At 44.6% G+C, this 71648-nt stretch overlaps 1 protein-coding gene across 5 annotated transcripts; it reads left to right on the forward strand.

The window, feature by feature from the left end:
- The first annotated feature begins 1426 nt into the window (after window positions 1-1426).
- On the forward strand, window positions 1427-44541 carry RGS8 (regulator of G protein signaling 8). 5 transcript variants are annotated; one of them, XM_030818784.1, is made up of 8 exons: window positions 1427-1643; window positions 13067-13180; window positions 14269-14342; window positions 16245-16373; window positions 19031-19132; window positions 19969-20033; window positions 38072-38238; window positions 39456-44541. In XM_030818784.1, the coding sequence occupies exons 4-8, from the start codon at window positions 16348-16350 to the stop codon at window positions 39636-39638; spliced, it is 543 nt and encodes a 180-aa protein (XP_030674644.1). In that variant the 5' UTR covers window positions 1427-1643; window positions 13067-13180; window positions 14269-14342; window positions 16245-16347; the 3' UTR covers window positions 39639-44541. The 5 variants fall into 5 exon arrangements, with proteins under 5 accessions (XP_030674644.1, XP_030674642.1, XP_030674643.1 ...); XM_030818782.1 differs by lacking the exon at window positions 16245-16373; XM_030818783.1 differs by lacking the exons at window positions 1427-1643; window positions 16245-16373 and adding an exon at window positions 8291-8358.
- The last annotated feature ends 27107 nt before the right edge of the window (window positions 44542-71648 follow it).

The raw sequence follows: 71648 nt of genomic DNA on the forward strand, positions 1-71648 counted from the left end.
CTTCCTCTGTGCTCCCCCAGCATTTCCGCAGAGCTCTGTGAGTGCTTAACTCATTTCTCCGTGCATTGGAGTCAGCTATTTAAATCTCTCTCTCCTCCACTGGGTCACCTAATACATGACAAGGAGGTCTTAGTCGTCACTGCATCCCCCACAGCACATACTGGGTTCTCAAGAGTTGTCTGCTGAATTGGCCTGATTTTGTTGAAATGGTGCAGCAGTGAAATGGTGACCTGTCCCCTGAGGGGTCATCTCGTGGGTCAGTGCTTGTCAGGACCCCTGGAGTCAGGCTTGACTGAGAATGCCCAGAGTGCAGCAGGGAAGGACAGTTCACTGGAGACCTGCAGCAGTCTTGTTCTGCCCTCCCTCTGCCTCCTGTTCCCTCCCTCCAGAGAAGGCCCTTGCTTGAGATTGCTCTTCCCATCATTAGCTGTGTTTGTGGAGAGTTCCCCAGCTGCAGCTTCCTTTGGTCTTCTCTGTCTTCCATGGTTTGTTGATTTACTTCCCTGTCAGCCTCTTTCTCTGGCTGTGGTTGTAAATAGAGCTAGTGACTGTAAGCTCTGGGCCTGTGCAGTGAACCTGCCTTGTGCATGGCAGGTCCAGGAGACCGTGGGATCCATGTGAAGGGTCACCTCTCCACTCCAAAGCTGCTCTGGGCTCTGGCCCAAACTGTCCAAGAGGTTTTGTCCTGACTCTCCAAATGGACCTTTAGAGACAGAAGCGTCACATTCTCCCCATTTCTCCATGATGCTTCCTCTTGCGCCTGTTCTTGCCACCACCACCCCCTGGCCACACAATGGGCAGGTGGTCGAGGGGACAGTCGGGCTTGTTTGCAGCAGAGGGTGACAAATAACACAGAACATTTCATGCATTACACTCTTTCATGCCTAATTTTTTTTTTTTTTTGTCTCTTTGAGAAAGTTGGAGCTGTGCGTGATATAAATTGCCTTAGCCATTGCTGAAATCCTAAGCAAAAGTGGCCTTGTTGGTTATGAAAGGAGAGCAACAACCTTGAAGCCAGGCTAGGAATATGGGGCTTTATCTTTCCCCCTTCACCATCTCTTATAAAGCAACCACTTTCACCCTGGAATGTCTTGAGCAAAAGCAGGTTATCCTTTCTCCCACAAGCCAGTTACCCCACTTCGCCTCCTTGTGTCCCAGGTGATCTCCTCCCTCCCTCACCTCCGCCTCTGCCGTCCCCTCTGAACTCTGCCTCTCCCTGAATTCTGGACAGCCACCAGCCCCTCGGAGGCAGCTGCCCGTGAGCGAGCTGGCAGCGGGAGAGCCACACAGGCAGTGCCATCCTGCTGGAGCCTGCGGTCCTCCCCCGACTCTGCGTGGCAGTGCGCATCATCTGTCAGAGTGCCCCTCTCCCCTCCCTCTGCTTCCCCACCCGCTCCCCTGCCGCTCACTCGCTCTTTCCCTTTTCATGAGATGCAGAGCCTGGAGAAGAGCGGAGCCGGCGGGAGCAGCATGTTGCAGCCGCTATTCTAGGGGCGCTGGGTGAAGTGGGCTGCCCTCTGCCACCCTCTCCCAGGTGCCAGGAGGAGGTGGCTGACTCTGTCACTCAGGGCCTCACCGAACCATGCCCAGCTGGGGCCCGCACCAGCAACACCTTCCCAGCTGTGCTGCCCACCGCCAGGCAGGTAAGAAAGAGCAGCTGCTTCTATCAGGGCCTGAGTGGGTCCCTGGGCAGGTCAGCCCAGGCTGTAAGTCTTGCTGAGAGGTGCAGGACACTGCAGGGCAGAAAAGGTTCTGGCCTCCTGTCATTGTCCCCATTTACTCTCTGACTCCTCAGAGCTATTAAGCCCGCCAACCCTGCCAGGAGCAAGGGTGTAGAAATATGCCTGTTCTTCCCAGTTAGCAGGTGCTAAGCCTCAAATGTCCTTTTTGTTCTCCATCCTCCTTCCTCAACCCCAACTCCTCAGGTCCCCTAAAACCTGCTTTCTGTTCAAAGGTGATCCTGTTTCTTCCCTCAGCTCCCTTAGGGGGCTCTGAAAATATTGTAGGTTGATATCTGGACGATAACACTGTCTCTTTATTTTTAGTTTCATTCATGTCTTTTTCTGCTGTTGTTTTAAATGGGTTGCTTGCACAGCAGTCTGGCAGCACACAGAATCTGTTTTGTTTCCAGTACATGTGCAGGTCTTTGGTGTTGCTGGTGACTAACGTTGGTGACACATTCCGATGCAGAAGGACTCACAATCACAATGAGTTGGAGGGAGATTAAAATTGGAGGTCACCAATTTCTAAGCAGTGAGTTGAGGGCACAGTTGCCTCCTACAGGGACTGAATAGTCCGTGGCATCAGCTAAATGGGTCCTTCTCAGCACTGTCTAGTCAGTGACTTTTTTTTTTTTTTTTTTTTTGAGCACTGGGAAGAGGGTTGCTCTTCTCTTTCTGTGATAGAGTGGTGACTCAATATCAACCTATTGTTGAACTACATACTGAGAACCTGGCTTGCAAGTGTTTGTAGGTCCTGACCTTGGGGTGCTTACAGTCTAATGAAATAATGAAGGAAAGCTTACCCCATCCTGAAGTCTGGGTTTATTCTGGATTATTTGTTCCTATAGATTTGAAGAACTTTAGAGTTTTCCTGGAAAATGGAGGAGGCGCTGGCAAGTGGGAGTGAGATAACTGTATTCATGAGATCATAGTAGTGCTTGGTTACAGTTAAAAGCTCTGAACATGCAACATGGTATTACGCTGATGATGGCTGTTATTATTTTGAGAATGAGAGGCCGGTGAGCAATCACTCCAGTAAACTAGTCTTTATTAACTGTTTGCTCCACCCATTCTTAGAGCAGGTTTCCTGAAAGAAGTGTGTGTTAGACTGGAAAATTGATGAGTGAGTGGGGAGTAGAGTGTGTAGTGTGGCCCACATCTCACCATGGCCAGGTCAAGGTAAGACTCCCCTGGGTATCACATCCTTCTAGCTTCTTCTTTGTTTAAAAATTTTTTCCACATAGTGTCTAACACACAAAGGCATATGAAAACTTGCTCTTATTCTTGTCCAGGTAAACGAAACATGCCAGTTAGGTGAAGGTCTTTCTCCTGTGGGTCAGTGAACTCTGACCTGGAAAACATGGTTCCTTAGTCACAACAGCCATGCCACTACAGCTAGGGGCTCTTAGAGGACAGAGCAAGAGTGTGGATGGACAGCTGAACCAAACCCTCATATTTCTGTTAAGAAAACCTCTCCAAGTGTGGATCTCAGCCATGGGTCAGCAGCAGCATGAGCTGAATAGGCAGAGTTGGGGTGGAAAAAGTACTGGAGGTCTTGGGTTCAAGTCTTCCTAGGGCCATTAATTGAATTACCCTGGGCCCTCCACTCAGGGCCACTGAGCAGCTTCATCTGTAAAATGAGAGTGATAACAAGTGTCTGGCTCACTTTCAAAGGAGCTTGTGAGGATAAGCTGAAAGGAATGATAGCTCCCAATGGTCAAGATGTGCTGAACAACTTTGCCAGGTACTTGCCCCACATGATGCTGTTTAATTCTCCCAACTTCCTGGAACAAATTGAGGCTCAAGGGGGTTAAAAAACTCAATGAAGTTCAGCCAGAGAAGTGAAAGCACCTGTCCTTGTATCATCATCCCCATTTACTCTCTAACAGACTCTTCAGAACCTTTAAGCCCACCACTCTTGCCAGGAGCAAGGGTGCAGAAATATGCCTGTTCTTCCTACTTAGCAGGTGCTAAGCCTCAAATGTCCTTTTTGTTCTCCATCTTCCTTTCTCAGTCCCAACTCCAACTTGTGACTTGTGATTATAAGTAACAAAACTCACATTTGTATAGCACAACCCAACTTGTGACTGCACTATACAAATGTAAGTTTTGTTACATATAATGACTTTATGGCTTAGAACAATTTTCCTGTCCATTCTATTCCAGGCTCTCTGTTTTGTGCTTTCTTGTTTCTTCTTTGTCCAAACACCTACATTTCTAGAGATGTCAGAAATGCTTCCTTGCTTCCCCTCTGTGCCTGGGGGTATTTTTCACTGTCCAAGAAACATCAGCAGCATCATCTGAACCTTTGCTAGTGTTCTCTATACGGAATTTGTCAATGTTCTCCGTATGGAATTTCCCAAAGGCTTTTGAATTCAGTAGTAAAAGGTTCTAGAAGGAAGAGGGTCTCAGAAAAGCTGAGTGGCTTAAGGTAGATTCCTCCCAGGGCCTTGTCTCTCAAGGAAAAGTGTCAAGGGGAATTTGCTCAGCATCTCCGTGCATCAGAGTGCACCCACACAGCCCTCGTCCCTCCTCCCGCCCCCAGCACAGACATTAACGTGCATCAGCACATGCCCGCAAGCAAGGCGTCTCACTGAGTGCTCTCAGTTCCCAATTCTCTGTGAATTTCGGAGCAGATACCAGTGGGATAACTGTCCCCAGAGTCCCGGGCTCCACTCCACTATTCCCTGCTGCTGTTGCTGTGGCTGAACCCCACTCCTGGGTCCGATGGCTGTGGATTCTCCTTGCTGTGTGATTCTAGGTGTCTGGCTAGAATGGAGCTAGGAGGGAGGACATGAAAGCCATTGCCTGAAGTCATTAAAAATGGAGGATTAGAAAGAGCTTATTTTATATTCAGAGGAGGGGGAGAGTGCTGAAGCTGCTCTCTGCCCACAGCTGTAGACTGTGATGGAAACGGTAAAGCTTTTGTTACTATCTGAGAAGGGGAAGAGATTGATAACCAGCACCCTGGCACTGAGAGGCAGGAGGGAAAGCCACATTTCAGTTGTGGCAGGGTTTCATGCTTGCCTCTCAGCTCCATGGCTTTGAAAACTACATCCCTCTGCTTCTCCGCCTTTGGCCCTCCTGTCCCGTCCGTGCAGCCTCCACACCTCTCCCCACTGGGTGTGGGGCTTCTGCCTTCTCGGACTCTGATGTTCTCCCTGTGACTTAATGTTTTCATAAGCCTAAGTGATGTACATCCCATGTTTACTTATATATTTCACTGAATTCTTGCAGTAACACAGGAAGTGGGCATTGCCTTAGTAATTCTGATTTCAGAGATGAGAAGGCAAGGTCCTAAGCCAAGGAGAGCCTGCCATAAAGGGGCAGAGTTGGAGCTTGAACCCTTTTGCTGACCCTGGAGCCTGTGCCACTCTGTGACCCCACGCTGTCTCTGTTGGCCAGTATCCTACACCAAACATAGTTTCCTCACCTACCTGCTGGGGGGCTCATGTCAGCTCAACATACATTAACTGAGCCTCTTCCTGTTGCCGGGGACTGTGCTACATTTTGGAGGTGTAGAGATGAAAAATATACCTTTTACCTAGGCAATGTACATAGGAAATGTAATGTACCCATGCCTGGGACCTTGCTTGGCACATAGGAGACACTTAAATGTTAGTCAAATGACTGAATGAATGAATGAATGAACCCATGCTCCCTGCCCTTGATGAACTTAGGGTCTGGTTAGGAGAAAAGAGTTGCAGGGACCTAGCTATGCCAGGTGCTGACATAGAGACGTGTGCCTGGAAGCCATAGGAGCACAGAGGGCACTTCCTGAACTTGGGCGTTCAGGTGAGGCTTTTGGAGAAGTCGTCCTAAAGTGCAGCTTAAGGATGAGCAGGACTCACTCAGATCAAGGACATTCTGGGCAGAGGAAATGAAATAAAGGAGGCCCAAAGCCATGGAACCCTGTGATGTGTGCTCATGATTGTCGAAAGTGTAGAGTTATTGGGGCCTGAAGGACAAGCCAGGGAAGTGGTAGGTGACTCTCAAGGTAGCCAGACCTTGGGGAGTTTGTGTATCAGGATCCTTCTTAAGCTGGAACTTTATCCCTAGAATAGAAGGGCTTAAAGGTTTTGAGGAGAAGGAAATGCAGTCATGTTTGTGACTAACCCGGTGATTATGGCTGCAGATTGGAGCTGAATTTAAGAAAATAGGCTATCTCATGGAGACCAGAGACCGTAAGGACATGAACCAGGACCATGAGGACATGAGCCAGAGCAGTGGTAGCAAGGATGGAGGGGAGGAGACAGATTTGAAAACTATGAAAGATTTAATCAGTATGATTTGGTAATTGGTTGTCGACAGGAGACGAGAGAAAGGGAGTTGCCTGTAATTACTTTCCTATTTCTGGCTTGAGTTACTCAGTAGATGGTGGTGCCAGAAACTGAGATCAGCAATTCCAGAGGAAGCCAAGGTTTATATGTGTGTGTAGGGGGTGCGGGTCGGGTGGGTGGTGGGTGTGGTGAGGGTGGCAGATAAAATGGGCCAAGAAAAGATGGGAAAATGATGTGTCCATTATTTAGATATATTTGCAGTTGTTGGGCCTGTAGGACATCTGAGGGGTATGTTCAGCAACTCAAGGGCTGTCGGAGTCTACATGATTGGGAGCTATTGGGGTCTACCTGTTGGGAGAGGGGCTAGAGTTGGAGAAAAATATTTAGAAATGGTCAATATACCCAATGTAGTTAGGACTATGGGCAAGGATGAGATTGCCCAAGTAGCATGCAAGGTGAGAGAGGCAGGAAGCTAAGATCGGAGAGGAAAGAAAATACCAGTGTTTATGGGGTGGACAGAGGAGGAGGAGCCAGCAAAGGAGACCAAGGGGAAGGGCAGCCAGGGGAGTGTAATGTTTGGAAGTCGAAGGAGAGAGATGCAAGAAATGAATGGTCACCATGGCAAAGGCAGCAAAGAGGTTCATAAAGACAAGTACTGAAACATTTGCACTTGGACCTCACAGTATGGAGGCTGTGTTTCGGGGGAATAGTGGAAATGGAAGCCAAATGGCAAAGGGGTTAGGAGGGGATAGGAAGTGAGGAAGCAGAGGAGACTCTTTCAAGCAGTTTTGCTGATAAAAGGAGAAACACCCAAGGGTGTTTCCCAAGGGGAATTTTTTTTTAAATAAAAGAGATGAACATTGTTTTTGTTAAGTGCAGAATAACATATGAGAAAGAGAAAATAAAGATAGAGTTCATAAAGGAGGGTCCATGGGAAAGGATAGGTGGAAGGCCACAGGAGGAAGAATTCACCTTAAATAGACACATCTGAGAGCAGCTGGAAGGAGGTCAGGGTGTGTGTAACATGGATAGATTAGTAGGAGTTGTTAGTAAGTGAAAACAGGTCCAGGTATTTCATACCTGAGGCCTTGATGATCTTGATGGGACAGGAGATCAGGTTGTGAGGGTGTGAAGAGTTGTGTATGTTGCATGAGCTCTCTCTCTCCACTCTACCTTCCTGCCCTTCAGCTGCCCTCACAGAAACTAGTTGGCCACTGGAAAGGTCATTTATAAAACCTGAGTTCAGTGTTTAAGGCTGTGATCATAGTAGGAACAGAGAAGGGCTGGGGAGGTGAGCAAACAGTCTATCATTTGTCTCCTTGTCCAGTGTTAACGTATGGCCCTGCATTCTGCCTGTATAGATGGGCAGCTCAGCAGTGGGAACAAAGGATATGGCTGGATTCCACCCAGGAACTCTGAGTTGGAGTCCTGGCTATGCCTCTAAGAAATGTGACATTGGACAAAGTCTTCAAAGTTTAGTTTCTGTAGGTGATGTCTAGGAGTTATACCCATTCTAAACCTCTGTGAATTTTAGCACCTGCTCCCTAGGCATAAAATAGTAGACTTTTCTTAAAATGGATGTATTCAAGGGGAGAAAAACTTACAATGAAAAATGTACAGAAAATCAGGTTCCATTCAAATAGTCTCCTACTTCTGTATTTCAGTTTTCTTGCACTTTGTTGGTTTATTTTACTGAAGCCACACATTGTAGGCACAATTTCAAATATACACAAGTCAAGAGAACAGAACAACGAATGAGTCCCTGTGTACCTACCACCCAGCTTCCCACCCAGGATGATGTTGAAGCAGTTCATGATAGCATATCGTTTCAACTATAAACATTTCAGAGTATACCTCTAAAAGATAAGGTCTCTTAAAAAAAGCCTCGATATCAAAATTGCACTATAAATTAACAATAATATCTTAATACTATTAAATATCCAATCAGTGTTTAGATTTTCTCAATTGCACTGTATTATTTTTAAAATTTTACATTTGAATCAGGATTCAACACAAAGTCCATGTATTACATTTGGCTGAGGTGTTTCTTAAGCTTTATTTTTAACCCCGATGGCCATTGTCTGCAAGGCAGCACTATGTAATCCTCTAACATCTCCTGATTTTGTTTCTTTCCCTCGCTGTTTCTATACCATTTCATTTTAGGAGACCTAAGGAAGAATTGCAGGCTTAGATACCAAAGCCTCCAAAATTTAACTTTGAAATTTCTTTCTAGACACACTTAGAAAGGGGAGTATAAAGATAGTGAATAAAGAAAAGAGGCTGGCAAGAGGAAAACCCTGCAGTGAGCGGTGAGGAGACAAATGAATGCTCAAGAGGAACAAAAGGAAATGAGAAAGGTAACAGAGACTTACGTAACCCCCAGCCACTGAGCAGCTCGAGAATCGTTACAGATGTGCTATCTTATACATTTTTGTCTCACCTCAGTGAGCAGGTGGTAAAAATATGAATCTTTAAATAATGGCATTCTATTTATATAGCACCTTTCCCCAAACAGCTTATTAAATAGCTGAACAGACATCTAAGTAATCCTCTATGTAAAATGAGGAAGTAGTAGGAAATTTAATTCCCATTTTACAGATGATAAAATATAGTTGAAAAGACTACGAATAATGATAAAAGTGGCTCACACAGGACAGCTATTTGCCGTTTGTCAAGATTTGTGATGAAGACTGCATTACATTATCTAATTCAATCCTTATAACAAGACTATGACGTTGCTATTGTTATTATCTTCATTTTATCCATGATGAAAATGATACTCAGACAGGGCGAGTAGCTTGCCCACAGTTCTGGATCTGCTCTTAATCTGGAAAATTACGGAGTTGGGGTTGAAGCTCAGGGCTGTCAAATCCACCACTTTCTTTTCCAGTCAGTCTAATCTCCACTAAATCAGGAATTTTTTTTTCATCTCCTTGCTCACTGGCAAAATTCCATTTAAAGTGAAGCCAAGATCATATTCAAATATAATAATAGGGTGTGATGTACTGGAATTTACAGGACATTTCCCCCACAGACTTTCTCATTTCTTTGCATATAATCACCCTGAAAAATAGACCGGGCAGGTGTGTTAATTTGTGTTTTACAGATGAGGAAATTGAAGTTGAAATGTCTTGGTGATGTTAGTTGGTGATTACAGAGCTAGTAGAAGCAGTTAGTGTCATGGAGCTAGTTAACTGCAGAGTTAGTACCAAAGGCCCTTTCTTCTGATTCCAAATCCTGTGCTTCTTGGTTTTCTTTGCAAACCTCATGGGCACACAGCTTTAGCTGCTGACTTTTCTCCACATCCCCTCTGATGTTCCTTATGAGGAGTTGAGTAGCATTATTACAAATTAAATATGTGGATGCTTGAACTGATGAACAGGAAATGAGGCTGCTAATGCTCAGAGGAATGAGATAGAGGTGCATTTTTTAAAGTAGAATTTTGGGCCAAGTGGCCTCCTTCTGTCCTGCCCTTCCCTGTGTCCTTCCGGTCTCCATGGAAACCCTAAATCAATGCAGCATATGTTGATTCATGTTTCTACTGTTACTAGGAAGCTACGAAGTGGAAATTGCTTTTAAAAGATTTACGGAAGAGCTTTAGCATGTTGACCAGAATTCAAATCTAATATCCAAATGACTGTTTTATTAAAAGCTTTAAATGTGGTATTATCCTAGGTGGTATGTTGATTAGATAAACACACAGGGGCATTTGGCAATAAACCTCCTCCTCCACTCTCATAGCTTTTTAAAATATTATATTGCAGATTTAAACTCCCTTTATCTTCAATTTAATTACGTTCTCATGGCCTGTGTGACAATGCCAGGTGCTCCTTTTGCTCTTGATGAATTCCACCCTGCCCTCACCAGGCTATTGGGTTAGTTTGCAAATGCCTTATGTACCTGTGCAGCTGACCCTGAGTGTCATTAGCATTCTGTTGACTTCAGTCTTGACCAGAAGGCTGCAGAAGTCTAACATGTTTCTGCCATAAAGAATCCTCGGCGATTTTTCAGATTTTTTTTTCATGAACTCGAAGTCAAATTTAGCCGACGTTTACTCAACACCTGCTCTCTGCGAGGTAATGAGAATTAATAGTAAGGAGAGTAAGTAAAAGAGTCTGTCTTTTTGGAGCACACAGTCAGTTGAGAGGCTCAGAAAAGATAAATCTCAAGAATAAACTATGCCCGTGATGTGGGCTGTCAGAGGGCCTTACAGCAAGGTGGTGCTATTGGGATCGAGGGGGTTCGTTCCTTCTGATTGGGAGAATTCTGAAAAAGGTTTGGAAAGGAGAATTTTTAGCTTGAGGTAATGGGTTCAGGTAAGAAGCTGAGAGTTAACAGGCAGATCAAGGGTGGGGACATTCCGGGTGAAAGGGACAGCAGAGGAATCATGCATGTTTGTGGGATAGAAAACCTGGACAGGCAAATTGGACAAACTCATTGTCAGGCAGGACAAGGAGCTGCAATGGAGCCCATCAAAGATGATTGCACAGATGATCCACTTTATGGTATCTGTTCAGTGGTACTCTGGTGGTAGTGTAGTGTGCAAGAAGGTTTGTGGGTGGGCAGAGAAAGAAATGCGGGCAGGGAGATCAGTTATTTAAGAGAGGGCAGGGGGTTGTGCAGGTGCTGGGGGTTGAATAACTTCTCATATGGCAGCATCAATGGATGGGAGGGAATGAAGTTGAGAAATATTTCAAAAATATGACAAGATTTAAAAACCAATTTAGGAAGGGAATGGAGAAAAAGAAGCCAGAAATGTCTGTACTTGTTGGGGTTAGGATTAGGCTTAGGGTCCCTTGTGGGACTGGGGCCAAGTAATGTCACAAGTAAGCACAGGGAGCCCAGCAGGAATGGAGGATGGGGGAGAGTGATTGTTTAGAGACAGTACAGCATGCAGAGTCTGTTTAGAGACAGTATAGCGTGCAGGGTCTGAGATGTGAGGAGCTGTCCAGCAAACCTCTGGAAAAGCAGCCTAGAGCCGAAGAGGCAAGATTGAAGCACTGATTCTGGAGAGGGGTGGTGGGTGCCTGGAGAGGGCAGGGCTTCCCAAGGGGAGTGAGTGTAGACTGGAAAGTTCAGAGTGGGGCAGGACAGCCCAGAGGCAGGAGCAGGGCTTGCAATCACTGTGATCCTGTAAGAAACGTGAGTTGTGGCCAGTTGAGATGTCCCGTGCCAACTGCAGCTAGCAAGTCAGGAGCAGTAGCTGGAAAAGAACACAGACCTCTACATTCCTGGGCCAGGGCTCTAAGCCTGGGGAATGCAGAGTCCAAGGTGATAAATTCCTTTCTCAGGAGCACTTAACTGTGCTTGCCTTTTCTGTTTATTTGTTTCAGGAAAGAAGACAATGCTAGAATGCTTTACTTTATGTTCAGCTTAATTCTCCTCCCTGAAATTATGCCCTGGTCTCTTTGGAAGATTATGCTGGTGTCCTCTTGTGAGAGGGGCCTGCACTAGGTCTGTGCTTCTCAAACTATGGTCCTCTGTGATTACTTTTTGGCATTTAGGAGTGTTTTGATTAGAAAAAAAAAAAAAGCTTGGACTAGTTTTAATGTTCCGTTTCCTTGTGTTATTCATGTCCACACACTTTTGTCCCTCTGCTCTTTATATTCCTGTTCTTTCTTCTACATTTTTCTTGTTTACTATAGCTCTTTTTAAACATTGGACTTATTGGCTTCCTGTGACTATATTATTTTTCCAAAGGCTAATTGAAGATTCTGATGCCTGCTTAATATTGATTAGCTTCCACTTGCGACGCAGGCCCATTTGAAGCCCTGCTCTCTTTCCTTGGGGCCTTTACCCCCTGGATACTGGCTGGGGCAGCATGAGATTTGGGGGAGGCCTTTGTTCCGCTGTTTTACTGCTGGTAGGAAGTGTCCTATGATGGCACTACCTTTGTGTTAAAGCGAGGAGCAGAGCAGAGGCTGGAAGCATCAGGTTTGGTGCTAGATACCAGCTCTGCCACTTTTAAATGACGCATCTCTGTGTCTCCATCTGTAAAAGGGAGATGATAAAGGTGTTGGCTTTGTAAATTTTTCCTGAAAATTAAACAGATAACTCAAATGCGATGTTTGGCATAGTGTCTGGCACATACTAACTGCTCATTTAACATTAGCTATGTGGATTCACCTTATTCTATAAACGTATCTTGAATTAGGGGAGTGCTTATCAATGGGCTTTTATTCACCAGTTTATCTGTGTACCAGTTTCTTATGGTGCCGTGTACCAAGAAAATGTCCAGAAATGAAGGGTTCTCTTTCTGCTTAAATTCTGAACCCCAATTAGCAACAGGGTTCAAGAAAGGGGTAATAAGAAATGAGAAACTTTTCTTTTGCATCTCATTTTATAACACAAAGTTCCCTTTCTTTAATAGAGGGGCACTGTGGACGATATCAGAAAGAGACAATGAGTCACTGTGGAGGCAGCATCGGAATTTTTATTTCATCTTATCATCAGGCAATGAGTAGTTGCAGCAGAATCATTTCACCGAGAGAATTCAGGTTTTGCACCAACAGATCTGGCCAGAAAGACTGGGTTCTGGTATGAGATAGTAGAAAGAACTCTGCTGTTAAAGTCATAAGACTCAAATTCTGGTCCTTGTGCCTCCTCTGGCACGTTGGGTTGCTTTGATAAAGGTACATCACCTTTTCTGGCCTCAGTTTTGTCATCTGTAACATGGGAATAATAATACCCTCTCTGACGATGGCATAGGATTGCTGAGTGACAATACATGAAAATGCTTTATACATTTAAAAAGGTTTAAAAAATCGAATTCATTTCCATTATTACAAAGCCGTCACTTTCTGTTGAGATTTCTGCTGCCTTCTGGGTTTCAGAATGGTTTGCAGCAATGGCTATGTGTCTTTGGAGCTAGTTCCTGAGTGGGAGTGTAGACTCAGCCTTAGCGACCTAGAGCATAATGAGAAGACAAGCTTTCTCCCAGGGCAGCGGTTTGCAAACTTTAGCGTGCATCACAGTCACCTGGAAGGCTGATTACTGTCCCCAGAGTTTCTGATTCTGTAGATCTAGGGGTGGGGCCTGAATATTTGCATTTCTGATACTTCTCAGGTGATGCTGACACTGCTGGTCCAGGGACCATGCTTGGAGAACCACTACACTAGGGCAAGCAGGAAGAGAGTCCTCCTTCTGGAACTGAAGCAGGCAGTGTGAAGACCCATGTGGGTAAGGGGGTTTGGAAGAAGAAAGAAATGGAAAAGACAGAAAAATAGGGATCATGTGCAGATCAGGCAGAACAAAAGGAAAAGTCTCACTCCATAACAAATGCAAGTAGGGGGAAGTTGCTAGGTGATGGATGAGGGAGAGAGGTGAGTTTCTACTGTAGGAAAAACCAGGTGAGAGGCAGGAGCATACAGTTGGAAATATGCATGTTTGGGAAGGCAGAGGAGGTGGAAATTTCTCATTAAGAAGTGGGGAGTGGTGTGGTTGGCACTGGTTAGGGTGGGAGTGGAGATGAGCTGGGGGAGAAATGCCTCTGTAGAGTAAGGGGCACAGCTGAGATGTGGCAGAGAGGGCTAATTTCAGGGCTGTGTGGCTTGGCTTGGTAGTGCAGCACAATAGAAATTGGGAGAAAGGGGGTGGAATTTAGATGTGTGACCTGCCCTGTAGCTTTCTTGCTCTCTGCATTTATCACATCACATCACACCCAGCAAGACAGCCCCCCTCCTCCTGACTCATTAGGAGATTTGATTTGGAGTGGCTCCTGCTGTCAGCAGCTGTCTGGGGCAAGATCTTTACACTCCCCACTCCCGGTGCAGCAGCCAACCTTCAGCCAGCAGCGGGGCTCATTAGAAGAGGGCCCCCTGGACACTTGATTTTCAGCTCACTGGTGACTGGAAAGAGTTAATACCTATTCTTTGCTGCCCCCTGCACAGCCTCTGGGTGCAGAGGGAGGCAGCTGTGGGCTGTGGGGACTTCTCCCTGAGCTGCAGCCAGAGGAGCTTCAGGTTAGTGAGGCTGAGCTCAGCTCAGGGGCACCTTCTGCATCCTGCCAATGAGGATGGGCGTGCAGACTGTGCCCGGGAGCTGAGCCGCCGCCCGCTGGGTGTAGGCTGCTTCAGTATTTACTGGATGTGACAAGCAGAGAGAAGAGCTTTCAGCGGGGCTGCTTGCTGCCTGGCTCAAGTGGTGGGAGGTGTGTTGTGCATGCCTGTGTGTGTATATGTGTGTGTGTGCGCCTATGTGTTGATGCACACATGCCCTTCACTCGCCGAGGATTTGACTGCTAAAAGAAAGATCTACTTTTTCCCCAGAGCGCCTTAACCTGCAGCCTCTCTGACCATCCAGTTGGCAAAGACCCTCAGGCCATGAGGACTGGCCAAAGACAGTGAGTATTGCTTTTGCTTTTCTCTTTCTTCTCCGGGGTGTCTGTGTGCACCGATTGCATTATCCATATTTAATTAACTTGCCTCTTCATGCATATTGATTGCTTTCTTCCCTCGGAGGCTCTAGTTTCTCTCCCCCTCTTGGTAAATCTTTGCTCTTTGCTTTTAACCTTTGTTTTTTCTTTGAGTATCCTCTCTTCCCATTATGTCTCATCCTGTCTGCCCCAGACGCACCTGTGACTTGATGCCCACCTATGAGGGCACATGCACTGTGGGGGCAATCACACCTTTGAACTTCCTGGGCTTTGGGTAACTCCTAACTCTCAGAAGTCCAGGGCCAAATGGGATAAAAGCCCTGAGGTGGTGGGATGGGTAAGGCAGCTAGGTCAGAGTGTCCTGCTGATTCTTATTTATTGGCATCTGTGGCTGAGAGCATCAGATGGGTAGTGGAGGGTCTGAGCAGCAATTTGGGCAGCGCTGGATTTGAAGGAGAGAGACAGGCATCTGAACAGCATGGGCAAGCCAGTGTGGGCTGGCAGTGGGATGGGAAAAGAGACAAGGCAGGGACAGAAGGCTGGGTGATCCCCTGCCCCAAATGACCTTGCCTGCGATATAGGTGGGTAGTCATCTCTGGTTCCACTTGGCTCTAGGATAATAAAGGTCCCTGCATGGGTTTCCCCTTCCCCTGGGGCCATATCCCACAGCAAGAGGCCTAGGTGCTCCAAACATGACTTCTAGGGACCGTTACAGCTACAAAAGCTTTGATTTCATGACTTCTGGGGAAGCAGGTGTAAGCCCGGTTAGAAGAAAGATTAAGGAAATGTCCCTGCAGCCAGGGAACACAATCCATGACAATGGACCTTCATACATAGTCTAACTAATTTTTTTTCTAGTTTTAACAAAGCAATCTTTTAATTTTATTAATTATAGTATTATTAAAGAAGCTATTTTTAAAAAGTACTTGTGAAATAGTCGCGGTAATATAAAAATAATTTAAATGGTGTAGCTCACATAGGAGTCTTATCTATCTAAATTAGGTTCCTTTTAAAATGGGTTCTATGTTTGATGTCAGAGTTCCCCAGGGGAGCCCTTTATGGATAGGCTGCTCTCCTCACGTATTTCTTCCTATCAGAGGTCTTCTGTGGGAACAAAGGGTTTGAAGCACTGAGAATGGGACCCTCAGGAGAGGAAGACTGTAAGTCAATCAGCTTTCAACCTCAATGACCCCTGTCTTCCCACACTCATGTCCTTCTTGCTTCGCGTCAAGAATAGGCCAGTCCCAGGCTGAGGAAGGTCATGTAGGCTCCATATGGGCGAGAAAGGGTGACTTGCATATTCATTTCTTCAGCCTGCACCTGTGATCCCTGCAGAGGAGCAAGCCTGTGTGGTGACGGTGCCTGACAAGCCTCTCTTGGAGTTCCTCCAACCTCCCTCCCACTCCCACTTTCCCGAGTCTCCATGCACTCCCACCTGGGACAGGTGCCCTTGGAGGGAGGCGAGAATCAGAGCAGCATCCAATCAGATTATTTTGGAGCAAGTGCCGACCCCCTCCTGCAACCCCGCTGGCTGGTCACTTGGGCCCCACTTTAGTAAGAGAAAGAGAGCAGTAATTTTTGGTTTGCTAGGCCCACGCCTCCCCTGAGGCACACGTCCCACTTTATATTTGATGGCCAGTGGTTGGGGAATCAGGAACTCCTAACCAATAATCAACAACATGAAGCCACCAACAATTTGTTCTTGTCCATCCTTGGTTTGTCGCCCCTGCTAAGGACAAGTGGACATTTGTGGGGCTGGGGGGATGTGTGTGGGGAGGTGTTCCGCTGGTGGAAACCTGTCTGAGAGGAAATGTAGTGCAGTCAGATGAGAGAGGGTGGCCCCTCTTACAGCAGATTCTTTGATTTTAGGTGAGAGGACGTGCAAGGGTAAATTCCTGAGCCCCGCAGTCTTATTTCCTGCCCTGACGTCCCTGCATACCAGCCCAAGGGTTAACCGTAAGCGGATGCCTGTATGGCGGCCTTACTGATGCCACGCAGGTAATGAATCAATGGCCTGTTTTCTTGCCCCTGACCCTTTCCTCTTTTCTCCACCTTGTCACCCCCTCTGTTATTTGAGTCTGGCCCAAGCCTTCTGAGCCTATGCGTGGTCTACTTGCATCTGTCCCCATAGGCCTCCTGTGTGAACTGCACGGTTCTTGTCTGTATGCCTCTTGCAAAGTTGTGGCCTTGCAAGCAGGACCTGCCTTAGCTGAAGCCCTCACATTGACTGGTGAGACAGCTTGGCAGTGACTTATGGGGTGGGATGAGGGACTGTGCATGAGCTTGTATGGAACAATTTAGGGATCTCTGTGAGTTACTGGGATAGGGGCTGTAGAAAGGAGACAGTTGAGGGAAAGCCTCGTTATTTTTAAAAAAGTATCCTTAACCTTTGACTCCTACTTCTGCCCTCATTATCTCAGACCTAGCTAAGAAGATTATAATTGAGGTCTTAGCTAGAAAGATGAAAAATAAAAACCATTTTGTCCCAAAGAATATTTTGTTGAAGATTTTTGCAAACTATTTGGGAGAATCACAGTTGTCTTGGTAACAAGCAGCATCCTTTACACTGGTCCCTGCTGAACCTTGTTAAATGGCTTGCGTGGATTTGCCATTTTTTGAAAGTCCTCTTGATTGCTCTTTGAGGGCAGTGACCTGAGTGTTTTATGATTCATGATCCTGAGGCACGAGGAATGAACCAACTCACTGAAAGTTGGGCTTTGGTCTGTGGGGCAGCCTGAGCAGGACCTTAACTTGAATTCATGGAATGTGATGACTCGAGGGCCCTTAATCAGCTTCTCCCAAGGCGTGCTGTCAGACACTCTGCGATTTTCAAGCGTGAGTGGACACATAAGATGCCCGCCGTCGCAGGAGAGAGAATAGCAGTAGCCAATGTTTGGAAATGCCATGAAATGGATGGCTTCACAATGCGGCCTGGCTGAGATTCAAGGTGGGAGCAGGGGACGTGCAGGCCCCAATTTTTTGCAGGAGAGAGGATATTTCTGGGAACTTGGATGTTCCAGCCCTAGGAGGCTCTTCAGAGATGTGCTGTAGAATACAAATGCTGTCCATCCCTGCCAAATATAATACCATCCCAGCAGACATTTCTTGGATAAGATTTCTGTGAACAAAGACAATTACCAGGGATGAAAATCCATTTGAAGTAAAAGAGATTGAATTGGATGACCTCTAAGGTCTCTTCCCACCCCCAGGAAAAAGAGGAAAGAAGGCTAGGCCAGAAGGACTCCTTTCAACATGCAGAATGGCATCTTCTAGGACTATTTCTGTGGCAAATTTTTGCAAATGTGCAAGCGGCACTTCCTTTTTCTAAGTCACTCTTAAGTCCTGATTTGATTATACTAAACATATCCCACTTACCTTTGCCCTCAACACAAGGAGTTGTCATAGTTAAAGGTCAGGGGTCAGCAAACTTACTCTGTCAAGGGCTAGAGAGTAAATATTTTTGGGTTTGTGGGCCATATTGTCTGTGTTGCAACTACCCAACTCTGCCCTTGTAGTTGAAAGCAGCTTTAGACAATTTGTAAACAAATGGTGTGGTTGTGTTGCAATAAAGTTTTATTTACACAGACAGGCACCTTTTCAGGGCTATAGTTTGTCAACCTCTGATTAAAGGTTAGCAAGAGGCTAGCTGGGCATGGTGGCTTGGGCCTGTAATCCCAGCTACTCAGGAGGCTGAGGCAGGAAGATCACTTGAGGCCAGGAGCTTGAGACCAGCCTGGGTAATATAGCAAGACCGTGTCTCTAAAAAAAAAATTAAACATATTAAAAAAATGTAAAGTGGTACACAGAGACTAATGTTGGGAGTCAGAAAGAGACATTAGAGTAACTTCTCACTGGATCTGTTATAAGAGATAACTATTTAAGTACCTGATGTCATTATATGGGTCCTTTGGAAAATAAAACATATGAGAAATGTAAACAAACATGTTAAAAATTTAATTATGCTTATTGAGATAAGCCGAAATGTAAATAGGAATACATGAGCTTAGTTTGGCAAGCATAAGAACTGACAAAGGGGACATTGGTTCTTAATTGCTGATTGTACCAATTACTCTTCTCCCCCTGCAGGCATCAGTCCTATGGGTTGACTATAGCTAGATTTGTGGGATGAGTGGGGAGAACTTGAGTTGGAACCGACCTGCCTTGAGGCCCCCTACTTTGTGCTTAAGACTCTGATATGCACCCTGCACCCTGCAAACATCCCTCTGCTCCTGGTGTGGGTACCCCTTCTGGGTCTTTGCAATCAGGAGCTGCTGCTGCTGCTGTTACTTTGCCCTCCTTGTGGAAAAGCAAAACGTGGATTGTTATTTTGTTATCACTGTATTTTCTTTCCTTACAGAGAATCCTAATTTAGAAATTCTTCCAAGCTAATGACCTTCATTGACTTACCACCAACTTGCTGTGTCAGCTTTAAAAAGCATTAATCCTCTAGGGGGTCGGGTAGGGTACCTATGACTGTTCAGGTAGTTATTGATTCTCTAGGTGGTCTCTTCCTGTTCATGAAGTCTTCAGAGACCACCTGGGGAAGGGTGGGGGCAGTGCTGGCTCCTGTAGCAGCAGCTCCAGGGGCCCTGTATAGAGCTGACAGCTGTGATCATGAGAGTTTCCCCGTCCTTCTGCCCCTGTGCTTGTTGCAGGAACAAAGGGATGAGGACTCGACTGGGATGCCTGTCTCACAAGTCAGACTCGTGTAGTGATTTCACAGCTATTCTTCCAGACAAACCCAACCGCGCTCTCAAGTGAGTAGTACGGCCACGTGCCATTCCCTGGGTAATACAGCAAGTCATATAGCTCACTTCTTTAGTGAGTTGCTGACCTGATGAGCCACCGGAAAAATCCTGTCTCTTGGCAGCTCCTTTTATATCCCCGGACGTGAGTGAAAGGAATGTTTATTTTCCTTTTCAAAATGTATAGCTTAGTGATCTCAGAATGGGAATCCTCTTTTTTTTTTTTCCTAAGAAAGCCCTATCATCCATCACTCATAAAACTGTGGGTGGCAAAGGATACTTCTTGGTTCTACTTAGTTGTCAATCTGAGCTCTCAATTTGGAAATAAATGTTCAAACTTACTCTAAAAATATGCTTAGATTCAAGTAACCTGAATTCAGAACCTCTTCTGTGCTGGTGCTGTATTAAATGTCATAGATGTTACCTTGTGTAACCCTCACACAACTGTGTAATGGGCATCATTATCCCCATTTCAGAAGTGCAGACATTTAGCTGACAGTAAGAATGGAGTCAGGAGCTGAGTCGAACTTTTCTGACTCTAAGACTGTTTCTTTCCATTGTGTTACCTCGATACCTTTAAATCATGTACTTACTTAGCTTTGTTCTTTAGACTAAAAGCCAACAGACAAAATTCACTGAATTCCAGTCTTGAGGTTTTTTTCATCAGTTACTTAAGAATGTACAAATTTACAGTGACAGAATTGCAGGAATCCAGGTATAGTCTTCATCTGCTACCCGCACCCCTCCCCACATTTTTCCAATTTGTTTTCTTGAGCAAATCTTAGTGGTTGTTGAGGGCAAGGAGGTTATTTCAGAAACATTCAAGACAGATGTTTCTTTTTTTCTAGAAGATTATCCACAGAAGAAGCTACGAGGTGGGCAGATTCCTTTGATGTGCTTCTCTCTCATAAGTGTAAGTAGAATTCAGGTCATATCATGACATGGCAAATCATCCATTTAGTGAGAGATGTACCATAGGCCTGTGATGATTCAGGTATGTACTAGGTGTTCCAGACCTCTGTGGGCCCTGCTCTCACAGAGCCTCCTGCCTAGAGGAGCATATAGAAAAGAAAAGGAATGATTTAAATGCAGTGAGATGAGGGCCTTCTTTTCTGTTTTCTGGGTTCAAAGTATGATCCCAAGAAGCCTTTGTATTCTCAGCAGTTTTAGCAAGAGAGAGTTTAGCTTAGGGGTTTGGAATGATGGGCTCACTTGGGAATGAGAGAAGCTAGGTTCCAGCCAGATCTTGCTTGTAGAATTGAATGGCTCCCTGCAAATTATGGGAGAGTCTTGGGCTATGCATCAGTCAAATGAATATTTTGTGCATTTTATTATTCACTTGAGTTGACAGTTTTTCAGTTTTATTGTTGCTTTTTATTTTGAGGGTTTGCTATCCCAGCTGCATTTTACCCCTCAATTTCTTACTGAGTATACATTTTACTGGAATACAACTTCTGCTATCCTTCCTTTCCCATGTTTCTCTTCCTCATCTGTAATGCCTTTTGTTTCCCACAAAGGCAGAAATAGTTGTGCATATTGTGGTGTGGAGAGGGCAATTTGATGTCAGCCAAACTTTTCATCTCTTGCTTTTTCTCATTATGTGCAAGTTCAAATTCAATGGGCTTTGAAACTGGTGGCATTTAATACCTGGGCATGGCAGAGTAGGAGTGAGGAAGAGGGAGGGGTTTTGTGAAGAGAAAGAAGGCTTCAAATAGACATTTCCTGCTCCTTTTAAATATGTCGCAGTGATATTAGAAGCCCTAACTGATCTGGGAACAGAGGGCTGCTTTTAGTCTGGAGTAGTGTTTCCACTTAATTGGAGAAAATGGTTTGGTACAATTAAATGAAAGGCACTGGGTGGGAGTCAGACCTGCGTTCTTGATTTTGACTCAGCATTGTTACTAAGTAGTTGGGTCGTCTTGACAGAAAATCTCAGTCTTCAGATGTCTTTAGAAGTGATTTTGCTTTCAATTTGATGAGCAGTTCCCTCCAGCTATGCTGCTGATCTGGATAAACTAATTAATAAATACGTTTGAATAGATTTTAAAAGGAAATGCAAAATCTAAGAATAGGTACATATTGTAGCAAGCAGTTTTGTGAGACAGTCACTTTAGTTTTCTGTGGATTGCACTTAGGAAGGAAAATAAGACAGCATAGATATAGCATATGTAACATATGGCTACACCCCAAACAGCAAGCTTATGTGATGAATTTGCCAAGGTAATGACAAATGTATAATAATATTTAGGATTTGCAGTAATGCTATTTTTTTTAATGAGGCTATTCTGACTTTTTTCCTGGAGTCACATTAGGCTAAACAAGTGTCACTACCAATTTACGCCTTCTTTTCTGGCTGGATTTCATTCAAGGTCATCTTGAAGTTTGGTTTCTATTTTAGCCTCACAACTGACTCAGTTCAAGTCCCTGAGGCTGTTTCCTCATTCTAAAATGGGGATGGAGATGCTTGCTACCTGTCACTGAATATGAGAAATTTAATAAGAGGACACCTTTCATTGATTTCGGGTTCTCTAATTAAAGGTTCTCTACTTAAAGGTATTTTGTAAGGATATGGTGGGGTTTTTTTTAAAATGATACTTTTATTTGTCAAATGCAAAATAAATGTGCCTTGAGAATAAGATTACAAATTTTGCTGCCAATTATTAATATTAAGCCATTATGGTCAGAGTTTATGGTGGTGAAATTAGTGATAGGAAGCTTAGGATATATTTAGATTGCTGCAGTAGCAAGACCTAGAAATGTAAGAGGTTTAATTTTATTTGTCTGATTTGATGACTTTTAAATCTGAAGACACTTGGTTCTGCTTCTGTCAGGGATGCTTTTGGTTTTCAGGAATGCAATGACACTTTTCTGGGATGGAGACTCTGATAAGGAGTTACAAGCTGACAGGTGCAGTGGCTCAGACCTATAATTCCAGCGTTTTAGAGGCTGAGGCAGGAGGATCACTTGAGGCCAGGGGTTCAAGGCCAGCCTGGGCAACATGGCAAGACCCCATCTCTAAAAAAATAATAATTCTAACAAATTATCTGGATGTGGTGGCATGTGCCTGTAGTCCCAGCTACCTAGGAGGCTGAAGTGGCAGGATCACTTGAGCTTAGGAGTTCAGGGCCAGCTTGGGAAACATAGTGAGACCCTGTCTGTACTAAAATAAAATAAAAAATCAGTGGAGTGTGATGGTGAATGCCTGCAGTCCTAGCTACTCGGGAGGCTGAGGCAGGAGGATTTTGCTAAAGTCCAGGAGGTTGAGGCTGCAGTGATCTGTGGTCACACCACTGTACTCCAGCCTGGGTGACAGAGTGAGACCCTGTTTCTTAAAAAACAAAACAACAAGCTGACACTAGATTGCTTCTTTATAAAACTACTGCAGAAATAGGCTTTTTGAACTTTGAAGTTTTGTGATCCTTCTTGGAGTCCGATGTTCTGTTTATATTTCTGTTTAGTATAGAAGTAAAAAGCCAGTGGAGTGAATGTCTTTGAAAAGAAGGGGTCTTTATTCAGGAGTCACTGGTAGAATTTCAAGCTTTTAGAATTTGAACATGTACTCCCCTGTGAAGGCTATGGAGCAGTCAGCCCAGGTTATCTTGAAGGATGTTGACAACTTTTTGAAAGTCTAATTAATTTGGGTTGGTATTGTGACTCAATTAGGGCTGATTAAGCTTTTCCAAAGGGATCGCACGTGTGCTGGTCTCTTAGGAGGGGCAGTGTTGATCAGAGGTTTGTGGAGCTTGCAATTAAGACAATAACATGTCCTAAGAAGTGAAGAGTGAAGAATCCCTGAATGACTGGGCTCCAAAAAAAATGTACATGAGTCTAGAACCCACTCCGTGGTAATTCTCTACATGTAGGCAGCTGTCCCCCTTAAGATTTCTATTTCAGAAAATACAGATGATTATTACCCTCCCCCCCATTCTCAATCTATAGGACATCTTTGCCATCCCTGTTCTGTTGGGTGTTTTGGGCACTCATTTATGTTTAAAAAGATGTACTGAGTGCTCATGATGTGCAAAAACTATGGTAAGCAGCTGGAGGAGGGGAAGCACAAAGATGAACAAGGCACAGTCCATCTCTGGTGGAGAATGCAGCCTCTGAGCGAACAGGCATGCATACCAATAACACAGGAAACAATGCAGTGTGCTGACTACACGCTGGGTGGCCTCAAGATTCCAAATAGAATCCTGACATCAGTGCTCCTCTTCAATTCCGTCTTGTCAATATTAGAAGACCTAACTGATCTGGGGGCAGAGGCTGCTTTGGGTTTACAGCATGGTTTCCACTTAATTGGGGAACGTGCTTTTGGACAATTAAGCAAAGAGCATTGTCTGGTAGTCAGATCTGTGCTCACGATTTTGACCCAGCTCTATTACTGGATATCTGGATGATCGGGATGGGATCTCTCAATCTCTTAGAGATTCTGTTTCTTCATCTATACAATGAAGGATCTGGAGTAGGAGGTGGTGTCAGAAGCTGGATCCAGGATGCTATCTGTAGCAAAGAGAGAGGCTGGGCAATAACCAATCACCTTTGGCAGGTAGTTTGACTCAGCGCTGCCCGCAGGGTTATATAAAATACTGCTTCAGAGCTGAAATAGCTCCAGCACCGGTAGAGGGGCTATGGTGCCTGTGTTAAAGAGCTTCTCCTCTCCTTGGCTGAGCACCTCATAGGCTGAAATCTCAAGCCAAAGAAAGCAACTTTGCTATTTTTTAAACCTTAGAATTTAAAAAATCTGGAGGGCAAATGTTTGGAGCCATTTTATTTCCAATTATATTTGTTTACAAATGCCATACAAAGTGGAAGAAGCACCCATGGGGGTCCGGGAAGTAACCACTAGCTAAGGACTCTTAAAAACAAACAAACAAACACTAACAAACAATGAAATTGAAATTGCTGATGGCTTCATTAAATAGGGAAGGATTTCTAATGTGCATTAATTTGGCATCTTTTTCCTGTTCACCAGTAACAATTAGGCTCCATGTCTGTGAGTTGTGCTTGTAGTCTGGCCCTAAGAGTGTGTGTGTGTGTGTGTGTGTGTGTGAATGTGTGTACACTCAGGAGACTTTCTGCTCTGCAGCTTATACCCAAGAGAGCAAAGGTTCCTCATTTGTGGAAGATCTTTTCTGACAGGTCGCTGGGAAACAGGCACAAAATCGTGTGTATTCTTCTTTATTCCTCACGAGGTTCATGCAAACGTTTTTTATTTGTTTAGCTTTTAGTGGGACATTAAGTCCTGAACTCTGAGTTGGTGCTCACTTCCTCCCCTTCATTCTCTTTCTTTCCTTCCTGCCTTCCTCCCTCCCTTCCTTCCCTTATTTCTCCCTTCCTTCTTGCCTCCGTCTGTTCTTTGATACTTTTTGGACATAAAAAGTTAGATTTATTCCAGTTTTAAGGTGAAGGTGAAGGCAAGGTTCCCTCCCCTTTCCTCTCACTTCTTATGTGTGACCACACACTTGGGTGAATGAGAACCTCACCCCAGGCATTTATTTGGTGTTTAGCCTTGTTTCGCTGTTTGCACGGAGCACGGAGGGTCTCCCTGACCTATCCCACCAGGCCCAGGGGATGCTGGGTTAATGGATAGTACAGTTAAAAGCTCTTCTGCATTTGCAGAGCTGTTATCTATTTCTGAGAACAGGATACCCACGGAGAAACTTTTAGTTTTTAAAAATTAGCCCCTTTTGAGATAATGGTTGAGATATAAAAATGTAATGACTGGAGCTGGTCACACAGCAACCGAGCAGAAGACCCCAAACAATCAAATAAACAAACATTAAAATTATCAATTCATGAAATTTCTTAAACTATTCATCTAAATGGCCTGTAGCTCTAGAACATATAGTTGAACAGTCAGGCTTCCATTCACTGCACAGCCCTCCGCACATCCCTCTCCAAGCCAAAAGGTTCTAGAACAGCGTTACTCCAAGTGGTGTCCAAGGGAGGCAGCACCAATATCTGCTGGGAGCTTGTGAGAAATAAAAATCTGGGGGTCCTCTCAGACCTACTGAATCAGGATCCCTGGGGCTGGAGCCTGGGGATCTTTTTCTCATAAACCCTCCAGAAAGGTTTATGCACATCTCAGCTTGAGAAGCCCTGTTCTCAAAGGCACATAAGTAAAACCAGGAATCTGGAGCATCCTGGTGGGGCAGGTGGCCTGTGCTTTCCAAGAAACATACTAAAGACTGTATCTCATATGGAAGCTTTCCAAAGTGCTCAGGCAGCGCATCCCTAGCAGTACATTGTGAATCCCAGTTTCCACATATGTAGGGAGGAGGGTTCCACAGTAAATAAACAAATATGGCAGGTGTGCTTTCTGGATATATTGAGGATAAGAGCTAGAAAAAGATGTGCAAAGTAGAGATGGGTGGAAAATAAACGTCTTTGCTTCCTTGCTGTCATCTTCACATTTGTTGTAGTTTGTACTTGGACCCAGAAATGTGGGTGCATTTGGTCTTTATTGAAGGAATGCCTGGAATATATTAGGCAACTACTAAAATCCTGTTGAGAAAGGTATGAATGAAAGCAACTGGACAGGCTTCTAACCCATTCTGTCACTTACCAGTGATGTGACTGTATTCAGATTACTTAACCTCTGTGAACCTCACTTTCCTCATCTGTAGAAGGGGAATGATGAGGCTTACCTTGTACAGTTGTGAGAGTTCAGTGTGATCATGGTTCTGAAATGCTAAGCATGATGACTTCTCCATAGAGGCACTCAATAAAAAATAACTATTGTAATTATTTTTGCTCTAACATAATATTAAATTCATTGAGAAAACATGCATTTCATGCCTCTTATTTGCCAGAGATGGTGTCAGCTTCTTGATCCCACAGGCAGCTTGCGTCTGTGGATTGGAGGTAGTATTAGAATTGCCAATAGGGCTTCTTTAAATCCCATCATACTCGTCCCCTTTGCCTCATGAGCTTTTGGCAGCCCCTCTTCAAACCTCCCCACGCATGTGAGGGAATTCCATTGAGGATGTAGTTTTTAAAAGCCCAGAAGGTAAATTTGATATATTCCCTTTTTTTTTTTGTGAGTCCCTGCGGTATTTCTACATCAAACTAACTAGACCAATATTTCTGGATACTTGATTTTCAAAATGTTTTAGGCTATGGACTGGTGTTCATGAGGGTTTCTTTTTTCAGGGGGGTGGGGTACGGAGTCTCACTCTGTTGCCCAAGCTGGAGTGCAGTGGCACAATTTTGGCTCACTGAAACCTCCGCCTCCAGGGTTCAAGCGATTCTCCTGCCTCAGCCTCCTGAGTAGCTGGCATTACAAGTGCCTGCCACAGTGCCCGGTAATTTTTGCATTTTTAGTAGAGACGGGGTTTCACCATGTTGGTCAGGCTGGTCTCAAACTCCTGACCTCGCGATCTGCCCGCCTCAGCCTCCCAAAGTGCCGAGATTGTAGGCGTGAGCCACCGCGCCCGGCTACATGAGGTTTTATAATACTTCTCCTGTATGAAAGGATTCCATTGTGAATGCTAAACCTTCACCCTGTTAGGGGGACACTTCTTTTGTCTACCCCTTAATGGAAATTTCTTGCTGATTTCTTTTTTTTTTTTATAAATAACATTTGTTTTATTCCAATTCCTAAAATACACACTTATTGAAGTTTAAAAATTAAGATATAAAAGAAAATATTTTGACGTTGTTGTAATCACATGCATTTTGTATATTTTGTATTTTGCTTTTTTTAAGTTCAGTGGTACATGTGCAGGTTTGTTATATAGGTAAATTTGGGTCATGAGGATTTGTTGTACAGATTATTTCATCACCCGGGTATTTTTTTTTCTTTTTTTAAAAATTTTATTATTATTATACTTTAAGTTTTAGGGTACATGTGCACAATGTGCAGGTTTGTTACATATGTATCCATGTGCCATGTTGGTGTGCTGCACCCATTAACTCGTCATTTAGCATTAGGTATATCTCCTAATGCTATCCCTCTCCCCTCCCCCGACCCCACTGATTTCTTATAATAGTTGCAGATACAGGCTCCACCTTGATTTTCTGGTTACCTGACTCAGCTTCTCCTTGATAAAATAGGAAAGAACATTGGAATAGGAGTTGTAAACCCAGGCTCTCCTTACTCTTCTGCTATCACATCCTAGGAATAAGAAGCCATGCCACCTCAGAGTTCACCATTTTTGTGTCCAGTGTAGGGTTTGATCATAGGCTCTCTCATGTCCTTTCTGGTGCAAAGACTTTAACAATCTTCAAGTCCTAATACAACTATAATAAATCATCTTGCTACGTATATACTAATGAAGTAGCGATCATGAAGAAAATTACGTTAATCACACTACTGAAGTATAATTAGCATATCAAATGGTTGCCAATAAAATGTCACAACTGGAAATAGTTTGTTCTCCATGTAATCTCTCTACATAAATCTTACTTAATCCCAGTTATTTTTAAAATTTTTTAGAGACAGGGTCTTGCTCTGTGGCCTGGGCTAGAGTGCAGTAGCATGGTCATAGCTCACTGCAGCCCTGAACTCCTGGGCTCAAGAGATCCTCCTGCCTTGGCCTCCTGAATATTTGGAATTACAGGTGCAAACCACTGTGGCCACCTCCAGTTATTTGTTTAAAAACAATTTATTTCACAGATTTCACAAAAGAAAAGCTGTGATCCTGATGCTATTCTCATCATGAATTTCAAAGCAGTGATTTGTCTCTGGATCAAAGAAGTTTTGGCATCACTATTAGTATATGTATCCTGGATTTTAGAAATGTAATTTCCATTCTTCTCCTCTATCTGGTCTTGGAACCCATTCACCAGCTTATTTTCTCCAGTTGTTCGGGGATACAAGAGGACTCTGGTTTTTAGGACAGCATTTTCATAAATAGAGAACTTAAAATAAATTGTTTTTGTTGTTGTGCTCTTGTATTTTTCCAAGCCTGGGAACTGAGCTAGGCTCAAGCCCACCCTGATGCCAGCTACATCAGGGCTCCTGGGCCTTGAACTGTCACCTAAGCTTCACTCCCTGCTGTACCAGCTGCACTGCTCATTCATAGTGACCCAGTTGCCTTTCTTATGTAAGCATCCTCCATCAAATAACTAGAGGGAGAAAGCCAGCTGCAAGCAGCATGCACAGCTGCGGTGTGTTCTTGGAGATTCTGTGGATGCTCAGGTAGATGCCAATATTCTGCTCACTGTTCCAAGAATTCTGGACACAAGTCTTTCCCTTCCTGTCACTAGATGTGTATCAATCTCAAAAAATTATAATTTTCTTAGCACTCTTGACTTCTTGAAGGGTCATACAAAGAAAACCAAAGTGAAATAAATATGAAATGACAAAACGGCAGGTCCTTCTGTCATTTCTCTTCCCATTTTCCCAAACTGTTCATCACCTCCTTGCCTTTCAGTTACTCAGGATTGTTTTGTATTGGGTATGTTATGTTCTGTATGATGACTCCTTAAGCCACTGAAGTGCAGGAATAATAGTCACTAACCTGGATTGAGCAATCACTGTCTATGTGTCAGGCCTGCATGTTGTTTACATGTATGAACTTACCACATCCCATAACCCTATGGAGCAGATGCTGTTAGGACCTGCATCTTACAAGTGAGAGAACTGAGGCACGGAGAGGTTAAGTCTCTTGCCCAAGCTCACACTTAGCTGGTGTGGGTTAGAGCCAGAACAGAATCCCAGGCAGAACAGCTTCAGGGGTCAGAGAGCAGTCACTCTTTCCAACTGCCTGAGATCTGTTGGGGGAAACTGGGGCGGGGGGACTTCAGTTGCCTGGGCTTGGGGAGGGAGCAGGGTCTGGGATACGTGGGGCCTCGGCAGAAGAAACACAGCTAATGCAAAGCATGTCACCCTGAGAGATGCTAGGAGACATGAATGGGCCTTTCAGAAATAAACCAGCATCCTGTATTTGGAACCAACTACAGTTCATGGACAAGCAGGAGAGTCCTGGTGGAGGGAAAGGGGAAAGATAGAGGAAGAGGACAAAAAGGAAAGAGAACAGGAGAAAAGGGAGAGGGGCAGGGAAAGATGCTGAGGAGTCAGGGAAAGAAGCAGATGAAAAGCTTGCTGGGAGGAGGTGGGAGGTGGATGGAAGGGGAGAAGCAGTGTGGAGCTGGCTCTATTCCACGCAATAGGCTAGGATTTTACGCAGTTGTGTTTGGATTTGTTTGCTTGGTCACATAAGCAGGAAAGGTGGGCCAGGTGGGTGGGTGGGGGAGCAAGTGGTCTGTCCACAGAAGCCCACTGCTGCCATCTGCTCCAGGCAAGAGGAGGGGCTCCTGCAGCAGTGCCCTCTACCACCTTCTCCCTTCCATTGTTCAGACTAAAGTATCTCTTTGTTCAGTGCAGGCTCAGGGAATATAAAAAGGGTTGGGGGAGATTGGGGCTGAGAGGGGTAGGCATACAAAGTGGGTGAGCAGAGGAGGAGGGGTGAGGGCAGGTGCAGTCTGCACAAGCCTTTGTGATCTGTGTCTGTTGGGGTGTCTTTGCCACAATCTGTTCTCTGTTGCATCTCAGGTCCAGGCCCTCCCAGGAAGGGCCCATGAAGGAGGGCCATTCTCCCCTCCTTTTCCATCTCTCAAGCACTTCCCTTGAAATTCCAGGCAACTTTCAAGTTTCTTTTGGTTTTCCTCTCACTCTTTCTGAGCCTGCCCTGCAAATGCAGGCCACCACATTTTGAGCTGAGGCTGCCTGAGAGAACATGGCATCTTTACAAGGCCACTCAGCTGTTCTTCATTACAGCGTCCCCTGGCCATGGTTGGGAAAGATGCCTTTCTGCTCACACTTAGCTCTTTTGACATGAAAAAGCCACCCCACTGGGCCATCAGTTCTGTGGGAGAGAAGAGACTTTAGGCAGGTTTCAAGTTATTGGTGGCACCTAATGGCCTCAGTTCTTACCACAGAGAAGGTGACAGCAGGTGTCCTTTTGGTGGAGAATCTCCAGGTCTGTGAGCCAAATGGTACACTTGCTGGGCTGTGGTATGTGTGTGGTGTGTTTGCCTGATTTGGGCTTACAGGCCATTTCTCCTTTGGAGGCCTGCCAGCTGTCACCAGAGGAGAGAGGAGGGTGGCTCTGAAGTCACGCAGAAGTGTATGCAAATCCACTTCTCACCTTTTACTGGCCAAGTGACTACAAACTAACTCTCCATGTCTCACTTTCCTTATTTATAAAACACACTTTGCTAAGAGCTAACACTTATTGACTGCTTATAATGAACTACTAGGCACTTTTACATGGCTTGCCTCATTTAATCCTTATAACAGCCCAATTCAGTAAGTCCTGACATTATTCATTATTCTCATTTTAGAGATGAGAACGCTTGGGCTTGGAGATGTTAAGGCACTTTTCCAAGGTCATGCCAGGCTGTGTGACTCCAGAGCCTCTGTCTGCTTAGGAGTGTTGATGTAAGGATTGAGTTATTGTATATAAACTGGGCAGCACAGAACTCGCTGATGACATTGACACTGACATTGACGAGGAGAAGGATGGAACTGTGGAGCTGTGAAAATCAATCAGCTAAGAGCTGTGTCTGATACAGGCTAATCTAAGTTGCCATGAGGACATGGAACAGGGAGCTAACTCTACCTGGGAAAGCTCATCATATCCAACCCCCTTAGTTTACAGATGAGGATGCTGGGGCCTAGTGAAGTTGAGTGTGTTGTCCAAAGTCACACAGTTAATGACGGGGCTGATTTTGGTCAGAACTTGTGCTCCCAGCTAAGACTTGTGGAGCTTCTGCCTCAGCAGGCTGCTAGGTAATGAGAGCTGGCTATGAGTTCACCACACATCTCCAACTCCAAATCTCCATCCCTGCTGAGTCAGCCTTAACTGCTTGTGGTGTAACTTGGTTGAACTCTCCTGCCCATGTGCACCCTGTTTCTATGTTGACATATGCTCAGATACCCCTCTGCCTTCTGCAGTGACTTTTCTCATTTTCTCTACACCCCACCTGGAAATGTCACCATCTATGGTGTCACTTGTGGCCTCCTTGTCTTGCCCTACAGTGGGGGTCCTCTCCCTCCACTTCAGTGGTCACCGGCACAGGCATCCCTCAGGCTACTGTCACACAGAGCTAGAGGCTAGTCCTTCTACGTGCATGAGAATGCTGGCTTTGCAGTTTAGCATCCTTGCCACTTACGGACTGTGTGACCTTGGGGAAGTTATTTGGCTTTTCTAAGCTTTGTTTTTTTCTCCTAAAAAGTGGTGAAAATATCAGGACCTAAGCTATAGATGTGCCATGAGAAGCCAGTACCATAAGATTCATAAACCACCAGGTGTGGTGCTGGGCCCAAAGTAAGTGTGCTATCAATGCTTGCTGATGTTACTTTAAAATTCTTTCTCCGGCTTCAACCTTTTTTTTAACTTCCTGCTTATCTTTCCCCTCTTCCTCTATTGTCCCAATTGCCACTTGCTAAATCCTTGCTATTCTCCAGATTCAAGGATCATCTGCCAGCCTGGAACTGATGGATCCTCTCTTTGAATAATAGATGCACCATCAAATTAAAAGTTCTTGCTCCCTTTTTGGTGCATTGTCACTCCGCCAGGAATCTAAGTTTAAGCCTTTACAATTGTTTGACTGTTTTTTATCACATTTTTATTTACTTTTCCAAGGTCGCTGTTCCAAACCTTTCCCACTCTTAGAGTTCCCCACTATAGCCCACTCTGCGTTTGTAATTACTCAATTGATTATTGTAAATTATCACTTAATGTCAGTTACACTAGACTAGCCTCTAAATTCTATGAGGTGGTGACTTTATCTTATGTGTTTGTGCCGTAGCCCCAAAACCTAGCACGTGGGTGCAGCCCACATTCACAATGACCTTATCCCAAATAAATAACAAAGATTAAGGCTGTCTCACTTGACATTTCTCAAATATGTCCCTTTTCTGGCTGTTTTTCTCTATCTTCCTCTACCTCTCTCTCTTTTTTCTTTGCCTTTGTCCTTAAGGAAAAGAAGTTCTTTCACTTTTTCTTGGTCCCTCTACTCTAAAATTTGCCTTCACCAAATACTATTCTTTTGCTTCTTTTAATCTCCCATTTTCAGTGCCCTTTCCCTTCTGTCTGCACACACATCTGGAGAGACCTTGCTTTGGAGTCATATGGACCTGGCTGGGAATCTTGGCCCTGCTCTTGCTGGTTGTGTAATTGGGCCATGTATTCCACTTCTCTAAGCTTTAGTTTCTTCCTGTGGAAAGTGGAGTGATATTATCTATGGATCAGCATTGTGAAAATAAATTGGGCTAATGTTTTGTAAAGTCCTGAGCAAAAAGCTTGGTGTACAGTAAATAAGTAAAATTCCTTGCCCCAGATCCTAAATAAATAAGTAAAAACAACATCCTGCCTTTCCTAGGCCCTACATCTTCTCCAGGTAACATCAGACAGACTTTCAAGTTCCTGCCTGAAATGAGAAACTTCCCTGCATTCATACATGGCTCCTCTTTTTGCTCCTCATCATATTTCTTCTACCTTCCTGGGTGCAACATTTTGTCAGATTCTTTTCTTGAACTTCAGCTTCTGCTGCTCAACTGGTCTTTTCTGATCAGATCAGCATTTACACATACCCAAGTCTATCTCTTTACTTTTTTTAAATTTTTTTATTTTTGAGACAGAGTCTCACTCTGTTGCCCAGGCTGGAGTGCAGTGGTGCGATCTTGGCTCACTGCGACCTCCACCTCCCAGGTTCAAGCAATTCTCCTGCCTCAGCCTCCTGAGTAGCTGGGATTACAGGCGTATGCCACTGCATCTGGCTAATTTTTGTATTTTTAGTAGAGATGGGGTTTTACCATGTTGGTCAGGCTGATCTCGAACTCCTGACTTCATAATCTGCTCTCCTCGGCCTCCCAGAGTGCTGGGGTTACAGGTGTGAGCAACTGCGCCCGGCTCTACCCAAGTCTATCTTAAAAAAAAAAAAAAAATCTTTCCTGACTTCATGTTTCCTTCCAGCTATGCTGTCTTATTTCTCTACTTTTTTCTCTACCAAATTTGTTGCAAGCATCATCTGAATGACTGTTTCCACTTCCTTCAGTCTCATTCACCACTGTACATACCATGGGACAGCTAGAGCCCCACCACACCATGAAAACTCTTCTTGCCAACATTTGCTGAATCTAGTGACTGCTTCTCAGACTGTATCTAGCTTGACCTCTGGGCAGCACTAGACACAGTGACAACTTCCTTCCTGAAATGTTCTCTTCCTGGCCTTTTGTAGTGCCGCAAAATTCTTCTGTCTCTCTGGCTCTTTCACAGGCCTCTTGGTGTATGCTATCCTATAAGCAGGCCTAGTCATTTTCAGCTGTATTATTATTAAATGCTAGTCTTAATGAACTACTTCCAATTACTCAAGTAAACTTTCTTAATTCTAGGCCTTCATTCCTGTGGTTCCCTTTTGCTGAAATTCTCTTCTTCCTCTCCTTCCTTCCCTTGCTTAGCTCCCCTCTCCCCTACCTCCCATGTCAGCTTAGAAGCCTCTTCCTCCCACAGGTCTTCCCTTCCCTCCTCAGGGCTGGCAAAGGCACCCCTCCTGGGTCCTTCATGACCCCTCTGCTTTCTCTATCATGTAACTTATCACACTGCATCATAATCATCATCATTACGTTTTCTTGGCTCAAACTTCCCCTTGATGGCAAGTTCTGTGAAGTCATGATTATATCTGCTTTTAGCACATAGCATAGCCTGAGTCACATAACAAGTGAATGAATGAATGAAGATGACATTATTGTTATGTTGGATTGAAGGTGAGTATACCTTATATGAAGTTTTCAATGCTACATATTGTTAGCTGTGTGAAATTGGGCAAGTCACTTTTCTTAGCATCGGTTTCCTCATCTGTAAGATGAGAAGTAAAGCCAGGCTCCTGGAGCACTTTGCAGAAGTTATCTCTATTCATCCACACAAAGACCCAACAGAGCTGAAACCTGGATTTAAGGAGGTGATGCCTGTGCCTCATCTAGCACAGGGCCAGACAGTTTCCTTAGCAAGGCTATCTTTACCAGTACCATGAAGGAAGGCAGAAAGATAATATTCTTTCCTTGTTCATAACTGCATTCACCTTGCTCATAAGCACCTGTTTCTGTTTGGTTAAAAATTAAAATCTGACACAAACAACCTTAAACTCTCCCATTAGAAAAATGTAGTCTCTTCTGGTTTAAAACCAACAAGAGGCTCTTCTGAGTTGCTTTTCCAAGTCACTTTCCAGTTACTGTTTTAGATAAATTCACAGTTTTTTAGGGCCCCCTCATTCTCCTCCTCATTCACTGAATACAGTGGAAAGTGTGGTAAGATGGAGGCAGAGAGGGAACCTCTGGCCTACGGTCCCTCGGGTCCTCCCTGTATCCATTGATAATGAAATCATGGACTGGTCACTGCTCAGAGTCCCCCTTTGCTAAACCAGCCCTTCACTTAGTTCTCAAGGGCACTGGGTCTCCTTCAAGGAGAAAACCTCCTCCAAGAGCACTGAGGCTTCCACAGCTCCAGCTGTTTTTCCCTCCAAACTCTGCCTGTAGCGTCTGCCTCAGGGGCCCCTCCTACAAGCAGTGGGGATCTCCTGGCAGGCAGGCTGGCTCTCTAATCCGAGTTCCCTCTAGAGCCTGTGGAGACTTCTGGATCTTCTCCATGGAGAGGACAGAGTGAGGGAGGGGTGACGGAGTTTCCTTGAGAGATTTCATGGGCAAGGATTTTATGATTTTGTTCTCTGACTTACTATGGTTCAACTTATGATTTTTCGACTTTAGGATGGTGTGAAAGTGATATATATATATTCAGTGGAAACCATACTTCAAATTTTGCATTTGGATCTTTTCCCAGGCTAGCAATATGTGATGTGATACTCTCTTGCAATGCTGGGCCAAATAATCTAACACAGTGTCTGTTTTATAATAAAGTGCTGAATAGCTCATGCAATTTACTAAATGCTGTACCAAAAGTGTTCTGAACACAATTAGGGTAGGCTCGGCTGAGCTGTGATGTTCAGTAGGTTAGGTTTATTAAGCCCATTTTTGACTCTTGGTATTTTCAATCTATGATGGGTTTTTCAGGACATACCCCCATCATAAGTTGAGAGGCATCTGTACTTTGTTACATTAGTAGTTGTTTTAAAAGACATTGCTGAATTGAATGAATGATTCTCAGTCCATCTCTGCCTAAACATTGCCGTGTCATTGTTTCATTTTGATTTTCAGTTTATCTCGGGTTTCTATTCCCTTCCTCTAGAGTTTTGAATCCAATGTAGGAATGGGAGCAGGAGGTGCCCTGAGCAGACCTCTCATTTGAGTCTAAAGTACGTTACTCTTCTCTTCTTTTTTTGGTACAGGAACAATTTTATTTTCCTCCTGCCTGACAGGAAGTAACCTTACATTATATTCTTTCTCTATGCTTTGTGGTTTAGAGTTAAGGTGATCGTGTGTCCTGGGTTTTGCCTATGGTGGTCATGGTTTATAATTATTGTCTGCATGTAATTAACAGTAATGCAGCCTTCACTCTCAAAATGACCTGACTTGGATAAGTCTCAACCTCTAGGGTTCAGGTGATCCTCCCGCCTCAACTTCCCGAATAGCTGGGCACACACCACCACAGCTGGCTAATTTTTGTATTTTTTGTAGAGACAGGGTTTTGCCATGTTGCCCAGGCTGGTCTCGAACTCCTGGGCTCAAGCAGTCTGTTCACCTTAGCTTCCCAAATGTTCAGACTACAGGTATGAGCAACTGCGCTCGGCCATTCCTACTTTTTAAAATGACTTTAAGCTCAGGCTTCCAAACTTAAATCTCCTTGTGACTTAAAGCTTAGTGTTGGGAGTCACCCGGAAACCTTTCTCTTAAGTTCCTGGCTCTTGCAAGTAAAGGTGTGGCTTTTTTGATACTGTTCTAGTATAGACATTAAAATATGTATTTTGAAAGACAAAGATATACAATGACTTTTTTATTCAGAGAAATGAAAACATCTCAAGAAAGTAAAAGTAAGCATTGAATATATCAACAGCATGGCACCAGCCATCCATCAAATGACCCTGGCCAGTGCACGGTCCTGGTGGATAGTGGTGGACGTCAGATGCCCAGGTCATCCTGTCACCTAGAATTAAGAGTTGTTGCCCCGGAGCGGTGGCTCACGCCTGTAATCCCAGCACTTTGGGAGGCCAAGGCAGGCAGATCACAAGGTCAAGAGATCAAGACCATCCTGGCCAACATGGTGAAACCCCGTCTCTATTGAAAGTACAAAAATTAGCTGGGCGTCGTGGCACACGCCTGTAATCCCAGCTATTCGGGAGGCTGAGGCAGGAGAATCGCTTGAACCTGGGAGGCAGAGGTTGCAGTGAGCCGGGACTGTGCCCACTGCACTCCAGCCTGGCAACAGAGCAAGACTCCATCTCAAAAAAAAAAAAAAAAAAAAAGAGTTGTTAACATGTTGTTCTTTGGGGAATTTTAGAAAAGAAAAGATTATTGCCAGGGTCTTTTATAACCAGTAGAACACTTCTTTATTCTAGGTTGTATGTGCCCTTCCCCTGAGGACAGTTTATAGAAAACTATAGCGGTATTTGATTAGAGGGGAATGTGTTGAGGTTGAAATAACTTATAAAAAAATTTTTAAATAAAAACATTAACTGGATGCATAAGCTATCAATAAATGTGATTTCTCTTTCTAACTCGACATGGTAACCCTGCTCATCTTGTGTTGGTTGGAAACACTGCTTGACAATATGTATGAAATTGATTAATCAAAATGAAAAGGCGTATTAATTTGTTAAATCACTTGGCAGAAAAATCATGATCAATCTTAATTAAGACATAATTTGATAGGCAATATCTTTTAAAATAAAGGACACATGGAATAAAAGTCAAAATACAGCACCTCAAAGGTTTTTTTTAAAAGAGGCTTGCAACCCCGTCCAGGTAACAGAATGACACTGCTGACTGCATTTCAGTAGGTAGTTTACTTTCAGATGTTTTTTGGTAGTAGCAAAGGATGAGACATTCACACTTCCCTCTAGTTCATCTTGTAACAAGTTGTGTGTTTCCTCAGGGTGGTTGACTTGGATTAGGTTAGAGAACAAATAATTTGACCAAATTATTAAATAGCAGCATAGCTCACCAGTAGACCCAGGGGATAGAGACAACTGTGCCTCAAATATATTACTACAGCTTCCTAAATGTGGCTTTGTAATATCACTATGACTCTTTTTATTTTTTTTTTATGAGACGTACTTTTGCTCTTGTCACCCAGGCTGGAGTGTAGTGGCGTGATCTCGGCTCACTGCAACCTCTGACCCCCGGGTTCAAGCAATTCTCCCACCTCAGCCTCCCAAGTAGCTGGAATTACAAGCATGCACCACCACGCCCAGCTAATTTTTTGTATTTAGTAAAGATGACGTTTCGCCATGTTGGCCAGGCTGGTCTCGAACTCCTGACCTCAGATGATCCACCTGCCTCTGCCTCCCAAACTGCTGGGATTACAGGCATGAGACACTGCATCCGGCCCTGTGGCTCTTGAATACGAAGCATGGCTTGCCTCTGAGGACATTTGTGTGTCTAAGAGAATGGGGTCTTTTTTTTTTTTTTTTTTTTTGAGATGGAGTCTCGCTCTGTCGCCCAGGCTAGAGTGCAATATCATGATCTCAGCTCACTGCAATCTCTGCCTCCTGGGTTCAAGTGATTCTCCTGCCTCCCTGCCAAGTAGCTGGGATTATAGACATGTGCCACAATGCCCAGCTAATTTTTTTTTGTATTTTTAGTAGAGATTTTGGCCAGGCTGGTCTCAAACTCCTGACCTCAGGTGATCCACCCACCTCGGCCTCCCAAAGTGCTGAGATCACAGGCGTGAGCCACTGCACCCAGATGAGAATGGGGTCTTCAAGAGGGTGTGGAGGAGCAGTGAGCTTGGACAATTAGGGGCACCCTCACACTATTCCTTTCTTTCGTCTACAGTTCTTAAACTTAAGCTGCTTCCTATCTCTCTTCTTTTCTTCCTCCCACATCCGCAGATGGGGTGGCTGCATTCCGTGCCTTCTTGAAGACGGAGTTCAGTGAGGAGAACCTGGAGTTCTGGTTGGCCTGTGAGGAGTTCAAGAAGACCAGGTCAACTGCAAAACTGGTCTCTAAGGCCCATAGGATCTTTGAGGAGTTTGTGGATGTGCAGGCTCCACGGGAGGTGTGTTGGCAGCGGCGAACATCCTGTCTATCCACGGCTCCTAGCTTGCATTTCTCTCCTCAGAGACGATCTGAGCCAGGCTTGATGAGGACTTTCTTATACTAAACTGAGCCTCATCACTCTGGTGGCCCTTGATGAAAAAAGGATCATTTTTAAGAAACAGAAACCCAGGGCTTCCATCAAAGGAGCTCCATTAAGAGTGTTTTAGTTGTCTGTCAGTTAAACATGTGCTAGCAGGAACTGTGTTGCTACAGAGATTTTGCAAGAATAAATGCTATCGAGACTATGTTCATTTTCCTGATGGAAGGCAGCATAGCTTAATGAAATGTGGATCTGCTTTGAAATCTTGTTTCAATTTTAGCTCCACCACTTACTAGCTATGAGATCTTGGTCAAGTTACTAAACCTCTCTGGGTCTCAATTTCCCCAATGTAAAAGCGTACCTACCTTTCAGAGCATGAGAGATAAGGCACCTGTTCAGCATTTGCCACTGCTCGTTAATGAGTAATTACAATTATTTATATTATTTAATTATACTTATTTATAATAATAGGATGATTTCTATTATACTGCTGTTGTGAGTTATAATACAGAATTTTACTTGGGAGGGGAGGGTTTAAATGAAGAAAAATGTTTGCTACAAGTTTAGGTGCATTGCATTTTTAGATTCCTTCAATTATGCTTTGACTTGGGATGCGAGAAGTCTTTACCAGTTGGCTAGGATGACACAGGCCCTTTATAATACTGGTTGGAACAGAGATGTACATTCTAACCAGGGCCTCCCTCCACAGGGCATTTGTTTCCTTAGTAGACAAGAAAGGACAGGAGAGAAAGCTTACTTCAGGGGACTTGCATTAACAACTGGCTTGGATCTATGCCTTTGCCTGCCACGGTGAAGGTCCCTGGATTAGGGATTCAAGTAATTTGGGATTTTGCCTTGGCTCTGTTACTAACTTTCCATACTACTTTAAACAAGCTTTTTAGTCTCTTCTTTTCAGTATTGTTGTCTATCAATTGGGACTGAGAATATCTGGTCTTCAGACCCCACAGGATTCTTGCTGTGATCAAAGGGATGACCTCCATGGAAGCAATTTGAAAAGCAGAAATCACCTTAAACATGTAGATGCTGTCATTAATAATTACTGCATAGTTACGGCCAGCTACCAGAAACCTTGGCCCTTGAGGGCATGTGACCTTGCTCTCTGTTTGTATCTCTAGGTAAATATTGACTTCCAGACCCGAGAAGCCACGAGGAAGAACCTGCAGGAGCCGTCCCTGACTTGCTTTGACCAAGCCCAAGGAAAAGTACACAGCCTCATGGAGAAAGACTCTTACCCCAGGTTCCTGAGGTCCAAAATGTACTTAGATCTGCTGTCCCAAAGCCAGAGGAGGCTCAGTTAGACCTCAGAAGGAGACTCCTGGAAATCACCGGCTTTCCCCTCCCCTTGCTGCCAAGATCATATTCTAATGTGAAATGTCATAGGTGTTCAAAAGCGGTGGCATTGGGGGTGGGAGGCGGGGGTGAGGAGGGAATGAAGGGCCATTCCAAAGTATGACCCAGCTGCCGGAGCTTGGACTCTATTCCATTTACCCACGTTTGTGTTTTGGTTAGTGGTAGCGCCTTGCCGCTGTCACCCTTTTCTGGGTCAGCAACTTGCCCTTCATATAATGCCTTGGGTCACCTCCGCTGAGAGGGCAGATTTGCTGTGCTAGGCTAATCTGTAAATAATGCAAATGCAATTCCCACCACCTCCACACCCTCCTCAGTTAGGATTCCTGACTCTCCACTTGTTGTAAATCCCTGGGAGGAATAGCTGAAAGACTTGGGCTCAACTCTGTGATTTGTAGTGGCCAGCTCTGCTCACTGGGACCTCACAGCTTAGGAGAGAGGTTTCTGTGGAATTCCAGGTTTCTAGTTCTGTCATTGACAGGTGACCTCTTGGAGAAGGAGTGAAATCCATGGAGTTGTTTGTTTCTTCCATTTCCATTGGACCAGTGTGAAAAACTGTGATTACTTCCCATCTTGGCCTAGGAAATTCACAAGACTACCCTAATCTTACATTTCCAGAGTCTTGGGAGATGTCCTTCATGACTTCTGAAGTGGAACTGCCATTAAGAAAGATATAGCTTGCAAATCTTCCTCAATTCTATGAAGAACTTTTCCAGAAGTCAAGAGACGAGGATATGTAGCACCAGTAGACTTCTATTCAAAGGGGTACCATGTAACTTGTCTGTTGCTCAGTGTCTTCTCTGCCCTCACCTCTCTGCAGCATCATACATCACCGATCTCTTAGGATGACAGCTTGGCAAAGGGAGGTGAATTCCTATAGCATGGAGTGCTCCCATGGTGCCTAATACTTTCCCTGTATCTGCACCTCCCCCCTTCCATGCCGGTCATGTAATTATGATGGGGGAGAATGGGAATTTAGGCTGAAACTCTTTCCAGCATACTTCCTGGGAACATGCTTTCTTAGAAAGATCTCTCTCTCTTGGATACCATGAAGCAGCTTCTTTCTTGATCTTTGACCTTTTGGAATTGAGCATGAAATAGGAGGTGTGGCTAAGAAGATCACTGTGAACATCTGGACGTGGAGAACCTTCCTAAAATGCTTTCATGGTACCCTGCAGCTGCTCTTGGAAATGTGTCAGGCAATTCTTCCTTGGAGGATGAGTGAGCAGCCTGGAACCTACTCTAGCTACCCAGGAAAAAGCTGACTTTGGCACAAGACTAGTGCCAAGGAGATGAACCTTTAGCAGAGAGACCAGAAAATGAAAGAGGGGCATGTAAGAGGCTGGTTTCCAGGTGGAGAGGATAACAGAGTGGAGTTACTATTGGGATAATTCACGACCAATGGATTTGGATTCATTGCAGATCTACAAAACGTTCAGCTTGATTAAGTGGAACAGCACATGATTAGGCATAAGCTCTGGAGTGCAGGCGATTGAGAACTGGGCTGAACCATTCTCCTTTTAAGGGGTGAGGGGCCTTTTAAGGTTATGCTGGTGGTGTTCTAGTGCTTGTGTTCCTCTCTGGTAACTTTGAGAATCTCTTCCTTTTTTAGCTATAGCTAGACCAGGCCAAGAAGGCCCTTGAGTCCCACTAGTGCTAGGGCCACTGCACTGCTACAGCACATTGTTATCTGTGAGTGAGGGTAGGCGTGACTGTGTGAACCTCAAGGGGAGAGAAGAACTCATGTCTCTTAGCCCTCACACCGAAAAGACCTGTGGAATTTTGTGTCTGAGAACTCCAAAGCCTGAAATGGGTGTTCCTAGTTAGATTAGGTAGCATCCTCCCAACCGTGGTTAAAAAAACAAATCATTCTTTCTTAGATAAAGCTGCCAGAATTAATTTAATGATTAAATTCTCTAACAGGGTATTTTAAACATTGTTTACATATGAAATGTGCATCTGCTGCCAACTCTACTGTCGAATATGAGGTGCATATAAATTGGAACTGCACAGAGTTATAGAAATGTGAAACATTCTAAAAGGGGCCTTTTCACCACTTCCACTATCCCAAGGAGAAAAACCTGAACAAGAATGTCGTGCGATGGCCTCATAGAGAGGCCTAGAGTTCTTGCCAACTATTGAGGAAATGAAGGCTGCAGATGGTGGTGTCATGGCGCCCTGGTGACTTCCTCCCACAATGGGGAGGTGTGAAAGACCCAGCTTGGGGATCCTGAATTTTGCAGCTAAGCAAGGGTATGTGGGCGTGTGTCCGTGTGTAGAGGAACGTGATAGCTAAATTTATGGTACTCCTGTGGAGCGTCTCTGTGTGTTTGTGTGTGTGTGACAATTGTGAGCATTAGACTAGTACACGGCAGACATGATCTTCCTGTGGGGTGGAGCTTTCCTCATACCTTGTATGCCCTGCTTCCCACAAGAGGCGCAGAGCTCTCCACTCTGATGCCTACTTTTAGGCACTCTGGTCGTGCCAACCCAGATTTTGGTCTGTGATAAAACAAAGAGAAATGTTTACAACATCTAGAGCAATATCCAAGCATACCTCATCCCTGAGCTTCCATGTTTCCCAGTTCTGCCCTCTCTCCCATTGCCTCTTCCACAAGCCCATGTCCTTGGGTATCACTTCCATTTATTTCCTGTCTTCCTTTGCTCCTCAAGCCGGGCCTGTACTGTGGACTTGCCTTCTGGACTTCAGGCTTGCTCAGTCCTGGGCCTGTACAGGCTCCAGGCACGCCAGGGCAGGGCAAGTCCAGGCAAGTCTAGGCAGAGCTGTGACTTCTAGAATTGCTCTCCATCCCTGAATGACCTTGCCCCACTGGAGGGCTAACTTGTTTGGGGGCTGGTGTGAGATTCGTCATTGCCCTTGGCAAACTAAATAGAATACTGTTAGTATCAACCATTCATGGCCTTGGGCACCTCTGGGGTGAGGAAGAATCCTCTGAGGCAGTCCTTCTCATTAAACTTGAGCATGCACAGGAATCACCTGGAAAGCCTGTGACAAATGCTAATTCCCAGGTGCACACCCAGAGATGCTGATCTGATAGAGCTGAGATGGGGCCCAGAAATCTATATTTTTAATAAGTTCCTAGGTGGCTAGTGGCCTGTGGACTTGGAAAAAAGATGGTCTTAGACAGAGGCTCACGACCTTGGCTGCTCCTTAGAATCACCTAGGGAGTTCTTAAAACCCAGATGTCCAGGTCCCACCCCAGAAGAGCCAAATCAGAAGCTTCTGGTAGAGACCCAGGCATCAGTCATTTTTAATGCTCCACGGGTGATTCCAATGTGCAGCTGAACTTAGGAAGCACTGGTCTAAGGAGTGAGGAGGAACACAGCGGGGGGCTGGGGGAGCGGGGAGACACAGATGTGTGGGCCAAGGGGGCTGGCGTATCTCCACATGCAAGCACATAGATACCGAGGAACCTGGCCAGCCCTGCAGCCGGACTCGGGATGGCTGCCTCTATGCCCTCTGGGTCTGACTTGCTCCTTTGAGATAAAGGTGCGTGCATTGCTGGGCAGTGGCCATGCTGAAGGTGGTAGCTGAAGGGACCCTTGATTGAAAGACGCTCTGCCATACTTTCTGAGTCCTGTCTCCTCCAAGCTTGTCTCCTAGGCTGTTTCCCCTGTCTGTTTTCCTGTGCCCTTGTGTTTGGCCATTTTTGCATTAGGCTGTGTCTCTGTACCCAAGGCCACGTGACAAGGTAGTTGGAATCCCCACTCAAGTGGTGAGTGAAGAGGGTCATGGTAATAATAATAGTAGTAACACAACTTACAAATTTCTCAGTGGAGAGTGTCACATCCTGGGGATATCAAGATCTGTGAGGGCTTTCCAAGCCCTCACCATTCCCTCTTTGGTCCCAGGTTGGGTGGGCAGCTGGGAAGGTCCTAGTTGATTTTAATCTCCGGTGCTCTCCCCAGAACTGCTGCTCTGAATAAACCAAAGCTGTGAAAGAGCGTTCTGCGCAGGCTGTGGGCCCAGCCTCTGGGTGCAGGCCCTGGGCACTTGAGCTGAGCAGCTCAGCTGGCTCTGCTGTGAGGGAAAGCTGTGAACTTAACTGTGCTGAGAGCTGGATGAGGGTAGAATGTGGAAGACTGAAGAAGAAGGAGCAGGTGGGAGAGACCAGCCGCTAACATGGTGTCTACTTCTTCGTGGATCAGAGGAGAAGGGATGAGTAGCAAATGCGGAGGCAGGGCGGTCTCCCAGCAACAAGAGTGTCCAGAGTTCTCCTGACCCTGTCTGCGCCCACTTCCACGCAAGGCAGAGGCATCTCAGTTTTCCATCCCAGGCCACCCTTCACTCTGCCAAGTGTCAGGCCTCTTTAAATCTGCATCCCTCTGGGTTAGAAGCAAGAGAGGTGGCAAAGTCTCCCTGGCACTGAGAGCCTGTCCCACCATGCCACTCAGCATGAGATGGTGGAGGAAGAAGCCAAGAGCAGAGATGCCTTCCTGTCCCCATGGCCTCTCAGGACTCCACAAGATGCTGTGGACCAAGATGAGAGATTTCAGGATGGGGCCACTGGCCTTCCTAGATTGGGCTCTGGGTCCTTTCAATAAACGGTTCCTTTCCTGATTCTTACTCCCTTTTAGGTCCTTCCACTCCCTTCCCTCTGCCAGGTATGGAAAAGGTGGCTGGGCTTGGTGTGCGCTCCAACCCCAGTAGCATTAGCTGAGTCACGCGGCGAGCACACAACAGATTTGTAGCAGCTCATCTGCCATATAAACTGCTCGGCTGATGGAGTCCTCATTGAGTTGTTTCATTACCGTGTGAAGTGGAATCATGTCATTCACCTTTACTATAAACAAGGCTGTGAGAACATAATAAACAGAACCTGAACAAGCTGCTCTCTGCTCTCTGCCCACATTTCTGCCCAGCTGACTCTTTCTGAGGAAACTGTCCACATCACACGTGGACTCACTGGAGGGAGGGCACGTGGCCCCACCTGGCAGTGGCTGGCACAGGGCTGGCCATCAGGAGAAGCAGGGGTGTGGGTGGAAATGGATGGGCCTGGCTTGGGGATGAGCGTGGGGTGGAGAGTGACTATGGGTTAGGAAAGTGGCTTTGAAACTGTAAAGTGCTGGCCCAATTCGAGGTGGTGTTTTTATTACCACCACCTACTGCTTGAAAATGCAGAGAGAAAAAAAGGGTGGGGATGGTTTGTGTATTTGTTCAGCTGGAGCAATCTGGAAATGCAGTGGGTTGATCCTGCTTAGGGCTGTACCTCACTTTATACAATCAGTGTGTCCCCGAAAATTGTGTATTAGTCATCAGATCTTTAAGTGCCTCTGGTGATCAGGTCCTGTGGAGGGGACAGAAGGAGAATAAGGCACTGTATCTGCTCACAAAAGCTCATTCTTAAAGTGGGGTGATAAGACAGAGATATGCAAAACCTTAACCATCCAAATAATTGAAAATGCTCTGGAAAAGGTCTGTCTTTAAAGGAAAGCTGATATTTCTTCAAAGGTGAATCCTTTGGGTTAAAAGAAAAGTCCTTTTGTAAAGCAAATGATCACCCTCAATTCCAATTTTGTAGACTGGGCAAGGAGTAGTGGCAGGTTGGGCTGCTGCAGACAGGGGTCCACCACTGGGGAGGGGGTGTGGCTGGTTTCTGTCTTTCTGGCTTTGCTTTTCTACTCCTTCTACCCCTATTCCCACATGGGGCTCCTGACCCCTCCAGGAGAGAGTGGAAGGGGAAAGATAAGAGGTCAGGGATGAGGGGTGTGGGTGGGGGGTCAGGACTGATGTAGATGCCATCTGAGATAGGCTGTGGGCTCTCCAGCCTTGGAGGACTCTGTGGAGGGAAAGGGGAGTCCTTCCTCGTTCATTGGAGACTCTGTGTCTTGGGAATCTGCTCCCTGCAAGTCTGCCAGTGAGGGTGAAGGATTCCCTCTGGCGGGTGGACTGGTCCTTCCTGACAGTGCCCCAGCTTCTCTCTGCTGCAGTCCGCTTGCCCACTTGGACAGGTCCTAGGTTGAACTCATGCTAGTCTTCTCTCCAGAGGCCCACAGTGGGCCCATTGGCACCATTTGGATCTTATTTTTCCCTAGAATTAGAAGAAAGCAGCTGCTCTTCTTGCTCTGTAGCCAGAGCCACCAGCCAACCTGCTGCTAACATTTTTTATTTTCCCGGCTGGAATAGACACCTGTCTCCTGGGTCCTCAAGCATCAGGGGGCACATGTCAGGCTCCAAGGACCCACAGAACCCACACTACCTTGGAGTGAGGTGAGACGTAGGCACCCTGCCCATCCTTCCAGGGGGCTGGGGCTCACAGCACACAAATAGTTCTCTCCAAAATCTTTCACAAGTTCTCTCCAGCCCCTGATCTTTTGCTAAGGGACGGGTTCTCAGTGCCACTCACTGGTTCTCCACTCCCTCCCTGGAGTGTTGGTTTGGTCTGCGACCAGCTTTGGTATCTGAGATCACTCTCCTAGGCCTTGACAGAGGCTCTTACACCTGTAAGACACTTAGCACTATGCCTGGCATCTCACTAACATGCAGCACATGTAGAACAACACAAGCCAAGTCCCTTCTGGTCCTAGGATCTACAAACAAAGCCATGGAGGGAGAGACAGACAGAAGAGGTCACTGAGATAACTTCCTCTGGAGGATATGCTTCTTAGTTGGGGCCTGTCTTAATCTGTTTGGACTGCTGTAACAAAGTGCCGTAGACTGGTGGTTTATAAGCAACGGATATTGTTCCTCACAGTTCTGGAGCCTGGAAGTCCGAGATCAGAGTGCCAGCACGGTCGGGCTCTGGGGAGGGCTCTCTTCCAGGTTGTGGACTGTCAACTTCTTGTTATGTCCCCACATGGTGGAAGGAACGCTACCTAGCTCTCTGGTTTCTTATGAAAGTCGCTAATCCCATTCACAAGGGCTCCACCTTCATGGCCTAATCACCTCCCACAGGCTCCACTTTTAAATACCATCCCATTGGGCTCATGGTTTCAGTATATAAGTGTTGGGGTCTGGGCACAAATATTCAGTCCTTTTTAGAATCTGTCCTTGTCCCCTATCCAGAAAGGGGAGTAAAGCTGGAGGCAAAAGGTGGGGACATGCTATGCGTGCTGCCTCCCATGTTCATGCCTCATTCCACAGCACAGAGGGACATCCCAGTCCACACCCCGGGTCACTGGCTGGATGCTCAGCCATGGAAACAGAAAAGCCACAAGCCTGAGAGCCTTTGACTAGGGTTACGTGAGCACGCTCTTCCTGATAGTTTGGGCTGTGATGCCAGATTAGGTTTCAATCTCAGCTTTAACTCTTACAAGTTGTGTGATCCTAGGGAATTTACTTCCCTGTGCCTCAGTTTTCCCATCTGTAAAACTAAAATAATAACAGAGTCAACTGCTTGGGGTCATTATGAACATTAAGCTAGGAAGAACGTGACACCTAGCAGGCGCACAGTGTGTGCTAAGTGGCATCATTCTCTCATATTGGAATCACTAGGGAGTCAAGCCAGCACGTTATTCATAGCTCACTTGCTTCTCAGATAAATCCAAAAGAAAAACACTCAAAGCAAATGATATTACAGAATCAACATCACATCCCTTCCCTACTAAACTCTAAAATTCCTGAAGGTAGAGAGAGATTGTAATTCCAGACCCAGACTCCCTGGGTCTCTTTGGTTTACTGCCCTCGTTCCTAAATATTTATTGAAAGAACATTACATCTACACATGTTTTTTGAGCACCTCTTTCTTTTCTTTTTTCTTTTTTTTTTTTTTTTGTGAGATGGAGTCTTGCTCTGTCGCCCAGGCTGGAGTGCAGTGGCACGATCTCGGCTCACTGCAAGCTCCGCCTCCCAGGTTCACACCATTCTCCTACCTCAGCCTCCCGAGTAGCTGGGACTACAGGTGCCCGCCACCATGCCCTGCTATTTTTTGTATTTTTAGTAGAGATGGGGTTTCACCGTGTTAGCCAGGATGGTCTCGATCTCCTGACCTTGTGATCCACCTGCCTCAGCCTCCCAAAGAGCTGGGATTACAGGCATGAACCACCGCGCCCGGCCGAGCACCTCTTATAGATTAGTCACTTCGGTAGATTGGGGGTGGAGGCAAGAAATCTAAAACCTAGACCCTCATAGAACTTACTTGATTCTTAGAAAGACTTAACGCTTTATAAGCCTTGGCACTTACCAAATGAGTGGTATAGAAAGTAAATGGCTGCATAATGAGAAGCTGCTATGCTAATAGGAAACATTTAGGGGCCAGGTACTTTACCAGCAATTTAGATGGTTCATCTAGTTGAGTCCCTGCAACAGTTTATTATTACCATTATTATTATTTTAGAGATGGGTGTCATCTGTCACCTAGGCTGGAGTACAGTGGTGCTATCAGAGGCTGCTCACTGCAGCCTCAAACTCCTGGACGCCACAATCCTTCCACCTCTGCCTCCTAAGTAGCTGGGATTGCAGGTGTGCACCACTATACCCAGCTAATTTAAAATATTGTTTTGTAGAGACAGTGTCTCACTATGTTGCCCAGGCTGGTCTTGAACTGGGCTCAAGCATTCCTTCCACCGCAGACACCTGAGTAGCTGGAATTACAGGAATGAGCCACCAAGCCCAGCCCCTGCAACAACTGTATGAGGCAATATATGAGTTTGCTCGGGCTACCAAAACAAAGTATCACACACAGAGTGGCTTAAACAAGAGTTTTATTGTCTCACAGTTCTGGAAGCTGGAAGTGCAAGATTAAGGTGCTGGCAGGGTTGGTTTCTTCTGAGGTCTCTCCTGTTGGCTTGTAGATGGCTGCCTTCTTGCTGTGTCCTCACAATCTTTCTTCTGTATTCTAACCCCGGTGTCTCTTCCTTTTCTTATAAGAACACCAGTCATATTAAAGCCCCATCCTAATTGCCTCATTTAACTTAATCACCTCGTACAAGCCCTATCCCTAAATACAGACATATTTTGAAGTACTAGGGTTAGGCTTCGTCATAGGAATTTGGCGGACTCAGTTCAGCCCATCACAGATAGACACTATTATTAATCCCCACGTACAGGTGAGGAAACCGAAGCACAGAGAGGTACTTCAGTGATCTACCGAAGGCCGTACAGTGTGTGCGTGGCAGAAGTGGGATTTAAAGGCCTGGATTTAGAAATCCAGAGCTGGTGCTCTGAACCTCTACTGTGCTGTGGACTAGATGGAAATACGGGGAAGGGGTGGGAGTGGGGCAGGTGCCTAGGTGCCGGGGGGCAAGGAAATGCGGGTGGCAGGGTGTTGTCGGCGGTGCTGGAGCTAAACTGCTCATAGGATGTCATGGATGAGTCCACACCAATGCTGGTCGGCTAGAGATGAAAGTAGGAGGAGAAATGGGAGGGTCAGTTCTCTCTGTCTTTTTCTCGCTCAGAAATCTGAGCTCCTGGAGAAGCTGGAGGCCTGGTGGGAAATGGTGGTGGCTAAAAGACATGCTGCAAAGCCCGCTGGAAATTGGACCAGCCAATTATCCGCCCAAGCTGTTCGTTTCCAGGCAGTGGGTACAGGCGCAGCCATGCGAGTTTGTCCCACATCCTCGGAGCATGTCATTCTTCCTGGGGAGGCGGAGTCCTAGTCCTGCCCACAACTCCGAAGACAAGTGTTGCTCCATCCCCTGAATCTGCCGAAAGGAGAACACACCAGTGGGGTGCAGGCTGCAGGCATGCCCTTCTCAAGGAGAGAGAAGTAGCCCCCATCTCCTCTCAAACTAATACCAGCTCACAGGCACCACGAGTGGCAGGGGGCTCTCCCCAGAGCCATGGGATGTGGGAATAGAGGTGAGATTTGGATGCAGACAGGCCTGAGTTCAAATCCTGATGCTGTTGCTTACTCAGTGTGTGTGAGATGCCGGGGATGGTACTTGGCCACTCATAGCCTCAGTTTTCTTATTAGCAAAAGGGGGATCACAAAACCCACATTTCCAGGCAGGTTGCTGCAAGGATGAGAGATGATGTGCAAAGCATCTGGAGCAGGACCTGGTATTGAGTAGTTGCTCAAAAATTAGAAGCTGTGAGTATTGGAGATATCCTGGCTTATAGACATCTCAGCACTAGGTCTCTAAATCTTTATTTTATTTATTTATTTTTTTATGAGGCGGAGTCTCACTCTGTCGCCAGGCTGGAGTGCAGTAGCATGATCTCGGCTCACTGCAACCTCTGCCTCCCAGGTTCAAGCGATTCTCCTGCCTCTGCCCAGGAGCGCACCACCACACCCAGCTAATTTTTGTATTTTTAGTAGAGACAGAGTTTCACCATGTTGGCCAGGATTGTTTCAATCTCTTGACCTCGTGATCCGCCTGCCTCTCCCTCCCAAAGTGCTGGGATTACAGGCGTGAGCCACCGCACCCGGCTAGTCTCTAAATCTTGTCTGGGGGACAGCGCATGTTGTGGAGCAGTTAGCAGCAGAGAGTCAATGGAGTTGGGCTGAATGTTAAGTGTGCTTGCAGAAAAGGAGGTCCTCTGTCAGCTAGAAACAAAACAAAACAAAATGCCTATCATTCAGGCATTGAGTTGCTCTGCCCCAACTAGGGTATTAGCAGTCCTCCTTAGGTGCCCTATGAGCTAAATATAACAGGGATGATGCACTGGTCACACAGGCTTTTCACTGCAACCCCCAAAATACAAGCAGATTAACTGGATATTTGAGTTGGCAGAGTTAAAAAAAAAAAACAAACACAAAATCCCTGAGCCAAATCAACTGATCACGTACTTTCAATATGCTCTTATCTCATTTATCTTGGGATGAACAGAATTGTACTTTTTACTTAACTTTTGGGAAACACTGGAAACATAACTGATGTGGATATTCTCATTCAAGGTGTAGAGTTTGTAAGCGGCTCTGGAATAGATTAAAATGGAACCCATCTTGATGACAGAATAGCTGTGTGTAGGTTTGCTGGGGGGGTTATCTATTTATTTATTTATTTATTTATTTATTTTTGAGACAGAGTCTCGCTCTGTCACCCAGGCTGGAGTGCAGTGGCATGATCTTGGCTCACTGCAACCTCCGCCTCCCAGGTTCAAGCAATTCTCCTGCCCCAGCCTCCTGAGTAGCTGGGATTACAGGCATGTGCTACCACATCTCAAACTCCTGACCTTGTGATCCACCCGCCTCGGCCTTCCAAAGTGCTGGGATTACAGGAGTGAGCCAACGTGCCCAGCCGGTTTGTTGGATATTAAAGGAAATGGTTTTAATTGTATGTTCTAAAAATGAAATTGTCAGGATTTTCCAGTAAGTGCTTTATTAGGTCAGTTTTTACCAATAAGCAAGATTGATTGAAACCTGCAACCCCTCAGAGCCTAGATCGGCAGCATCTCCCAGGAAATAGTGAGGAGGGGGTGAGGAGCTGGGAAGGGGTTGTGGGACCGTGTGTATCATAATCACATACAAATCACAGCAGCCTAGGAGACAGTGGCATGCTGGGTCAGGGCAATCTTCCTCTCTCGTCTCCCTGCAACATGGGGAGAAGGAGAGTTGGCTTCTGGGGGATGAATATAGAGCAAGTGCTCATAAATAATCTTGGCTTTCATTTTGGCCATGGCCTGGTTGAAATGGGGCAGGCCCAGTGAGGACTGATCCAAGACCAGAGGGAAAATAGGCTTGCATTCCAGACTCAGGGCCTGCGGTTGCTGTGATAAAGTGACTTGCAGAAGAAAAGGGTGCTATGGGACCCTTGCTCATCCCGCTGGCTAATGGTCCTTTGCAGGTGACTCTGTGGAGAGACTTGTTTCAGCTAAGAGGACACATCCTCATGCAGAGGGGCAGCATCTGGGCCTGCTCTGCAGCCATGGAGACAAACTTGCTCTGTCAAGGGAGCAGCTGCTGGCCACCTGCTCACAAGCCCAGGCTAAGCCCTTTTCTGAGCAGGAGTGTAGGAGCCTGATCCCTAGAATACAGGGCTAGAGGTACAGTGGTGAGCGAGCATGGTGTGTTTTTGCTAGCCTGGGCCATTAGTTTTCCAAGGTGGCCCGGGTGCCCACCGCACCTAAGATCCCATACACAGGGAGCCCTCAGCATGCTGAGGTTCCATGCATAGGAACCCCTTAGCTGTCCTTGCCTGCTGACCTTTTTGTCTCAGTAACACCTAGACCTGCTCCCACTTCCTTGCACCAGATGCAGCATCTGTTGCAGAGCTGGACTAGCTAGCAGGAGGCTGGGCAGAGGTTAGTAAAGCCAGGCCACTTTGGAGGAATTCTGGGGCTTCAGCCTACTCTCCTTTCTCCTCCACAAGGACACATGCAGCCTACCCTGCGGGCCCGATCAGAGCCAACAGTTGCCACACTGCCTCTCTAATGTTCATTCTCTCCCTTTTTACCCAGACTATAAACTCTCAGAGGGCAAGACTCAAATCTGATACCTCCTGGCCGGGACACTTATGGGATACATGATTAACATCTACATGCTGTGCGATGCATCAAGGTAACATGGGGCTGTCCTGTGCAAAGATGATATCCTGACCCTCTATATGTAAGGCTTTTTAGGTCATTTTTCCAGCTAGGATCCACATTCTCCCCTTATCTCCCTTAAAATCTTTAGCAAATTCCACCAGAAGAAGGCCAGGCTGAAGGAAGATCTGTAGTCTTGGGAAAGAGTGACACTCCTGTCCCTGAGCCTGAAGGGACTCCGAAGAGGAGTTTTATAGGCCCTACCACGACATAAATAGACACAGATCGGTGAACCCTGTAAGCCTGAGGGCAGCGAAGAGCTGGTGTGCCAAGGGCATATTTGCCTGGTAATTTCAATTTTTATTTGAATGCCCATCTGCCCCATCACTGACATCATAGTGCAGCTGCAGGTCTTGTTTTTCCTTCCTGTTTCATGCGCCTGCGGCATGGCCTTGCACTCAGGGATAATTAAATGGCTCTGTAGGTGGCCTCACCCTGGTTAGTGGATGTATGGGTTGGGGTTGGGGGCAGCCCAGGCCAGAGGGCCAGAAGTCTCCAACAAGGGAGCCTCAGGCTTTGTGTCAGTGTACTGTGGGGGAGGGTGGGGCCCGACTGGGGCAGAGCCTGGGAATACCTTATTTGATGCGAGAAAGTAAGTGTCTTGGGAACAGGCTTGTCCTGAAGCCCGGAAAGATTTGCCCCTTCCATAACAAAGCCCTCAGTCCTGGAGATTAAAGGATTCTTGTTCAGAACCAGGGCCAGAAGTTTCCTAACTTCTGGGGCTTCCCAGCATAGGCCGAGGCACACGAAAACAGGTATACAAGTGCCCAGAACCTTCAGTAAATAGAAATTCTTGTCTCAAGCTTGTATAGTTTCCTTATCGCTCTGATTTCCCCCTACATCCCCCATCTCTTATTTTTTCCTCAACTTCTGTTCTTTAGAGAAGTCCTGGATTCAAATCGTGATTCTGGTTATTTACTAGCTGTGTGATTTTGAACAGTCTCATTAACTTCTCTCAACCTCAGTTTCCTCATCTGTAAAATGGACCCAGCAACTCCACTCCTAAATATGTAAATCTCAGAAACATTTTTTATGTGAACACCAGAAAACATGTACAAGAATGCTCTTAGCAGCACTGTTAGCAATAGCAAAAGACTGGAGACCATACAAAGGGCTCTCATGAGAAGAATGAGAAGGACAAACTGGTACACGTGCACAGTGGAATATCATAAAGCTGTGAAAATGAATGAATTCTAGGGACACTATAGTAACCATATAGATGAATCTTGGCAAAATAATATTGGAAAAAGGCAAGTTATTTTCTTACAATTTAAAGATAATCAAAATAAGCAATCTATTTTAAGGTTTCCATATACATGGAATAAATCTAAAAGAGAGCAAGGAAATGACTGGGGATGGGGTTGGCTTAGGTAAGGGAAGGTGTAGCAGGAGGAGCCGCAGACAAAACTTCTCAGACACTGAGTTAAAGAAGGAAGTGGTTTATTCGGCCGGGAGCATCGGGCAAGACTCCTGTCTCAAGAGCTGAGCTCCCCGAGTGAGCAATTCCTGTCCCTTTTAAGGGCTCACAACTCTAAGGGGGTCCACGTGACAGGGTCATGATCGATTGAGCAAGCAGAGAGTACGTGACAGGGGTTGCACGCACCGATGGTCAGAGTGAAACAACAGACCGGGAAGTTTCACAATGTCTTTTCTATACAATATCTGGAATCTATAGATAACATAACCGGTTAGGTTAGGGGTCGATCTTTAACTACCAGGCTTAGGTCAGGCAGGCCCAGGCCTGGTTTTGGGTCTGGTTCCTAGGCTTTGGGCTACCTGCCTTTAGTTTCGCTTTTCTTTTTTTTTCTGCGTATAAAACAATATGAAAAGGTCTGTCTCTCTTCTCTCATTTCCCCCCTAGTAAATAGAAATTCTTTTCTCAAGCTTGTATAGTTTCCTCATTGCTCTAATTTCCCCCTACATCCCCCATCTCCAACTTTTTCCTCAACTTCTGTTCTTTAGAGCAGTCCTGGATTCAAATCGTGATTCTGGTTATTTACTAGCTGTGTGATTTTGAACAGTCTCATTAACTTCTCTCAGCCTCAGTTTCCTCATCTGTAAAATGGACCCAGCAACTCCACTCCTAAATATGTAATTCTCAGAAACATTTTTTATGTGAACACCAGAAAACATGTACGAGAATGCTCTTAGCAGCACTGTTAGCAATAGCAAAAGACTGGAGACCATACAAAGGGCTCTCATAGAAGAATGAGAAGGACAAACTGTGGTACATGTGCACAGTGGAATATCATAAAGCTGTGAAAATGAATGAACTCTAGGGACACTATAGTAACCATATAGATGAATCTTAGCAAAATAATATTGGAAAAAGGCAAGTTATTTTCTTACAATTTAAAGATAATCAAAATAAGCAATCTATTTTAAGGTTTCCATATACATGGAAAAAATCTAAGAGAAAGCAAGGAAATGATTGGGGATGGGGTTGGCTTGGGTAAGGGAAGGGAGGGGAACAAGCAGATGAATAGATGTAAATTACCATCAGTGTAATTCCTGGGTTGGGTATAGGTTCAAGGCTATTCACCAAATCAATAAAATAAATGATTGAAAGAGAGAACAAATAAATATTTAAGACCCAAGCATGCACCAATAATTATAGCACGAAATGAATCAAGGATTATAAAGATTAATTCAATTTTGTGCACTGAAGTCTATTAACAAATATGATTGCAGGGATTGCAAGATCGTGTTAAATGAAATAATGTACATCATGACCTACTAATGCACTAGCTGTCATCCAGTAGGTGTTCAAAAATAAAGTTGATCTCTCTACTCTCCTAGCCAAGCAGGGACCTTATCATGCTTCCAATAATTCAGGATTCTTAGTGCTTTGATCCTTTAGGGATGAATCCTAAATTGCCCACTAACTTCCTTCCATCTCTTCCCTCCCTTCCTCTACCCTCCTGCTTCACCCCAGAGTAAATAAATCCTCTCTGTCCTATGTTACAGAGTTGTGGGAACAGGATATATAAGAAGGCTTTGAGACTATTCGGTGCCCCCAGTACACTCTTGTTTTCCTGTGTGCCCTGCATTCCATCAGTGGATGAAAGAAGAAGACACAACTCTTGAGCCTAGGTAGCTTCCAGTCCTTTGTGAGGCTCACTTAGAGGTGGAAAGGACACATGGCCATGCTCTTCGTGTTCAGAGGGGAGAGAGGCTTGGCTGGAGAAAGTTACCTCTTTTTACCAAAAACGTGACTTAGCCCAGTCCAGCAGCATGATTCAGTCTGTGAGACAGACAGGAAGCCTGGAGTGAATTCTGCCATTTATTTTCAAAACAGAGATATACTGAACACCCATTATGTGCTGGCCAGGGTGCTAAGCTTTTTATATACTTAAAAAAAGAAAATCTTCACAGTATCTAACCATTGAATGTCTCCAAATATTCATTTTCTAGGTAAGAAAAAGACTTGCCACAGTTTCTTAGGTCAGATGGGGTTACCCAGAGATAAACAGTGAAAATGTGGGTGCAGACACCAGGAGTAGGGGTGGAGGTGACTGATGGTGGTGAGCGTTGCCCGCTGCCACAGACAGGAAGTGAGGGCATCCTGTATCTTAGGTTACCCCTGCCTGTCTAACTCAGAGGCGGGGGTGGTGTCTGCGGATTTTGACCAGGGCACAGTTATGAGACTTCAGGGGGGAAGGTGGCTCTGGAGGTCCCCAGCTCAGTTAGAAATATCCCTCCCATTCATTACTGACCTTTCCACAGAGCCAATCCTGCCACACTATGTGGTAAATGGGGGGTGACTAATGTGTGCCCATCACAACAGCCACATTTGCATTTAGCTGAGACAAAAGCCTCGGTTACACCAAGCTGGGGATAACAGTTGGTGAGATTTTGAGCATCAGTCAGAATTTGGAGAGAAGGAAGAGTTTAATCACAAGGCCCTTTGGGTGCCCTGCTCACCATGCAAGAGGAGCTGAGTTTTGTCTTAGTTGAAGATGCAGCTTGCCTTCTCTCCCATATATTTGAAACTCTGGGATATTTGCTTGTTTTTGTGTCTTTGTGAGTAGGGAAGATATTTGGGAGCTCTTTTTTGAGTTAAGGTATATGAAAGTGTTTTATAAATAGTAAAAGGTTACATAAGAGCAAGGCAATGCTTTTATTACTGCTTCCTATGGAGCCAGCTGCAGAAGAAGGCCTCTGATCTCACTCCCAATAGGAGCCTTTCTCCATTCACTGGAGCCCGACCCAGATTGGACACTCAGGAATATATCTTATGTAAGATTTGGCTAAATTGAACAGAGCCCATTTTTCCAGTCCACATTTGGGTTGATTTATTTCAATTAAAAGTTTCTATTGAGTGTTCACAATGTGCGCAGGCACTGTATATAGCTAAAGATATAAACGAGAATAATATATACATGATTCCTATCTTCAAGGAATTTACAGCTGAGTGGAGAGATTTTTAAAAATGTGGAAATCCTTTCGTTAAAGAAAACTTTAGTTAAAACTCCAGTACCTAAAATGAAAAGGGAGCTGCTTTGATTAAGGTGGAGGTAGAAGAAAGGAGAGGCAGAGAAGGTAGGGGAGGAGGAGGGAGGCCAGGGTGCTATTGGCTGGACTTCACCATTGCCCCCAGAGGCCCTTCAAGGGTTTCTCAGAGGCCAGTTCAAGCAGCCACAATTTCCATAAGGCTTCTAGAAGAAAACAGGAGAATATTGTAATGGCTTGAGGACAGACAAAAATTTCTTAGGACATAAAAAGCTCTAAGCATAAAAGGAAAAAAACTGATAAATTGGTTGGGTTCAGTGGCTCACGCCTGTAATCCCAGCACTTTGGGAGGCTGAGGCAGGTGGATCACCTGAGGTCAGGAGTTCAAGACTAGCCTGGCCAACATGGTGAAACCCTGTCTCTATTAAAAATACAAAAACTAGCCGGGTGTGGTGGTGAGCTCCTGTAATCCCAGCTACTCGGGAGGCTGAGGCAGGAGAATTGCTTGAACCCGGGAGGCAGAGGTTGCAATGAGCCAAGATCGCGCCACTGTACTCCAACCTGGGTGACAGAGCGAACTCCATCAAAAACAAAAACAAACAAACAAAAACTGATAAATTATACTACAACAAAAATGAAAAATTTCACTTATCATATAATACTGTTAAAATAAATAGGGAAGCGAGATTGGGAGAAGATATTTGCAATATATATATCTGACAATAGATGTATGTCAAGAATATGTAAAGAATTCCTACAACTCAATATAAAACCAACAAAATACAATTTTCAAATTAATCAAAAGACTTAAACAGACACTTCACAAAATAATATACATGAATGCCAATAAACCAAATCAAAACCTGGTGAACACCATCACTTGTTAGGAGAATGCAAATCAGATAATTTGCCAACAGTTTGCTTTGTAAACAGTGGTGCCAGAATTGGAAACAGCCTGTGCCCTTCTCTGTTCCATGGATCTCCAAGTACATTTTCCTATTTTAGTTATAGAGTTTTTCATATCCCTTCTCTGCCTCCAAATTATTTTTATCTACAGTACTAAAGCCATGAGGAGACAGCTAGATTTCCATAGATGTCAATGGTTATGTAATTCTTCACTTACTGCCCTGGAGGCCTCTTTTCTAAGTTCGCAAATGACATATTAATATTTCTCTTTGCTAGGGAGCAATCTCCCAGTGAGCTGCAGTTACTGCCCTCTGTAAACATGAAACGCACATTACTATTAGTGTATTACCATAATGGCTCTCTCCTGCCCATAAAGAGCTGCACATGTGAAATATAAATGACAACCAAAAAGAGTACTAAGAGGCTCCTACTCAGAGCTGTAAGAGGGTCTTCCAGGGACTAGGGACCATTAGGAAAAATAATGCCAAAACCCACAGTAAAGTTCCACTATGTATCCACTAGAATGTGTAAAACGAAAATCCAGATAACAAAAAGGGGTTGGTAAGGCTGTAGCATGACTGCAATTCTTATATAGTGCTGGTGTAAATGTAAAATGGTACAAAGCACTTTAGAAGGCAGCTTGATAGTTTCTTATAAAGCTAAATATATACCTTCCATATGGCCCAGCTACTCCACTCACAGGTCTAAAAACGTACGTCTACAAAACGACATATCTGAAAATATTCATCACAGCTTTATTCACAATAGGCAAAAACTTGAAACAACCCAAACAAGCAAGACAATGAATAAGAAATTGTGGTGTAGTCATACTGTGGAATTCTACTCAGCAATGGAAAAAGACACACTACTGATAAATGCACCAACTCAGATGAATCTCAAAAACATGCAGCGTGCAAGCAGCCAGATGCAGAAAGACTACCTTCTGTATCAAAGTCTAGAACAGGCAAACTAATCTATGTTTTAAAAAAATCAGGAAAGTAGATGCCTGGTTGGGGACAGGGTGGCAGTGGGAAATTGGAAGAGGGTACAAGGGAACTATCTGGGGTGATGGGAATGTTCCATGTATCAATATTGAGGTGGGTTACGTGAATGAATGCATTTGTCAGAACTACTTGAATTAAAACTGTAAAGATCCCAGCATTTTGCTTTCTGTAAATTACATCTCAATATGAAATGTTAGGCAATGACATTCAGGAAAATAAAACCGTAGATGGTAAAAAGATCAGTGATTGCCAGAGGCTTTGGAAGGCAGAATAGGCAGAGCACAGAGGATTTTTAGGGCAGAGAGATGACTCTGTGTGATACTGTGATGTGGATGCATGTCATTATATATTGTCCAAACTTGTAGAATGCAGGGCACCAAGAGTGAACTCTAACATAAACTGTGGACTCTGGGTGATAAGGATGTGCCAATGCGCTTCCTCCGTTGTAACAAATGTACCCCTCTGCTGGGGGATACCGATAATGAGGGAGGCTGTGCATGTATAGAGGCTAGGAATCTATGGGAATCTCTGTACCTTCTCCTCAATTTTGCTGTGAACCTAAAACTGCTCTAAAAAATAAAGCCTAATTTTAAAGCATAATTAAGCAAATAAATCACTAGTTTCCTATTTCAAGAAGGCAGAGTTGAGTCCTTTCTGTACCCTTCTTTCTTAAAAACAATGGGCAAACAATTAGAATAAGAAACGGCAAAATAAACTTTAGCCCAGTGAAACTAGAATAACATCTGTAACCCACATGAAGACAGACAGCAGAGGGAGGAATGACAAATGACTCACCAGAGAGGATGGAAGCCAAACCTGAGCCCAGAGGGTGAGCAGGGAAGGGTGGGGTGGGGGTTAACTGACAAGGGGCAAGTTCTTCGCCTCAAGAGACCCTGAAAAGCTCAGGTACTAGAGAAATCAGCAGGAAGGTGGGCAGCTGATGGAAGCAGGACTGTTTCAGAACCTGCTGAGAAGTGTTCACTTTACCCTTCCCTCCACTTCCCTAAGATACCATCTGTATAAACCCACAAATTCCTTCTCCTTTTCCTTTTCTGTAAACCTGAACCCTTCTAAAGGCTTTAGGTCTGGGAAATCCAAAGCCAGCAAGATGTGCACGCTACTTTTGTTTTTCTACTCTGTACAATACTTGCCTGACAAAATAAGGTGCAGAGTCAGCTATTTGCTTGAATGAAGGGAAATAGGAAATTTTAGGTAGAAAAAACACACAGACACAGACAGGCACACACACATTAATATTGCCAAATATCATCTAGCTACTGACACATAAATATTTTATGGCTTATGCATTACCCATTTTCTAGTATAATACCTTATGCAGTATTTCCACCTTAAATAAATCTGGGGGGTAGGGCAGACACAATTATTCCCTACCATAGTGCAGATAAGGGGAACTGAGGCACACAAAGATTATATGACCTGTCCAAGGTCAAACAACATGTTGCTGTCTAACCAGAACCACAGTCCTGGACTCTGGGCTTCAAGATAAGTATTTCAGCATTCAGTGATGAGTGCTTATTGCTCTTCAAAAATATGGGCAGACAGACAAAAAAAAAGAGAGAGAATATACTATATGATTCCATTTATATACAACTCTAAAAAGTGCAAACTAATCCATAGTGACAGAAAGCAGATCAGTGGTTGCCTGGGGCTAGGAGGGTGGGGAGGAGGGCAGCAGGGATTACACAGAGGCATGAGAGACTTTCGGGATAGTGGATGTGCCCACTCTTCTGATTGTGATGATTTCACTAGATGTTTGCCTATGTCAAAACTTGTCAAGTTGTCCACTTCAACCATGTTTACTGTATGTTGATTATCCTCACTAAAACTATTTTAAAAAATATGGGCATAAATGACTCACTTGCTGGGCCTTCCTGCAATAATCATTTCCACCTTTTTAACATTTACAGAACATCCAAGTACATGCTAGACATACAGAGGGGATATATGCAGAGGGGTACAATATCCCCCTGCCTTCATGGGCAAAATGCTTAAAAGAGAGGGTTTCAAACAGGGAAATAAAGAGAACAAACATTTACTGAACATCAAACATATTATCTTTTTCGATCTTCACTAAACTCTGCATGACGGATATTATCATCATTTCCATTTTCCTGGTAAGGAAATTCTCAAGCCAGTAATAGCTGGGGTTTGAGGGAGCCAATAACTAACTCCTCTGCTTTTCACTCACTTCCTGAGTTCAGAACCCTTTGACACAGGAGTCAGACACCTGATGATGAAACGTCAGCTTTATTACAGAAAAAGCTGGTTTTGAGGGCTTGGACAAGAGCCACATGCTGCCAAATGGGTCTGCTAATAGATTCTCCTGAATTGAACTTAATTCTCAAATTGCAGACTTCCTCTCAGGCTCCACTAAACTTTCCATAGAGTAGGAATTGCGGGTCTCCTGGGGACAGGCCACTCCTGAAGAGAAGTGGGTGTGTCTGGTTCCTTTTTCTAAATTCACCAAGCAATGAGTTGCTACTTCTATGGGTAGGGCTTACTAGATTTAGGGGGAAAGTTGGGGAGACAGGCCACAATTATAACTTTAGGGCAACCCCTTCTCATGAAAACACAGGAATCAAAAAGAAGTGTTGCCCTGAAAGGTTAAGTGGGATTCAGACCCAGATTCATGTGCCAAAGCGTTTATTACATCCATGGTTTTCATTCTAAAAATTTTGTGCAAGCTAATTTATGTGCACCGAATCTTAAATTAAATGGACCAGGGGACATTGGATTTCAAGGAACACAGTGGTGAACTTTTTGCTAATGGGTAACTTTTTATATTCTTTCATTCATTTAAATAGTTTTTGTGCACCTATCCTGCAATAGGCCCTGAGCTCATCCCTAGGCAGGCCAGGATAAATGTCCTGACCTCTCCCTGTCCTCAGGGAGCTGGAGGACTCATCAGCCATCTCCAAGTTTCAGCTCTGGCCTCAGCTTTCTTTTTCAGCATATCTTCTGTTGACTGACTCCTTTTGTGCCTGCTATAACCAACAAACAGGATTTCTCCTTGAGGCCTCAACACATACACCCCATCCCTTTCTCATCCCTTGACTTTACTTATACTGTTTCCTATACCTGGAATCCAATTCAGTTAAGCAAACATTTTTGAGCATCTGCTGTGTTAGAACTGTGAGAGGTAGAGCTACAAAAAGGAATAATATCTAGCCACAGTATCCTGTAAAGCTTGGCCTTTAAATGTCTAAATCCTATCCATCCTTCAAGGTCCACGTCCTCCATGAAGTCTTCTTAGGTTCCTCAATCAGCTGTAATCACTGGTATTTGCCTCAATTGTAGCTTTGAACGATGCTTTCACCTGCTGACCAAGGACTCCTCAGCCACCTGTACCTAAGGGAGCACAATGGGAATACCCCATAGCTCCATGACTCACCTCTATAGCTAGGTCCCTGAAAATCGAATCTTTCATTCCCATGCCTAAAATGTTGCTGCCCAGCATACAATGGGCAGGAAAGGACACAATCAATGGATGGCAAAGACCACCACTTACTTGGCCTCTCCCTATACCTTGCTTGGCTACCTCCCCCCGAGTTCACCTTTGCCTCAGTGGCAAAGGAAGACCCTCCTGTTGCCATGGCTATTGGTCCTCTCAGCATACCACTCTCCTGACCTCCCACCGCAGCCCCTGCACTTCAAGCTTGAATGCGCCTCAGCTGCAGATGCTCTCACCTCCCCCTCCAGTCCAGAACCTCAGCCTTTCCGGTCCTTCCTTTCATCCCTTCCCACAGTCCTAACCCTTCGCTAGGAAGCCAGAGCTGCTCTGTCCTGGGCCCAGAGCCAGGTTATATTTTGATGCAACCCTAGGGACTCTTTGGGGTTTTTTCCAGGTTTAGACTTATCAAACATCTTGCCAGACCAGGGAATATAGTCAGATTTCTTTTTCTGCTGCCTATACAGGAGGGAGAAGTGGGGGAGTCCCCTTCTATTATTAGAGAATTTTGGTTTGCAACAGAAATTCAACTCAAACCAGCATGAATAAAAGGGAGTTTTGGTGAGAATACTGGAACACCCCATGGAATCTGTGAGCAAAAACAGTGAGCAGAACCCTAAGGAACGCAGAGGGCCTAACTTTCCTCCTCTTTTCAGTTTCTCTCTGTGCACTACCTTTCTCTTTTCTTGCAGACTGTTCTCTGTTTACCAGTTCACATGGCAAAAAATGGTCAATAGTTCCCATATTTACATCATCAGTCTTAACACAAAGACACAGCCGGGCACGGTGGCTCATGCCTGTAATACCAGCACTTTGGGAGGCCAAGGCAGGGCAGATCATGAGGTTAGGAGTTCGAGACCAGCCTGGCCAACATGATGAAACCCCGTCTCTACTAAAAACACAAAAAAATTAGCTGGGCGTGGTGGCCGGTGCCTGTAGTCCCAGCTACTTGGGAGGCTGAGGCAGGAGAATCACTTGAACCTGGGAGGTGGAGGTTGCAGTGAGCCAAGATCGCACCATTGCACTCCAGCCTGGGGGACAAGAGCCAGACTCTGTCTCAAAAAAAAAAAAAAAAAAAGACACTGAGAGGGAAATCAATCTATCCTTCAGCCTGGGGTCCAAAATTCCCAGGTAAGAGACAGATTGGCCCAGGTTAATTTAAACATGCTCACTCTGGTCAAGGAGGCAAGATCACATTATTAGAGCACAGCATTTCTGCTGCAACCACCTGGATGCAAGAGGGGAAGGGAAACTTTCTACAGAGGGGTACTGGGGCCAAAATCCAAAAGGTGTCTCCCAGACCCTCTCATGGAGCAAATTTTAACAGCCACCTCTCTAAGAAACTGGTCCCCCTCATTCTACATCTAGCCACCTAGATGATATTGCTGATAATATGCTATTTACAGTTGTATCTTCTGCACCACTCCCCACCCCTCCTTAATCTCCTGGAGGACAGGGGCATGCTTAGGGTTGTTTGTGCCCTCCAGTGCTTATCCAGTGCCTGCACTCAGCAGGTTCATCTCATGTCTGCTGACAGAACATGATGTTTACATGTACAAAGAATTGTTCTGGGCCCTTGACACATTAACTCATCTAATGCTTGAAATAACCTTATGAGGTAGGAACATGTGAGGAGGGCACGGAGGGTATATAACTTGTCCAAAATCACACAGTTAGTCGGTGGCAGAGCCAGGATTCAAACCCAGGTGGTCTGGCACTCTGCTGTTAGTTCCTGGCCAGTAGACTTCACCGCCTCTCCATCCGTGTTTGGTGAGTTTCTACCTTGATCCTCAGGTTTTCTCAAGAGAGCCAAATCTGTAGATGCACATAGGCAGAGGTGTTTCTGCATAAGAAGGGAAAGTAGGAGTCAGGAGGTACTTGGCCCTTCCAAGATGGAATTGGCTACTATCTCTTTCATGCCCATACCTTACCTGTGCACAGGTAGCACCTGGAACTTTTTCCTTCACTGATTTGTTTATGTGTCTGTATTACATACATGACCAGTAGTGTTTGTTTTAAAAATCTATTTAATATAGTTTTATTTGAAATAAAAGTATTGCTGGGCAAGTGGTTTTAAGTTGTATATGTAGAAAAAAATAATAAAATTAACTATCTCTTATTCACCTCCCCTCTGCCCCACATCCCTTTCCCCAGTGAAAACCACTTTCAACTTTAAGGTATTCATCTGGTACTTCCCCTATATTTCTAACTCACAGAGTATGCTGCTGTCTCTTGAGTCATTAATTTCAGACATTAGTTATAGATTTCCTATTATGGTAATGAAGACATTAAAATCACATATATTTTCCTCTTTTCTGCTAGCTCCCTAGTCCTCCAATTTCTGGTTAACAAAGCTTTTGTTTTTGTGATTGTATAAATGTTGTTTACTATTAAGCCAAGTAATATATCTTAATTACCTGTACATTCTTGCATATTGTTTTTCTTTTTTCCTGGAGTTAGTAATTGCCTCTAATTTTTATTTGTTTAGTTTTCTATCAGCACCTGACTAAGCCCTCCCATGTGCTCCTACAGCTCTGTGAAACATGGCTCAATAACATTTCCACATTGTCAAGTCTATCAGATTTTTTTTTTTTTTTTTTTTTTTTTTTGCCTCTGAGACATCTTTCCTGGAGCTCTTTGATGTCTTATTCAGGGTTGGCTGCTCTCATAGCCTGCTGTTGTCCTACCCTTCCTTTGCCTACTTCCTGAGAACTCCTTCCACCTTCCTCTTATCTCTTGAGTTCTGTCTTCCACTTCATCCTTTCTTGTTTTATGGACTTATATATTTTCTAGTGTAGCTTTCTACGGGTACATGGGAGATAATTTTTTTGAGAGTTTTCTGACTGAAAATCTTCATTCTCTGCTCACTCTTGGGTTGGGTGACATAGAATTCCAGGTTGAAAATAATTTTCACCGGACGTGGTGGCATTCACCTGTAATCCCAGCTACTCAAGAGGCTGAGGCAGGAGAAACACTTGAACCTGAGAGGCAAAGGTTGCAGTGAGCTGAGATCGTGCCACTGCACTCCAGCTCGGGCGACAGAGTAAGACTCTGTCTCAAAAAAAAATTATTATTATATTATTAAAATATAATAATAATAATTATATTATTAAAAATATAATAATTATTATATTATTAAAAATATAATAATAATTATATTATTAAAAATATAATAATAATTATATTAATAAAAATATAATAATAATTATATTAATAAAAATATAATAATAATTATATTAATAAAAATATAATAATAATTATTATATAATATAATAAATAAATATTAATTAATATTAATAATTATTATATTATTAAAAATGTAATAATTATTATATATTATAATTATTATATTATTAAAAATGTAATAATTATTATATTTTAATATATAATATTATTATATTATTTAAAATATAATAATAATTATATATTAAAATATAATAATTATTATATTATAATATAATAATTATTATTATATTATAATATATAATAATTGTATTTTAATAATATAATAATTATTATATTTTTAATAACAATAATTAGTATTATTAAAAATATAATAATAATTATTATATTATTCAAAATATAATAATTATTATATTATTCAAAATATAATAATAATTATTATATTATTTAAAATATAATATTATTATATTATTTAAAATATAATAATATTATTATATTATTTAAAATATAATAATATTATTATATTATTTAAAATATAATATTATTATATTATTTAAAATATAATATTATTATATTATTTAAAATATAATAATAATTATTAATAATATTAAAAATATAATAATTATTACATTATTAATATATAATAATAATGTAATAATTATTATATATTAAATATAATTATTATATTATTAAAAATATAATAATTATTATTACATATTAAATTAATTATATTTAAAATATAATAATTATTATTGTTATATTATTAAAAATATAATAATAATAATTATTATTTTCACTTAGAACCTTGGAAGTGTTCAATGTTACTATTAAGAAGACTGATGTTATTTCAATTCCTGTGTATTGTCTGTGGTCTGTTCCCCAATCCCCCTGAATCTCCCGGTCTCTAAGTTCTTAAGACCTCCTTTGTATCCTAGGGTTCTGAATTTATAATGATGTCTGAGTTTTTATATTCAATATGAGCTGAGCGCTTGGTAGCCTGGTCAGTGTGGACACTGACACTTTGGGGATTGTTTGCTTATAGCATTTCTTTGATAATTTCCTCCCCACTGTTTTTTTCTGGCATTCCTATTAGTTATAAATGAAATGTCTTGGCTTTATCCTTTAATTTTCTTTCTTTCTTTTTTTTTTTTTTTGGAGACGGAGTTTCACTCTTGTTGCCCAGGCTGGAGTGCAATGGTGTGATCTCGGCTCACTGCAACCTCCACCTCCCAGGTTCAAGTGATACTCCTGCCTCAGCCTTCCGAGTAGCTGGGATTAGAGGCATGAGCCACTGTGCCCAGCTAATTTTATACTTTTTAGTAGAGACGGGGTTTCTCCATGTTGGTCGGGCTGGTCTCGAACTCCCGACCTCAAGTGATCCACCCACTTCGGCCTCCCAAAGTGCTGGGATTACAGGCATGAGCCACTGCACCCACCTTTATCCTTTAATTTTCTAATTTATTATTTCCAGTGTCCCTTTTTTTCTGACTTTCTGAAAGATTTCCCCAACATTGTTTTTGAACACTTCTGTTGACTTTTTTGGTATCATATTTTTAATTCCCAAGAGGTTATAATTTTTCTGTTTCTTAGAAAACAAAATTCTGTTCTTGTTTTATAGATGCAATATTTTCTCTTATTTCCCTGAAGCTATGAATGATGGGTTTTGTTTTTTCCCTTCTATTCTGTTTCCTGAATTGTTTCTTCTTCTCTTGGGTTCTCTTTTATTGTTTACTTTAGTCTCTTTCTTTCAAGTTGAGGGCTTTGCTCTAAGGTCTGGTGATCCTTGATTGTTCACTCATATTTAAAACCAAGGCAATAAGAGTGTGACTGAGAGCTCTGTGTGTATGAGCAGGACTTTTACAGCAACTCACTGGTTTTTTCCATGGGGAAGCCCAAAGGTCAGCATCTGGTCTCTTCTCTGGAGTGGTTTGCTCTCTCCATTGGAAAGAGATTCTGCTGGGGCTGGGACATGAAGGAATAAATAGCTTCTGGATTATTAAAGCAGAAGTGGCCTGGGTCTGTTTTCCAGGGCATCCCTGGGGACTCAGCAAGAAGCTAGAGAGGAATGGCTGAGAGGGCAAGGGGTCCATAGACAGCACTGCAAGAGGTTCATACAGACCAAGAGAAATAACGGAGCAGCAGAGAGCCATCAGACTCAAGCAACATGTAGATAGGGATTGGCTATCTCAGCAGAAACCTGAGTGGACACAAGACGAAACACCAGAGGATCACTCAAACCCACTACTTGGTACCTTGGCATTGTATAAAGCCTCATAATCTTGGTACCACTCATGGAGAGGTACTTTGGGAAGGTCTGATTTCTTGTTTGTTTGTTTTGTTGCCTAACAGTCTGCATAAGGCAAACTCTGAGAAATAAAGTTAAGCTATAGGAAATAGAAAAAATAGTTTGTGGGCTGAGATTCATAACTGGTATGCACTATTTGCATATAAACAAATGCCAAGTGTATAAAATAACAATGACATTAAATAAATTCCTAGGCTCCAAATGCAGGAGTTCTGAATAGGCTTCTTAGGCTCCCTGGCTGCCCTCAGCCTCTGCATTCTGGGTCTATGTTGTATCTCTCATTGGAGGAGGCTGAAGAATGCTTCTACCTGCATCTCTGTAGTCATATATCATCTGGGAATCACCAACTCTACAATGGGAAAGCTAAATAAATGCAGCTGAAACTGTTGACATTTCTGGAGACAATTTCAATCTTTTAGTTTAGGAATCACACATGTGATATACGTAGGCATACGCACACATGAACTGGGTTCTTAACTCTAGCCATCACGGGAAAGATGGGGGAATCAAGCTCACTTTCTTCCCAATCCCTGCCCAGGGGTCTCTAGGCAGGGCCCCACTGCCTCTGGAGATGCAACCACAGTCCTAAACAGGAATCCAGGGCAGGAGTCTGACAGTTCCAGAAAGGCAGGGTGAAAAAGAGAGATGAATTCAGAGCACTGAGGCACACAGGAAGATGCTGAAAGGGACTGGACTCTCTCCTGAGCGCTGGTGAGCAGCAGCCCTCGCTCCCCTCCTCCATCTCCCTGAAAGCCCCAGCGCTGAGACAGTGTGTCACCATATTTTCAGCAATTCTGCTAAGTTGTGTCTCAGAGAAGGGAAAGAAAAATCTCCAGAGGTTTGCATGTTTGATTCACACCTAACACAGCAGCTGTCTGCTGCCAGGGGAAACACTTCTGTGTAGATTTCCAGCAGCAGCCGGAGACAATCCTAAACCTTATTGCCAGTTTGCCTGTCGTGTTTTCTCAGGTCTTGGGGAAAAGTGTGAATGATGTAATGCCACCCCCCACTACTTGCTAGAAATGACTCAGGCACTGGCACTTTGGGGAAAAATAGAAACCTGACCCAGGGGAGGGCACATAGCAAGAGGGGGCAGCAACCTCTCCACCACACCCAGAGGTGATATGTTTCTCTCTTCATAGGTGCACACAGGTTGCCGTTCAATAATACTTTATGCTTATCTCAAAGGGGCTTAAACAGTGCCTCATTAAAATCTCATGGCAGCCTCATGACTTATACTAAAGACTCTGCTCCGGCCGGGCGCGGTGGCTCACGCTTGTAATCCCAGCACTTTGGGAGGCCGAGGCGGGCGGATCACGAGGTCAGGAGATCGAGACCACGGTGAAACTCCGTCTCTACTAAAAATACAAAAAATTAGCCGGGCGTGGTGGCGGGTGCCTGTAGTCCCAGCTACTCGGAGAGGCTGAGGCAGGAGAATGGCCTGAACCCGGGAGGCAGAGCTTGCAGTGAGCCGAGATTGCGCCACTGCACTCCAGCCTGGGTGGCAGAGCAAGACTCTGTCTCAAAAAAAAAGACTCTGCCCCATATTGCAACGAGAGAAACCTAGTCCTGAAAGGTTGGCTGGGGTAGCCCACATTTAACCAGTAATAGAAAGGTCCAGAAATCCGTATTTGTTTTTACTGCCTCTCTCTCTCCTCTTTTTTCCTCATTCTTTTTGACCAGATTACCCCTTTTAAAGGATTGATTTATTACTACACCACTAAGTATATGCATGCAACCTAATTAATAAAAGCCAAGAAAAAAATCATATTCACAATACAAATGTCTTGGGGATGATCTTTTTTATCAAGCAGTAATTTTTTCACTTTATAAGATGATTCACCTGGGAATCCATTAATGGTGAACTTCCTTGGTATATTTAAATATTGATTTATAGATTGCTGCTTGCTAAGAAAAGTAAGGAAGTGGGGGCAATAAAACTTAAGCTAAAGTGCCTGATTGTCAATGAGAGCTGAAGAGCAGGTGGAGATTAACAATGGTTTTTGAAATGATGATGTAATCCAATCAGTATAGAATCAATTCACAAACATTCAACTCACATATGTGTTTGTGTAAAGTGAGCTCTACCTGTAGCAGTATAAACCCATAGGTGTAGAACCTCAGAGGACCTTTATGGAAGCTATGAGGGCTAAAGGTCAGCGGGGTGGAGGAGTCTGCCTTGACACAGGAGGAACCAAGTGGCCTCACAGAGCTCATCTACCTGGGAGGTTGGGACGGCTGCAGTGGTCAGGGTGTCAGGAGGGTCTGTAGGTGGTGGGCAGGGTCAGGGGCTGTAGAGCCCGTGGTCATAAATTCAGTTGGAGTGTCCCCTCTCCCCACGTGTCATGGCTGGGATTTTGGAGCAGGGATCACTTCTGTGCTGATAATTTTTTTGCCTTTCCCCTTAGGAGGCAGTGTGTGTTCCCCAGAGCATTACAAACCTGAGTTCAAATTTGGGATCCACCCCTTCTTACACCGGAGAACCTGGACAAGATTCCTAACCTCTCTAAGCCTTTAGATTATGCATTTGAAAATGGGGAGTAATTAACTACCTTGCAAGGGGTAGCCTCAGAAATGAAGGCTTATTTCTGTGGTAGATTTGCATATAAACAGGCACTCAAAATTAGTAGCTACTATTTTTTATTGGAAGAGAGGCTGAAATGCTATCAGGATGGGAGAGAAAAGGCTGCACCAGCCAAACTGGGTCGTGTGTGTTTGAGGGGCCTTCAATAGAGTGGATGAATTGTAAGTCCCCCTCCCCATCAAGCCCTCCCCCTCCGCTGTGCTCAGGTCTGCATACTCAGCAGCACTGGGAGTGGTGCCAGAGGCTGCGCATTTGCCCAGTACAGCTTGGAATTTTGCATCAGAAGCAGCGGGGTGCCGATTAGGCACACTCAGGAGGTGGTGATGCAATGCAAAGAAATGGGGTGGTGGAGAATCCGCTGTGGGGTCAGCGGTGGCTGCCGCATCCGGTTTAGGGGCGGCAGAGCCAGCGGGGTGTCTGGGGAGTTCCAGCATTGGTTGTGGAGTAGGATGTGGTGTCTAGCTCTCAGCAGTATCACCTGTTTGGTCCTCATCAAAGTGGTTTAGCGGAGGGACTTTTGGCTGCCGAGCCTCCCTTTGTTCTTGTCTGTATTCTGAGACATCCTGATAATTCTGTGGGTTACCCCAAACTCTTAACAAAGTTTTTTCTCTTTAAGTCAGAGAGAGTCCATTTCTGCCCTTATGAACAGAAACTCCATCCCAAACCATCTTACTGAAAGTAGTTCTTCCTTTTACTCACTTCCTTTATGGCATGAATCTCCACTGACAATTATTTTACCAATTTGAAATTTGTTCATGATCTTTCTTCGCTTCCAGAATGCAAGCTACTTGAGGGACCTCGTCTGCTGTCCTCACCATGCCTCTCCCTGCTAGGCTCCTAGGAGCTGCTTGGCGGCGGGTAGTAGTTAAGCCCACAGAGGCTGGAGCCAGACTGCCTGGCTTTGAATGGTGGCTCTGCCACTGTGAGATTAACAGCCCCTACTTACGGTTGTGGGAATTAAACCAGTTAATACTCGTGAAGAGCGCCAGGCACGTAGTGTTTATGAATGAATGCACTTAGCAGAAATTCAGTTGAGAATAACGATTGTTTTTCAGGATTTTAAGATCTTTGTCCCATCACCTCCACCCCACACTCTGGGAGCGATCCTTTCCCGAAGGTCAGGCTGAAAGTTTGCCAGATTGGAATTTCGGGTCTGCTGGGTCACAGAGCCAAGGGCCCAGTCTTCAAGGTGATCTCCACTTCGGAGCACTTTATGCCGCCCACGTTTTGTTCTATAAGAATCCCAAACTGGCCCTCCGAGCCTGGGAAGTCGAGTTTCTCTGAAACCACTGAGTCCTGGTGAGCCCCGCGGCCTCCCGCCCTTTCTCCGCAGCCTGAGAGGGCCCGTGGGGCCGCCGCTGCTTCCTGGAAGAGCTTCGCCTTCCGGAGCCGCAGGCCGCGGGGCTCACAAGAGCTTCGGAGCAAAGCATCTCGCGCGGACAGGGCTGGCGATGGGCAGCCGACCAAAACGCCGCATTCCTGGTGACTGTTTTTCCCCGGCAGGCACGCGTTCGCTGCTCAGCAGCCGCGGCTCTTCCGGGGCCGAGGGCTGCGGCGAGTGAACCGACGTGTGTGTCCTGCGCAAGCTGCTGATGGCGCCACAGAGCCCGGGGCGGCGAGCCGTGGATATT

The sequence above is a fragment of the Nomascus leucogenys genome, chromosome 9, assembly GCF_006542625.1.
Source record: "Nomascus leucogenys isolate Asia chromosome 9, Asia_NLE_v1, whole genome shotgun sequence".
NCBI classification, from domain to species: Eukaryota; Metazoa; Chordata; class Mammalia; order Primates; family Hylobatidae; genus Nomascus; species Nomascus leucogenys.

Coding starts and splice junctions, on each gene's coding strand:
- RGS8 (XM_030818782.1), top strand. Junction 19,133..19,968: donor AAACCCAACCGCGCTCTCAA/GTGAGTAGTACG, acceptor CTTTTTTTCTAG/AAGATTATCCACAGAAGAAG. Junction 20,034..38,071: donor TGTGCTTCTCTCTCATAAGT/GTAAGTAGAATT, acceptor CCACATCCGCAG/ATGGGGTGGCTGCATTCCGT.